The following is a 72,089-nucleotide window of genomic DNA, read 5'->3' on the forward strand; positions in this document are numbered from 1 at the left end:
TATCCAGTGAAATGGTATTTACCAGTAAAAAGAAATCATAGTGGGTAGTACTGACAAACTAGTGGTACATGTTTTAATATGGATAAACCTTGCAAATAGGTTAATTTCAATAATCCATATGCAATATACAAAATACTATATAATATTTTATATGTATGCAAATGACTGGACTAGAAAGGAGATTAGAGTAGATATACCTCTAGAAGCAAGGAAACTTTCACTTAAGTTCACCATGGTGAAGCAGGTAACTTACTGAGCTTCCTTACAGGAACATTAGTAAGAGTTTATTTACAGGAGAATGGCTGTGCCTTAACAGCCAGATCACCAACATTTCCCACTCCAGTATGAAAGATGACTTTCTCACAGCCACATATGGAGTGTCCCCTTTGGTTGACTTTCCACACTATATAGCCTAGCAGCTCCAGAGATCACATGCAGTTGTGAGTGAATTACATAGAGAAAGGGTTGTGGGTGAAGAGTGAAGTGGTTGGAATTTCAGACAAGTGTCTCATGACCCTCCCCACCCTCTCCTTCTGTAAGAGAATGTCAACAGACCAATCCTCAAGGCCTCCTGCAGGTAATCAGGCTGCTCTAATTAGATAGCAATAGCTGCGATGAGCACAGGATAGCTTCCACAACAGAGAGACTTGTATTTTGTTACCTGTGGACCCATGTGGCTACATTTGTGTTGGCTTTCAGTTAATTAAGCGTTTTGTGCATTTCTCTTTCTGCTGTGTTCTCTCGCTACCAAAGAAAAACAAAAAGGAACTACGTGAATGAACAGTAATGCTCATATATGTCAGTGCAAAGAGAGCCTTTTCTTTTAAAAAAACAAATTCCTGGGCATGAAGCTTAGTAGTAGAATGCATGGCCCTAGGTTCAATTGCTAGCCTCCCTCTCTCCCTCCTTCCCTCCCTTCCTCCCTCCCCCCCCCCATCCCTCCGAGAGAGAGAGAGAGAGAGAGAGAGAGAGAGAGAGAGAGAGAGAGAGAGACAGAGAGACAGAGAGACAGAGAGAGAGACAGAGGGAGGGAGAGAGAGAGATACAGAGAGACAGCGAGACAGAGACAGAGAGAGACAGAGAGAGGCCAAAGACAGAGAGGCAGAGACAGAATATGTGTGACTTACAATGAATACACTTCAAATATAAAACCGTAACTAATATGAAAGGTCTCGGGCCTGGAGAGATGGCTCAGAGGTTAAGAGCACTGACTGCTCTTCCAGAGGTTCTCAGTTCAATTCCCAGCAACCACATGGTGGCTCACAACTATCCATAATGTGATCTGGTGCTCTCTTTTGGTCTGCAGGTGCACATGCAGGCATAACACTGTATACATAATAATAAATAAGTTAAAAAAAAAAAAGAAAGAAAGGTCTCAGCCTATGTGAGTTGCGCCATCCCTAAGCTGGTCATCCTGGGTTTGTATAAAGCAGGCTGACTATGCCATGAGGAGTAAGCCAGTAAGCAACACTCCTCCACAGCTTCTGTTTCCAGCTTCCTGTCTGGAGTTCCTGCCCTGACTTCCCTGAGTGATGGAAATGTGATATGATAGATGTAAAGAGAAATAATCCCATTTGTCCCCAAGTTGCTTTTGGTCATGGTGATTTATTGCAGCAAAAGAAACCCTGAGACGTTAAGAACACACACACACACACACAAACACACACACACACACACACACACAGCATAAAAACCAAAATGCACAAAGCTCAGTTTAGAGCATTTATAGACTTGTTTTTTTTTTTTTAGAGTTTTCTTACAAGCATTCAGAATTCGTCTCACAAGACTCCATTCTAACAGGGAGGAACTGGCAGAAATAGAGGGAAGGGAAACTTTAATCAGAATATATTATATGAGAAAATAAAGTTTTGATAAAAACAGGGGGATTGTATCTTTTTAAAAAAATTCTTAGTCAGTTAAAATAAAATCAGGCGGGGGCTGGAGAGATGGCTCAGCGGTTAAGAGCATCACCTGCTCTTCCAAAGGTCCTGAGTTCAATTCCCGGCAACCACATGGTGGCTCACAACCATCTATAATGTGATGTGATGCCCTCTCTGGCAGGCAGAACACTGTATACATAATAATAAATAAATCTTTAAAAAAAATAACTAAAATCAGGTGGCACAGCTCAGTTTAGAATTGCCAAGAAATTAAAACATCTCTTCTAGTAGCTTCATTCTATTGTCTTTCAAAGTTTCAACCATTTTACAGGCACCAGGTAATGACCGTTAATTTCTTCCAAAAATTAATGAATACATAATGACGATAAAGATATTCTGAGGGTTCTCCCTAGTTTCAAGGCCGATTCTTCCTTCTGCTTGGAAGCATTTGATTCAACCCTTTGACTACTCTCATTCTGTAATTGAGGAGTGTCACACTTATCTACCATCAATTTCTGATGAACCAGTAGAGATGGTAACATAAAATGTGCCAAGTAATAACTGTGTGCTAGCCCAGGTAGGAGCTCTCTTTGGAGCATCGGTTGTGCTTGACCATTCACGTGCTTCTCCTCCTGACCAATTATGTTACATTGCTTCAGTGCACATGAAGAAGCAACAATGTAAATGATTGAAGCATCTAAAGACTTTCATCTACTTATTTAAAATAGGAGTGAAAAACAATGACGATGTGCAATCGGTGGCAAATGACTCAACAGCAGCATAGGGAACAAATGGAGACTTTACTTCATTTAAGGTGTTCCATATCCCTTGACATAGCTGTTGCACCCAAGTTGGGGGACCTGGCTAACTCTACTCTCAGGGGGAGCTAACATTGCCTTCTGGCCTCTACAGGTACCGGCCCCTGTCCCCCACTCTCACATAAGCTGTTCCTCTGAAAATGACATGTTCTATCCTTCAGGGAAGTTCCTTAAGCAGAATGGTAAACAACTCAAAATAGCTTCAGAAAGTCCCTAAAACTGACCAGATTTACTAGGCTCCTTTTTCCCAGGGTAAACAACAGAAGCTGAGAGCCCCCTCAGATGAATGGAAGCTGACCTACAAAGAAGACACTGAGTCCAGCCTAGCTTCCTGGAAGAAAAAGAAACCAGCCTACTTGCCTAGAAGGGGTTTAGACCAACTGAAACTCCTGGAAATGACACTTTCCAGCCTGGTGAGCTGCCTGCAGGCTCCACAGTGTGCTTCAGGTTCCCAGCTTTTGTGAGCTGTCACCTGTGCTGGGGTGAGCCTTAGCGATGCAGCTGTCTGAGTTATTTCAACTCCTGTAAGTAAACCCTCACCCGTATTCCTATAAGTAAGCCAAATAAAACTTACTGGTTCACCTAGTTGGACTTTGGTGGTATCAGCATATTTTATGGCTTCCCTTTCTGGGGTGAGTAGATGCGTGTATAGCATGTTCCCAGGAAAAGTTTTGTCACACAACACTGACATTGAGTTACAGAAAAGCTTCTTATATGCGATCCTAAAGGCATGGTCCATAAAAGAAAAATAAATAAATTAGAATTCAGCAAAACTGACATTTTTCTACTCACAAAGACACCATTAGAAGGCTAAAACAAAGAGCTAGCTAGGTATGGCAACACATCTAATCTAAGCCAGGAAGCTTCTGTTGATGTCAAGGCCAGTCTTCTTTACAGGAGTGAGATTGCATAAAAAGAACTCTCAGAACTCAGAAAGCAACCAACCGATAAACAACTGCTGGAGTATTGACATAAAGACATAGGAAAAGAGTTTTAGCATCATAAGCCATTAGTAAGTAGATGTTAAAAGCTACAGTGAGAAAAAAAAAACTACAGTGAGCCTGGCATCATGCCACACATCTGTGATTCCAGTATTTGTGGAACACAGACAAAACTATTAATAAGAGTTCAAGGCCATCTTGACCTACATACTGAAATCCTGTCTCAAATAAATAAATAGATAAATAACAACATAAAAATAAAGGAAAACTGCAATGAGATACCACTATACATCTGTGAAATTTCCGAATTTAAAATATCTGGCTCTTGTCAAGTATTAGCAGATCTATAGAACTGGAATTATATACTACCAATGAGAACAAACTACATACAGTTTAGAAAATAATTTCTTAGCTGGGCGTGGTGGTGCACATCTTTAATGCCAGCACTCGTGAGGCAGAGGCAGGGGGATCACTGTGAGTGTGAGGCCAGCCTGGTCTACAAAGCGAGCCCAGGACAGCCAAGGATACACAGAGAAACCTTGTCTCGAAAAACCAAAAACAAACAAACAAAAAAAAGAAAAGAAAATAACCTCTTTAAAATCTAAATAAACATTGAGTTGGGGGTATAACATATTTCCTTATACAGGGACCGCCCTAGGTTCCATCTTTATAAAACAAAACATCAAATAAATATTAACCATAGGAACCATTCATATCACTATTAGGTATTTACTCAAATATCTCTAGCTCTACGGAAATGTTCTTAAGAGTCAAAATATGATAACTAATAAAATAACCACCAACTTCTGTGTAAATCAACACCATACTCTGAATTAACACAAAGACCCACACCTGCACAACTCCAGAGAGTGAGAGCCTTTGGAAACCTCAGCCTAAATGTGGAATCTTTTTGAAGCCTCTCTGGAGCCTCAAGACAAGGGGATCCGTTCAGAAGAAGGGACTGAAAATTTTAAGAGCCAGAGGAGGTGAATGACTCCAAGGAATCTGGTTTCTGGACACAACAGGTGTGATGTATATATGAACTCAGAGACTGTGATAGCATGCACACACTAGCCTAGATTCAAATCAGGTGGGAGTCCCAGCACTGAGAGGAAGATGTGGACCCGGGATGTTACCCTTGACCAAGAAGCTATTTGCATATTTTACCTGCTGGCAAAGGGAAAAACCATTTTCTTCCATGGGATGTCACTGGGTACATCAACCACCCTCCTGGGCAGGTCTCATGCCCAGGAGTAGTAGGCCAACACAAAATGAACTCTACTGTATGTGTATGTGCACATTTTTTTGGTCTTATTGGTTTTTTTAAAGTATATTTTATTTTATTTTCTCCTCTCTTTTTCTTTCTTCCTTTCTTTCCTTCCTTCTTTCCTGAGAAACAACCAGAAAAAACAATGATGTTTGGTGTGTAGAGAGGTGAGGAGGATCTTGGAGGAGTTGAGGGAGGGAAAAGAATATGATGAAAATATAGTGAATGAAAATTTTAAATCAATTGATTTTTAATTTGTGCATGGGATGATAGCTCAAGTCTGTTAAGTGCTTGCTGGCACAGACAGCTGGCTTAATATAATTGGCAAGTTGGATATCCCTGTCTCAGAAAACAAGGTGGAGAGTTCTAGAATGATATACCCAAAATTTATCTCTGATCTACAAACCACACACACACACACACACACACACAGAGAGAGAGAGAGAGAGAGAGAGAGAGAGAGAGAGAGAGAGAGAGAGAGACTCCTTGTAATATAATTAAAAGCCAGGTGATTTACTTTAAACCTTTTGCCTATAAAATAAAGTGATATAATTAGCTGGCATCTATTCACTCAAAAAATTATCAATAATAATGCATTTAGAAATCGACAACATTATGTTTAAGTCCATATCAGAGGTATTCACTGTTACTGTAGCCAGTGACAAAAGGAGGACCTAAATATTTCAGATTAAACTACTTGTCAAATAACAGACAGTGAGACAAGAGAAAAACAGAATTCAAACCTCAAAACAAACTGTAGAGCTAGTCTATGCCAGCCATGGGAGTTTGAAAAGCATAGAATTGCCCCTTCCCTCACTTTCCACAACTGTAAAATTTAAATAAATGTTGGCTCTCCATTAATGATAAGGTGTAAGACCTATTGCATTAGATTTGTCTGTTTGTAGGGCTTGGAGTGTGGCCAGGTGGTAGAGTGCTTGTTTAGCATTTTCTGGTGCAAATGAATAAATGAATGGCTAGTCTGTTTCCAGTCTGAGCCACTGAAGATTGTAAAGTTACTCCAGCAAAAGAAACAGAACAATGAATATATGTTCAGAGGCTAATGAAGTAGCTCAGTTGGTAGAATGCTTGCCTACTATTCAGAAAGCCATGGGTGCAATCATAAGCCCCACAGAAATTAGGTTGTGCCGCCACATGCCTGTGGTCTTGGTACTTTGCAAACGAAGGCAGGAAGCTCAGCTGAAGGTCAGTTTTGGCCACATACCAACTTTGAAGCCAGCCTGGACTATACGACACCTTACCTGAAAGCAAGCAAGCAAACAAACACACAAATAACAAAGCCCCTTATGTCCTCAGTACTTGTTTTCGTTTCAAAGATTTCCTGACACATATATCTAGTGGGTTTTTATTCTCATATTAAATTTAAATCTTATCTTTTCTGTACTTCATTAGTGAAGATAATGAATCCCATAATATTACTTCTAGAAGTATAAACAGCCTGACTATATACACCATTGTTATCATTGGGCACACTGTTGAATGAGTAAGGACATTTGCAGTAGAGATTTATAGGAGATTGGTGACAGTGGCGGCTCTAAGAATCACCCTCCTCTGACTGTAAACCCACATGAAAACAAGTATAGAGAACAAAAACGCAAAGCATGTTATCTTAGTTAGGGTTTCTATTGCTGTGATAAAAAAAACCACATGCCCAAAAGCAAGTTGTGTGTGTGGTGAGGGGGAGGTGGGGGAGGTGGGGGAGGTGGGGGAGGTGGGGGAGGTGGGGCGGTGGAAGTAATCTGGTTTACACAGCCACTTCACAAAGCAATCACGAAAGGCATGCAGGGCAGTAACTGAGGCAGAAGCCATAGAGCTGGCTTGCTCCTTAGGACTTGCTCAGCCTTTTTTTTTTTTTCTTCCTTTCTTTCGAATTTTTCATACTTTTTTATTCATTTGCTTTACATTCCTTCTGAATGGGAATGAAGCATCCTCCCTAGGGTCCTCCTAGCTATTTAGCTTCTTTAGGTCTGTGGATTATAGTGTGGTTATCCTGTATTTTATGGGTAATATCCACTTATGAGTATATACCATGCGTGTCTTTTTGGGTCTGGGTTATGCCACTCAGGATGATCTTTTCAAGTTCCTTTCTTATACAACCCAGGACCACCTGCTGAGAGATGGTATGCCTCCACACACAACCCCCTACACCACACCACAGCTCCCCTCTTGTGAGCTGAGCTTTCTCACATGAATCATTAACAAAATGTCCTATGTTAAAGGTCAATTTATGGAGGCATTTTCTCATTGCACTCTTCATTATCACAGATATTTTCAACAAATCTAGGTTATTAGATACCATTGAATGCCTGAAAACTCAGGTGAATATAAAAAAACTGTCACATTATGTATATGGTATCAGTATCTGTGTTGGAGGAAAGGATAAACTGTCAGCACTCTGTGCCTGTGGGGTCCACACTCACAGATCCAACCAACAGCATTATCAAAAACATTTAGGATGGCTATGCTGGGCTCTCTGTAGCCCAGGCTGGCCTCAAACCCAGAGAGCTCCGCCTGCCTCTGCCTCCCGAGTGCTGGGATTAAAAGTGTGCCCAGCTGGGCTGTGTGCATTTCTCTTACTTCCTAAACAGTATTAATACCTTCTTGTTTATCACTGAACTTAGTATAGTAAAGGGTTTTGTACCTTTTGCTCCCACTGCTAGCTAGTTTTATGACTACATTTGGGGCCTAAAAGAGTGAGAGAGAGAGAGAGAGAGAGAGAGAGAGAGAGAGAGAGAGAGAGAGAGAGAGAGAGAGAGAGAGAAGAGGGAGAAGAGGAGAGAGAGAAGAGAAGAGAGAGAGAAGAGGAGAAGAGAAGAGGAGAGAGAGAGAAGAGAAGAGGAGAGAGAGAAGAGAAGAGGAGAGAGAGAGAGAAGAGAAGAGGGGAGAGAGAGAGAGAGAGAGAGAGAGAGAGAGAGAGAGAGAGAGAGAGGGCGCGCGCGCAATCACACGCATGCGCACTCGCAGGCACGCGCACTCGCAGGCACGCGCACTCGCTTACACATGTGCACTCGCACGCACTCACACACGCACGCGCAACTGCGCGCGCAATTTTTTTTTTATTGTACCTTAGGGAGAGCCCTGAGACTAGCAAGCTTGCAAGCCCTGGAAACAGTCTTAGGGAATGAGGTCATCTGAAACTTCTTCTTCAAAGGTGCGGCAGGGTATTAGGACCTAGTAGATGCTTCCTGTTTCTGTGAAATGCCAGATCTTAAGAAGCACTAATAGGGCCGGGCATGGTGGCGCACGCCTTCAGGCGGATCACTGTGAGTTTGAGGCCAGCCTGGTCTACAACGTGAGTCCAGGACAGTCAAGGCTACACAGAGATACCCTGGCTTGAAAAAAAAAAACACCATAGGGCTTAAGAATTATTTTCTAAATTATGACGGGTTAGGACTAAGCCAGGGTCTTTATCTGTATTGGCATATACGAGAAAAAGAGAGGAAGAAATGGGGGGGGGCAGGTTTCCTGCCCTCATTTACTTTTTAACTCTCTCTTTGATCCCCTACTATGTTTCAAGCTTAAGTTTTGGAGCTGCTAATTTCTGTTATAGTAATTCTGTGGTCAAACTGAAAAATGTGAAACACCCTATTCATGTGTTTCTCTCCAAATGTATATACAAACACTTTTCACAAGATTTTTCATCAACGCCCACTCAAGTATTTGCTGAGAACCACGCCTTTTAGTTATTAACCTTACGTCACCCTCCTATGACCAAGCCTCATCACAGACTTCAGAAAGTCCACCCCCTTTTCCCCCTCTCCCTACCCACTTCCAAGACATACTGTTCTACTATAGAAACTGAACGCCCCTATTCTCAGGTACTGCACCCCAGCTATCTTTTCCTCAGTCTTCTTCCCCCGCCCGCCCCTTTACATTTTTTTTTTTTTTTTTGGTTTTTCGAGACAGGGTTTCTCTGTGTAGCCTTGGCCATCTTGGACTCACTTTGTAGACCAGGCTGGCCTCGAACTCACAGCGATCCGCCTGCCTCTGCCTCCCGAGTGCTGGGATTAAAGGCGTGCGCCACCACGCCCGGCTCCCTTTACATTTTTTCCTCCCCACCGGAGATCATGTCACTCTACCCTTTTCTGACTCTTCACAGGTTTATTTTTACCCAAGTTATAAACCACCTATGCTAAGAAGCTGTACAAGTGGCCTAAGTAGTAACTTGTTGGGCAGAGCTCCGTATCGATGGTGGGAATAAATATCTAGGCCAGTAACTTACCCCTCATTCCTTCCAAAGAGCCAGCCAGCATGATAATGACGCTCCTTAATTCTCCAAATATGAAATTCTAAAATCCCACCACAATAAAGAGACCAACATTTTAAAATCAAACTTCAAACTTTATTAAAGTATTTAATTCCAGGAAAGCAACTTGAAAAACTAAACTCTGAGGAAAAAGCAACAAAGAACACAGGCTGTTTTAAAGGTAAGGGGAGCACTGAGTGGAATCAAAGGCCTTATAAGTGCCGGATAGTTGAGACTTGGGAGACAGGGGGGCTTCAGAACTCAATACTGGGGAGTTGGTAAAAATCTTAGAAACCTCACAGATAAGCAGACAAGAAACTGTAAAGGCGCTGATTTCTTTTGTGAGTCCGAGATAACACTCACAAAGAGTCACAGCATGGGTGGAGTAGGACAGTGAGGGACATACCCTACATCTCCTCCCCTGCCTCACCGCTAGGGGCGTCCTCGTCGTCGTCGTCTTCTTCTTCTTCTTCTTCTTCCCCTGGCTCCCCCCAAGAGAAAGAATCCAGATTATCCAGGTCAGGAATGAGAGCATGCCAAAGAGTATTAGGACTAGGATTAGAAGGAGAGGGTACATCACAGCACAGGCTATGGTCTTCCGGTGTCTTCACGGGGGAAGACCGAGGAGTGGAAGCACTTAACTCCTCCTCATCTTTGGGGGTTGAATACCTGAGACCCTCATGAAACTGGCTAGGAAGAGGATAAATCCTACCAGGAGGGGAAGGGGAAGAGGCCCGCATACGGACTGGGCGCCTTGGAGGAGATCTTGAGACTGCCGGCACGGATCTCTCTGGAAACTCAGTCCACGAGGTGGAAGGGCCTTCTCCTGCGAGGCTGCGGGGTCCAGGTTCTTCCTCTTCCATCGCTTCATGGCGTTGTCGGCCAGAGCCAGGACTGCATGCACGGCGGCTGCGGCGGCTTCTGTGTCTTGAACGGCTGCTTCTCTCCGGACTGGAAACCAGCATACTGCCGCGAAACACAGGAACCCTTGGAGGGGCCCGAGGGCGTAAATTCCAGCCTTTATCTCGGGCATCAGGCCGAACTGCAGTAGGGCTGGCCTCCTCCTGCTCCTCTTCTTCCGAAGAGGAGACCCTGCGCTGAAGGACAGGTGCTGCAACAATGCGTGAGCGGAGAACCCAGCCTCCCTGGGCCGTACTGCCTCTGCGATCAGGGCTGGCCACGGCTTCACCTAGGCAGAGAATCTTCTGGCCAGGAGGAGTGGACGGGCCGCTGCTATAGGAGCTGGACAAGGATGCACCCCCGGCATGGCCAGCCACAGGCACGGTGGCGGCGGTTGGACTCAGGGCCTCCTCCTCCTCCTCCATCATGGCTGGTGGAGACACACGACGTGACTTGGTGGCGGAGCTCCCGAGGGCAAGCCCTGGGGATTTCGGGCCCCTCACCGAATGTTCCGAACGGTGGTGATGCTGTTGGTGGCGTCTGCTAGGCTGAGAACGCAGAGATGACATCGCCCACCCCGAAAACTGAAGCCCGTCCGGGCTATAGCGGCTGGGCTGCTTCCTCTTTCTACTGCTCTTTCTCTGAGCCGGGGGCCCGCCTTCCAACGCTTGGCCTACCTCTTCCTGGCCGCCGCCGCTCGTCATGGGCTGATCAGGTTCCAGTTCCACTTCCAGTTCGGCTGGAGGGTCCCTGGCACCCTGGAGGTCGTCCGGTCCAGTCTCGGGCCCAGAAGATGCCCCCGGACTTCCAGCAGCCACGGAGATGGTGCCAGATGCCGCCATTTCGGCCGCGAGACCACCACCCTGGGCCGAGAGAACTGAAGTGAGGGGAGTTTGTTCACCTTGTGAGTCAGTAATGTCCTTAGGCATCTCCATTTCCCCTTACACTTGGCTCTGGCGGCGGCGCCTCGGCTTCTCTGAGGAGGAGAAGGCAGCGGGAGGAGCAGAGACGGCTTGCGACCTCTTCTTCGCTCAGCAAAATGGCTTCTGGCCGGCCCCTGAGGAGGCTAGATAAGAAGCCTGTAGGGTGGGTGGAGCTAGTCCGACACTCGCCTCTGATTGGCCAGATGTAAAAACTCACGAACCTACCAAATGCCACTTCCGAGAGTCTTTCCCGCCGAATCGCCCGCCGCCTCGCACCACTTCCTGATTCACCACTTCCTGCTGTGCGGGCGGCTAGGGCGGTTTCTAAAGGTTTATGGCGTGTTAGTCCGCACAGTCTCGCTTTCCAGGCTCAATAGTCTAAATTTCGCAGTCCTCTCACCCCGGCTGCAGACTTTTTGGGGTAGGAACCTCTACACGCACTATATGCAACATCCGGAAAGTTTTTTTTAACTTTAAAGATTTGCGACACGCTGACCAATAAGCTCTAACTCCTCGGACATTCAGGACCTTACGGTGCTCCTTTAAGCAACCAGGACCTGCTAGAAGTCTAAGTAGGTTTCCGGAGAGATGTAAGGGACGGGTGATGAGGTCTACAACGTCCTGAATTTTAAATGTTCAGCACGGAATGTCAGGTCCCAAACACTAAACTGAGCTTTATGATTTTACAGTAAGAATTCGTGCACAGAGGCACAGGTCAGATGGTCTAAGAGTCAGCTGATGAATTAATTGACTTGGGCTCCTCTTCTGGGCGGTTTTGTTTTGTTTTGTTTTGCTTTACTGTCTGCACAGACTTTTAAATTCCAATATTTATACACATGTTAAAATTATTCCAAACGGATGCTGGTTTTGGTAGCCCAAAACAAAAAAGCAGATGTACCAAAAACCAGCACCTAAATGTTCTCATGCCGACAATCAAATCCTGGGAAGGTTAAAATTATAATGCATGCACATTTTTTAGTTTTATGAAAATAGCTCTCTTCATGCATAAGTACTGTTTGTAACTTGTTTGGAGTGTCCAGAAAAGGCATTTTCCGTGTCAGTGAATATATGATGACAAGGAGCTGGGTGGGGTATCTCACACCTGTGATTGTAGCATGAGTGACAGGTGAGAGGAGGATTTCAATTTGAAGATCCCCCTGGGCTACAACAAAATATTTAAGGAGGAAAAATATGTTTTCAAACATTCTTATACGGACCAGTATTTGTGCTCTTTCTATTTTTTTCTTATCAGTGTTAGATACACATGAGTGTGCTCACTAAAGACTGTTCATATACTTAAATGTGTCTTTATTGTGGAGCAATTCTCAGAGGAAGGAATTATTGGTATAAGCCCATGCACATTTATAATTTTAGCAGAAGCAAATGGGACACTTAACAGAATGGATGAGCAACTGGACTGGGAAGCAAAAATAGAATATAGAATGGTATTTGGTATCTCTTCACAGCAACAGAACATTAAGACATACATTTTTCCTGGGTATTTTGAATGAGATTTCCCAACTTTAAAATAAATTCAATAAAGTATTTGGAAAAAATATAAAGAATGCCCATATCAAATGTTACAATAAATGTATTTAACATAGTCACTAGCTGTAAAATCTATATTGTAAACCCTGAATTATATTTCTCTATACCAAGATCAGAAATTATAAAAAGAAAAACGTGAAATGCCATTGCCTGTAACATGTTAAAGTATCAGGCACGAAACAATAAAAACTCACAAAACACTTGCTCAGAAATCATCATGTCATTTCTGAAAGTAAAAAACTGCCATTAAGCCAAGTTGCAGCATGGTTAACTGTGAGTCAGAACAAAGCTTCTTCAAATTTTCTCTGTTCATGGCTCCTGCTGAGCCTCCCCCCCAAAATTTATGGAGCCCAAGGTATGAAGATATATAAAATAGGCATACCAATAAAACACTTGCTAATACTATGTCATAAAGAAACTAACTTTAAAATAGTTCTCTTGTACACATATAATTCTGTCATTTAGTAAAGATGCTGGTAAATTTTCATACTAATGAGGTGGATGCCCTTATTTATTTTTGTACAAAGAATTAAATCTTGAATGGATATTTGATATTTCAGGACAGAGCATCTTCAAAGATTTTCAGAGTTTATCAATGCTTTATAACTGTCACTGTCTAAAATGTTGTTTTATATTAAAAATGTAGCATAAGTATATAATAATACAAAATGTTTGGAGTGTGCTTAGAGCCATTTCAGAAATTATTAGAAATTCCGTAACAACCCCTAGCAAATACTCATCGTACATTTTGTGATAATCAGGTCCGCAACTCAAAAACAAAAACAAAAACCAAAAACAAACAAATGTTCTAAACTCTAAACAATCCAAAGAGAAGCTAATATGAGATACACTAAAAAGAATTCTAAAAATATTAAGTCTAACTTTTTAAGTTATTACAGCATAATAATGTTTCTGTAAGAACAGAAATCTTTGTATGTAGCCATAACAAACAACAGTTTCTGAGTTGAGGTGTGCCAGGTACCAGGGATGCCACTGTGTGATGCAGAGTACATGCCTGCTGTGTGAACAACTAAGTCTGAAATGAAGTTGTAGGATGCTATGCAGGAGGACTCTGCCCCAAACACCCCAAACTCATTATGCATTTGATACTGAATTAATTTTTTATTACTGTGTGGTACTCTATGCTGCCACAAACTATTTTCCCCAGCCCCACAATTCAGTTGAACAACTCAATATGGGACTGTTTGTCACCCACAGTTTAATTAGCTGATGATGAGAAAAATGATATTACAAAATTGAAAGAAAAATCATCACCAGGATTCTATACAAAGCTCAGTAGAAGTTGTGACACTGATCCTAAAATATACATGTTTATGGACAACTCAAAGTCTGCCAAAATCATCCAGAATAAGAAACTTGAAGGACTTTTACTGTAATTTGTGTATACAAATAGTCTATTTTTACAGGACCAAAGATAGGTATATCTTTATTCACATAAAAATATAGAAATAGACAAACTGAGCAACAAAGGGGAAGAGCCAGAATTCCCAAACAAGACACAGCTAAAGGCTCAGCCCACAGCAAAACTAGCAGTGCAATGCCTAGGAGGGAACAGGAGATATGAGTAAAAGTAAGCAGGGCTGGACTGATTGCTTATCAAGCCACAGACAGAACATTAATGTGGCCTCCAACCCAAGCCATCCACAAAAAATCAACTTCACAAGATAAAGCTTATATCCTTCCTATAAGTATAGTCTCTCAAGACGAGCACAGTCCAATTTAAAAGTTTACGTCCTTAGGCCTGGTCCAATAATTGCCTTAAAAGAGTGAGCACGGATTGGAATCTTGATATATTTGAAAAACAAACAAACAAACCTCTTTTCTCATATATAAAACTTCTCAGATTCAAAGGCTCTTAAGAGAGGATGATGCAAGATCCTTAGGGTCAATCTTAGAATTCTCCCTACCAATTTGTCTTCAGGGTCCTAGGATCCAGAAGGCTGCTCCACGTATGAAAGCTGTTTAGCCCATCCAACATTCTACAAATTTCTCATCATATTACACTATTCCAAAACTCATCCAAATCACACATATATTCCCATCCTGACTATCACCCATCCAATACAACTTCTGGAGTACATGAACTGTGGGTGAGTGTCACTCTCAAAGTGACAAGTTATCTTTTCCTAACATTTCAACACACAATGATAACATTTTATCTATAAGCACTGTGATTTAATATGTCTTTGCTTCCTACCTAGTTCCAAAGCCTCGCCCACTTTTTAAGTGTCTGCAGTGGTTAGCTTAAGATTTCATCTGATAAAAAAAAAATCAATCAATCAATAAATGAATAAATAAAAATTAAAAAAAGATTTCATCTGATTAGTTCTGCCCCCTCTCAAATAAGATCTGTCCTGTAAGGAGAACTGGTTTGTGGCTTTATTTACCTTTATAAAATCCTTTTTCCCCCATAAGCCTAACACGTATAGTCTTCAAATGACATAAATAAGGATGTTCACAGTGGCATTATTGGAAATAGCCAGAAATGACAATTCGGTATTCACCAATAATTTAATGCATAACCTGTGGCCCCTTCAAATTATTGCTACAATGAACAAATTAAGATATTATCTAATATCATACTGTGTTTGCATGACTAGGAAAAGACTAAGATATGACAGAGTTATATCTACTGTTGAATTTTACTCAAGGTTATACAGAACAAACCCCATGTTAATAGATCAGATTAAGCCATGTATCTCTCTCTCTCTCTCTCTCTCTCTCTCTCTCTCTCTCTCTCTCTCTCCACTGTCTGAACTGATGGCTTTGACCAATTATTATATAGATTTGAAAATTTATACTCTCACTTCTAGTTTCCAAATCATTCTTTTACTGGGTTAGGAATGTATAAATGATTCCCCCTTTTTAAAAAAAAAAGTGGGTGATTGTATTCAAATCTTGAATTTTCATCAGTAATTTCGATTTCTAATCCTAATGAAATAGTACACCAGTTTCTGAGAAAGGTGTGGCTAGCTCCCTAAGAGCATGCAGAAGGAGACAGGTAGGGTGTTCATAATACAGAGCTCAAGCAGATGGCCTTACAAGATTCTCTTAATTCTAGTTGTCACTTAACACGTGACTTTCAGCAAGTAACTTAGTCTTTTTAGTCCTGTACAGCTCACTTCTTTGCATTGTTTTCTCAAAATTTAGCAAAGAGAAATGTTCACATTATTAAGTCCACATTATTAATGTGTACTTATGATGGGATTAGAGTAAAACATAGATTCTGTTTTACAAATACTAACACCAGCAAATGAGAGACGTTCACTGTACATACGTTGGAACATTCATTTAATTTTATTTGTTTGGTTTTTTGTTTGTTTGTTTTTGGTCTTCCAGACAGGGTTTCTCTGTGTAGCCTTGGCTGTCCTGGACTCACTTTGTAGACGAGGCTGGCCTGGAACTCATAGCGATCCACCTGCCTCTGCATCCCAAGTGCTGGGATTAAAGACATGTGCCACTGCCGCCACCACCACCACCGGGCTAGCCATTTAATTTTATTACGAATACCTTTAGTTGTGGAAAGGAGGCAGTGCCCTGTGATAAGTAATTCCAGATTATATTGAGCAGTAACTTTCAGGCTGTGCCTTGCCCTGGAGAATTTTGCTTTCTAAATCAATAGTTGGCTCAACATTTGAGTTCAACTGTCAAAGTAAAATGAACCTGTATCTTCTTTATGCAAGTAAACAAAATTCATCTGTCCAGCACCAATTATAAGGTAATATCTGATACACAACTTATTTGTAAGAATACGATCTAACCACCGGTGAATTTACTACATGAAGCCCGGAACACATGGGCAGAGCAAAACCATATTAGCACTACCAGACTCCACAACATAACCAAACACACCAGACCAACAAATATTGAAGTCCATTCACCTTGACAATAAAAGAAGGAGAATCCCAGTGCAAGGTCATGGCACATGCACTGACCTATCACTTGGCCACTGGCCATGGGCACTAGCCAACACAAAGAACCTCCAGCTCAGTCTCCAGCTCAAGTGTAGTTTATCCTGCAATGGACAGACAGCCCATTTCTAATTGGCATTCAAACTGGTCTGCCATTGGAATCTTAAAAACCTGTGCCCAGAACAATACACTATCATACCATCTGTTCCTAAAACTTACTACCTGGTGCCTAAAGACATGTTTCCTTAGCCTTTACTAATCAAGCTTTCCACCTGTATCTTCAGTACTGCCTTTCTGACCTCTGCAAGCTCTTTTACCTTTTCTTAGCAATTCTGTAACATAAATGCATATCTATGTATGCACATATCTATGTACACGCACAATTTCACTGTGTGAATTATAATGTGGGATCTGAGAATATGCCCAACTATAGGTTGAAATCACTAGGACTTAGTAAAAGAAAGCAAATTAACGATATAGTTTTCAATTTCATTGTCATCCATCAAATTCTGACATTACGGAAAGGCAAACTTCCCCACCTACGTTTCTGACGTAGCATGCCCATGGTGTTATTTGCACATATTTTTGTGTAAAATGTTTACAGATTATTTGTACAGAAATTGCAACACTTAACCTTTACTTTTCAAAATTACTTACAAGATTTTAAAAACTAAAGAGGAATAATAACCTTTCAATAAATTAACAAAATCATTTGCTTCTAAAGCCACAACCTCTCCACAATCTCTATAACTCCTTTAAACTTGCCACCACTCCCGTTTCTTCGCTGTTTATCATGCATTTCCAAACCACAGACTTATACTGACTGTACTATACTGTAAAAATGGCCACTTCTGGTTTCAGCTCCCTCGAGGAAAGAAGTTGAAAATCCACGCACGCGTGTGCAAGCACACAAGTGCTGCCTTCTTAGGAGACAGCACTGGATAACAGTGACAAATGGCTTTAAAAAAACAACACCGCATCAAAGAATTGAGATTGCAAGGGTAAACCACTTCAAAAGACATAACACTGAACGTTTAAATGCTAAATGTGTGGAAGCTAAAAGTGGAAGAGCAGGGGAGTGAGTCCACTCCGTGGACTTTACCTTCAGGAAAATGTCCTGGGGTCCAGGCAGCTCCAAACAGTAAAGGGAATCAAAACCAGCGCACCTGCTGCCTAAACCAGTTGGCGTGTGGCGATGCCCCCCCCCCCCCGACCCCCGTGCAGGCGCGGGCGCTGCCCCTTCCTGCAGAATCCGCAGCTGTAATCTTGCACTGGCAAGGCTGCAAGGGCACAGCCCCTTGCCCTGAACCGCGCCTCCTCCGCAGAGCCCAGTTACATCCCCCAGACACTAGGCGTTCCACTGGAACTTGGCAGAAGAGCCCTTAAGGCTGAGGCCTGGCGCAGATTGAGCGCGTCCTAGGGCTTGCGCTGCGTGCCCTGGGATAATAGCTCATCAGCGAGAGCACCTTCTGCTGCAAAGGCCCCCTGCGGGCGGCGCATGGGGCTGTGCACCCACCGGTGTCTGGCCTCGCCAGCGCAGCTTTCCTCGCTTAGGAGCTTTGCCTCCGCAGTGTTCAAAAGACTCAGGTCCTCAGTATGGACGCCAGGCTGCTGTGCTAGGGCCAGAGACAAGGTAGCTGGAGGTGGGGGCGGGGAGAGCACAGGAAATTCTACTTTGGCAGTGCGGATTGGCAGTGCTTGTCTTCCTTTTGTGCCCCCACCCTACCCCATCCCCACCCGCAAGCCCCTGGCTTCCTCAGTCCTAAAAGCAAAATTGACAGTCTTGATCCTGGAGGGATCTGAGGGAGGGAGGAAAGGGGAAGGTCAAGTGTTTAAAACTTAGTAGGTCAACCTTTTGCTTCTTTGGAAGGCTAGCATCAGTCACTTGTTGAAAATGAAGCCAAGCTGCTTTCCTTGGTTGGTGCAGCGTGTTGGTGCGGTGTATCTGCAGCCAGCCCCCTCTTTCCTAAATTTTCCTAGACCTGAAGCTCAGAGTTCCTGATAAGCGTTTGTGTTGGCAACAAATACCTAGATTCTCTCTTTTCATTCTGGTAAATCGTGCCCAGTGGCCATGGAAATGGTGTACAAGGGCCTCTAGTTCTCAATAATTGTATATGTATATAATTGTATATGGAAAAAGGAGAAAAATAATTCAATCTCAAGTTTGTACAAAACCTCTATGCTAAATAAAAGTGGAAGAAAGGTTCTCCCCTAAAATCTCTGAGAAGAACTGAGCCCAATGGATCCATTTAGATATCTACCTCCAGGACGATCGAATAGCATTGTTTTGATCTTTCCAGGCACCAAGATGAAAGGAAGCTAGTACAGAACCTTAGTGCCTTCACTGACCATAGAACCCGAGTCAGCCTTCAACACTGTTACGGAGTCTTGGAGAGCACACAGAGAAAAGATGCTCACCTGGAGAGAAACTAATCTTTGAAAAGTGGGCGGAGTTCAAATGCATGTCCTGCTAAACAGCAGACAGAACAGTTCTTCCTGCTCTCCCTTTCTGGAGGACACCTGACCTCAAGGGATGGGTGCTGGAGGATATGTATCATTGTGAATACACACACACACACACACACACACACACACACACACACACACACACACACGCACACACACATATATATATCCTTCCCGTTTTTGCTATTCCTCTTCATTAAGACCTGTAGCCTCCAAAGTGTATAGATTCATATTGGACTATGCCTGCTTACTTTATGAAATGAACGACTGTATAGGATTCTGTTTAATCAGTTCTTCAGAAGAACCCTTTTGAGTCATAAGTAAGAAAACTGCACAAAACCTGAAAGCTCAGTTAATAGGAATGATTTCTCTCATTCCTAGACAAAGGAGATACAGAGAACTTTGGGATTATAAAAAAAAAAATTACTAGATATTTGTCTTTCGCAAACCTCGGTCTTTGCAATGCTTAGTGCTTTTATTTAATTGTTTTTGGCTTTTGATTAATAGCAAAAACAAAGTTAGAAAAACATTCCTTTCCTATTACCCATAATAGAGTTATTCTTAAAATGGGAGCTGTTTTCCAATTCTTTGCCATTTCTCATCCTAGTATTTGTAATCTAGACAATGTGAAAATTCGAAAGGGATTCTTCTATCAGTAGCTATACATCTCAGAACCAGAAAGGAATCCAAAGGAATTGTAGTGTTTTGAGAGGGGATATATGAGGGACAAGCATGAGGCACTACAGGATAACTTAAAAAGAAGGCCTAGTGGGAAAGAGCACTTGCTGTGAAAGCATGAAGTCCTCCATTTAGAGCCCAAGCACCCATGTAAAAAACAAACAAACAACAGCAACAACAAAAAGCTAGGTGTGGTCACATGTGCCTGTAACCAGAGACCTGGCTCAGGCGGGTAACAAAGGGACCTCTGGACCTCAAAACAGTGAGATCCAGGTCCAGTGACAGAACCTGTCTCAAGGGAATTAGGTAATGAGTGATCAAGATCCAGTATTGCCCTCACATCTGCACATATGCCTACACACACACACACACACACACACAAACACACACACACACACTGAAAATGTGGCCACTTCTTGAGGTGTATACATTATAGATACATTAACATGAAAGGCTAAATTGTCTTTGAATTCTAAGGTAATATGCTTCCTTTTATATGGAGCCGGGAAACCAAATTGTAGTGGCTTAGAATCTATATATTCAATTAGTTACAGAGATATGGGGAAGTCTTAATTGAAAATTCCTGATCGTTCTATTTTTCCAATAAAGACTCAGGGTCCAGATGCTGGAGCAAAAAACCTGCTAGCTCAGAGAGGCAGAGAAAGCACCCAGCTGACCTTCCTACTCAGCTCACATCTGATTGAAAAGGCCCAAATGGCTCACTAGCTCAGCCTGACCACCCAGGAGGAAAAGGCCAAAAACCTGAGGGTGAAGGTTTTCTGGCTCAAGGCCCAAAGAACCAAAGGCCAAAGAGCTGAGGAGCTGAGGAGCTAGAGAGCTAAGAGCCAAAGAGCTAAAAGCTAAAATCCCAAGAGTAAAGCCCAACAGCAAAAAAGCCCAAAAGACTAAAGACCCCTCTACTTCTACAAGCTGTCTTAAATACCTCAACTCAAAGTCTCTCCTACTCTTTAAACACTGTCAGTTGGTTTCTTGCTCTGCCTGTGTACAGAAAGCTCTTGGATTAAAGGTGTGTGTAAGGCTGGCTGAACCACACCTTAATCACCTGTTTACAATGAACAAAAAGTTCTTGGATTAAAGGTGTTTTAGGGCTCAACCATAAGAAACAAGGATTTACAGTTCAATCTCAGGAGGATTCACAATGGGATCAAAGGCAGGGTTTTACAACTCACAATCTCTGGGATCTCACTGAGATCAAATAACCTGCAATGGCAGCTCTGTGATTTTTATATTATTTCATTTTGTGCAATGACTACAATTGTATTTTTGTATGTATTTATTAATCTATACAAAAATTTTTACCTTTCTTTCTTTCTTTCTTTCTTTCTTTCTTTCTTTCTTTCTTTCTATTTTTGTTGAAGTAGGAGTTTATATATCCAAGGCTGGCCTCCAACTCACTATAAAGGCAAGGTTAGCCTTGAACTTCTAATCATCCCATCTCCACCCACCTAGTCCTAGTACTCTAAGTGTTTCCCACCACACCTGGTTCCTGTGATGCTGAGGGTTGAACCAGGGCTTCATGCATGGTAGACAAACACCCTACATCCCTGGCTATTGCAGTTAGTTTTTAATTGATAATATTTGTGCTTACTTACAAGTTATGGCATTATAAGTGTGATGAGTGTATACAATGTATCATGACCAAATTAGAGTATTAGAATTAGTCTATGTGGTGACAACTTTGGGTGATGTTCTTCAAGACCTCCCTGGCCTGATGCTCGCCCGATAGGTCTTTAAGCTAACTGTCTGGACATGACCACTGAGCCCTACGGCCCTGTCTGTCTTCACCTCCCCATTTCTGGGATTACAAGAGTGTGCTACCACACCTGATATTTTTATGTAGTTCTGGGGATCAAGCAAATACCTCAACTCCTGTGATCAACTATTTTAGCAATAGAAGTTTTCCTATGCTTGATTTATTTCACTTAACATAATGTCTGGAAGCCATAATATGAGTGCAGAGGACTGTGATGCAAACTCATGTAGCCTTGTGCGTGCTGCTTCAGTCTCTGTGAATTTATATGAGCTTTGCTCATGTTGTTGAATTTAATCTTACTTGCTCTAAGATGTGACAGCCATCATTATGTCAGCTGCAGGTAAACAGAATGAATCACAGAAAGAGATGAAAAGACGTTTCCATGGCCACACAGGAAGCTAATAATGAAACTGTTATGAATCAGGCAGCCCGATCCCAGAAGAGACTATCACCCTTAATGATAAAGCTGTGCAGAATCGAACTCATGCCATATGAACCCACGTACCCTTTCTTTTAGCCTATTTCCCACCCTCTAGTTTTCTGCCATATGCAAATATCAATAAAGGGTAGCCCCTTCCCCAACTCTATTTCACTGATATTACATAGTGAGTACATATTGATTATACACCTACTACAGACTAGACTGTGCACACTGGACTTTGACAAATTGGGCATATTTTCCTGCTGTCATTCTAAAAAGACAGAAATACAGTATGTGCCTAGGACTCTCGTAACAAAATATTACGAATAGATTGCATAAACACCAGATATTCATATGCTCACCGATTTGGGAAATCTGAAATTCCAAGTTGAGGTCTGAGTAAGATTTGACTCTCCCATGGACTCTCTCCTTGACTCTTAGGTAGCCTTTTGTGTTCTCACCTCTCCTATGCACGTATATACCCTTGGTATCTCTTGATTTTTTCCAAAATCTCCTCTTCTTTTAAAGTCATTAGTCAGATTATCTTAATTCAGTCCTTAACCCATGTAACCAGTTTTTAAGTGCCCTGTTTTCCTAAAGTTAAGATAATGTTAGCTCTCAAGATGGGGTGAAGCTCTAGGTACCTGGGAGGCACGGCTTAGCACTGCCTATGCTGCTGATAAAATTTGGGGTGATTTCAATGAAGATCGTTTTCCCCCATTGTTAAAATGTTCTTTATTCAGTTTATATCCTGGTTGTAGCCCCATCCCTCCTCTCCTCCCAGTCCCCCAACTCTTCCCCCATCTCCCTCCCCTAATCTTCCGAAAAGGGGAGCCCCACGGGAGCCCCACCCACCCATCCACTTCAGCACATCAAGTCACATCAGGACTGAGCTTGGCCTGTTTCCCACCAGGGGGGAAGCGATCAAACAGCTGGCAACAAAGCCCATGTCAGAGACAGCCCCTGCTCTCATTATTAGAGGACCCACATGAAGCCTGAACTGCCCATCTGCTACATCTCTGTTAAGGACCTAGGTCCTGTTTGTGCAAGGTCCTTGGTTGGTGCTTCAGTTTCAGCAGGCCCCTCTGGGTCCTGGTTAGTTGGTTCTGTTGGTCTTCTTGTGGAGCTCCTGTCCTGACCAGGTCCTTTTCTCCTTCCTCCCACTTTTCTGCAGGACTCCCTCTGTATCACCCAAGTTTTGGCTGTGAATCTCAGCATCTGTTTCAAACTGCTGCTGAGTGGGGTTTCTCAGAGGACAACTCTGCTAGGCTCCTGTCTGCAAGCATAGCAGAGTATCATTCATAGTGTCAGGGGTTGGCTCCCTCCCATGGGGTGGGTCTTGGGTTTGGTCAGGCATTGGCTGGATATTTCCTCAATCTCTGCTCTATCTGCCTCATCTTGTAGGCAGGGTAAACTTTGAGTCAAAGTTTCTGTGGTGGGTTGGTGCTCCCCTCTCTCTACTAGGAGTCTTGTCTAGTTGGGGAGAATCCTCTTCAGTTTCTGTGGTACCTGATAGAAGTCTCTGCTAGAGTTCCCCTCATATCCTCCCAGGATCCTACCCTGACTTAGGTCTCCAGCTCGTAACTGAGATTCCTCTGCCAAGTTTCTCTTTTCTCTACAGGCCTTTTGTCCTCCCACCGCCGCAGTCCCAAGGTCTGATCTCCACCCTCATATTTTTCCACACTCCCTCTCCTATCTCATTTCCTCTCTTCAAACACTACCTCTGTGTATTCTATTTCTACTTCTGAGTGAGATCCAAGCATCCTCCCTTGGATCCTCCTTGTTACTTATCTTCTTTAGGTCAGTGCATTATACTATGTTTATCCTGTATGGCTAATGTCCACTTATAATTGAGTATAAACCATGATTAAGGTCATTTCCCAATCTGTTGACTGCTATTTCATTTTATTGACAGTGTCGTTTGCCTTACAGAAGTTTTTAAGTTTCATGGAGTACCATTTATTAATTATTGATCTTAAGGCCTGAGCTATTGGTGTTCTGTTCAGGAAGTTGTCTGCCGTGTCGGTGAGCTCAAGGCTCTTCCCCACTTTCTCTTCTATTATAGTTAGTGTATCTGGTTTTATGTTAAGGTTTTAGGTGCATTTGGACTTGAATTTTGTGCAGGGTGATAAATATGGATCTATTTGCATTTTCTACATGTAGACATCCAGTTAGACCAGCACCATTTGCTGAAGATGCTGTCTTCACCCCACCCCCACCCCCACTGTATGGTTTTGGCTCCTTTGTCAAAAATCAAGTGGTTGGAGGTGTGTGGATTTATTTCTGGGTCCTCCATTCAATTCCATTGATCAATCAGTCTATATCTGTGCTAGTACCATGTAGTGTTTATTACTATTGCTTCATAGTACAGCTTGAAGTCAGGGATGGAGATACCTCCAGAAGTTCTTTTATTGTATAGAATTGTTTTAGCTATTCTGTTTTTTGTTTTGTTTTTCCATATAAAGTCTTAAATTGTTCTTTCAAGGACTACAAAATTGTGTTGGTATTTTGATGGGGATTGCATTGAGTCTGTAGATTGCTTTTGGTAAGATGGACATTTTTACTATGTTAATCCTACTGATCCGTGAGCATGGGAGATCTTTCCATCTTCTGATATCCCCTTCAATTTCTTTCTTCAGAGACTTGAAGTTCTTGTCATACAGCTCTTCTTTGACTTGCATAGTTAGAGGTACACCAAGATACTTTATATTATTTGCGGCTATTGTGAAAGGTGTGGTTTCCCTAATGTTTTTTTCTGAGCCTATTTGTTGTTTGTATGCAGGAGGGCTACTGATTTTTTAAAAAACTAATCTCAATCCAACCAATTTGCTAAAAGTGTTTATCAGTTGTCGGAGTTCTCTGGTGGAATTTTGGGGGTCACAGGAATTTTTTGTCACAAGCTTTCTCTGCATCTAATGAGATGATCATGTGGGTTTTTTTTCTTTCAGTTTGTTTATATGGTAGATTACACTGATGGTACTCTGCTGGGCTCCTATCATGTGTGTCTTTCTGGGTCTGAGTTACCTCACTCAGGATGATCTTTTCTAGTTTCATGCATTTGCCTGTAAATTTCATGATTTCTTTATTTTTAGTAGCTGAATAGTATTCCATTGTGTAACTGTACCACAGTTTCGAAATGGCTGTCTACAGATTGGGAAAACATCATACTTTTTGACCTATGTCTTTTGCATCATTCCCAGCTGTCTCCTCAACAGTATACTACTTCTTGTTTCTATGCATTCAACTGTGTGTGTTTGTGTATTTAATATATGGGGAACCATAATACATATGATTTCACATATAGGGAGATAGTTGTCCTGCTTTAAATTCTTTGTAATTATCTCTGGATAAGTACAAATTTTGAATTTCATATGATAATTCTTTAAAAAAATTTTTCTTGTGGCAGTGGGAATCAAAGGACCACATATATGCTAGGAAAGTACTCTACCACAGAGCTACAGTAACTAACGCCCAGTTAATTCACCACCTTGCTACTTTCCATAGTAGTTTTACCATTTAATATTCCCACCAGAAATACACAAGGTTTTAGATTTTTCTTACTTTTTGTTTGGCATGTTTATGTGTGTGTGCACACAAATGCATGTGTAAGTAGAAGCCAGAAGTCAACTTGGGTGCTGTTCCTCAGCAACCATCCACATTTTTTTTTCAGATACAGTCTCTCACATGCATGGACTTCACTGAATAGCCTAAGCATGGTAGCCAGTAAGCCCCCCAAAATTCTTTTTTTTTGTTCAATTTTAATGTATTATAATTTATTCAGATTACATCTCAGGAAATTCTATTGAAAAGTGCATCCATACTGGTCATTCTTTTCTCAGTGTATAGAATCACTTATTACCATTAACTGAGGGCTATGGCTCCCTTAAAGTTATTTTAGTTTATTTTCCATTTTCTTTCTTCTTCCCTCTCACTTTCTCACTAGGAACTAAATCCAGGGCTTCTACATGGTAGGCATGAACTCTGCCACCCAGTTGTACCCCAACCCATCCATCACCTAAAGATTCCAGTGTTTTGTTGGCTTGTAACATTGTTTGTGCATCCCCAGGTTAGTCCCAGATTCCTCATTTGTTGCTAGCCTATGATGGGGCTATAGGATTCGGCCTGACTCTGACATGAATGCTGCCGTGTTATATCACAGCTTTAGCATGCTGAGATCAAATTAGCACTGTGTCGAATCAAGGCCTACACCTAACTGAGGTACCCAGCAGTGAAGTAGACCATTGGCCCAAGGCTGCTCCAATCAGCCACGGGTAATGTTGGCTGAGACTGATGGACTGGAGAGGACACATGTCTTCCTTGAATACTGTCCCAGAGTGTTCATCTTGCAGGTGAGAGCTGTTATCCTGGCATGTCATTAGATTCCTAGGCAAAGTCCCTTGCCTAATCTCCTGACCTGCCACTGTGACTGTAGTCTTTGTCCTCAGTTTTCCCCCTGAGTTTGGCAAAGTGTTAGGGTCAGGGTTTGATCTTTGCCTGGTAGGCTTCAGTCATGGTCGGGTCCAGTATCTCCTCACTCTGATCTTATCCCTCTGTTTTAAAGTAGGGGTGTATATTCTGTGTCATTTTATATTGATAGCATAGAATTTGCTTTTTTATTTTACAGTGGGTTACAGTTAAGATGTTACCTTCAGACTCAGAAGAGACTGCACTTTTTGAACAATGTTGAGACTGTGAAAGACAGCAAAGTCTTTTGGAGTTGACTAAATACATATGAGATGGCCATGAGCCTGTTTAAGCCAGGAAGAAGGATATAGTCGTTTAAGTGAGAAATGTCCCATAAAGGCTCTATATTTGAACACTGGGTCCTCGGTTGGTGGCAGTGTTGGAAGAGCGCATGGAATTTTTAGAGATATAACCTTGCTGAGTAACTATGTCCCTGGAGGTAGCTCTGAGAGTTTATAGCCCTCTCCCCACTTTAGTTTGCTGCTCTGTGTTTGAAGCTGGTGTTATACAATTTTAGCTTTCTGCTCCAGCCTTCTCCTGCCATGCCTCACCATCCATTATGGACACTTCTAGAACCATAAGCCAAAACTATAATCTCCTCGTCTCATTAAGTTGCTTTGGGTCATGGTATTTTATCACAGCAACAGAAAGTAAACAGATACAATTTCTTTTGTCAAGTTATGGCATGACCTACGAGTGCTATCTTTACTACAGTATGTAGTTGTTAGCATATCTAAATTTAATAATGAGGGGGACCCCACAGGTGGTCAGGCTAGGCAGGGAAGCAAACTGTGAAGAGGTGAGAATGAAAACTCAGTTCAGATTGCCTTTGTCAAACTGGATCAAGACTTTGGGTACTCCAATGGTTTCTTTCCAATAAATTTAAACACAGTAAAAATCGGGAACAGCTCTTCTGTTGTGCTAAAATTTGCAGTGCACAGGGAAGCATAATTCCATCGAAACTCAACTCAGGGTACATGTCATTTTCCCCCAAGAAGATGGGTTCTATAAACAGACGACCTGTACTATCTTAAGGGCCTAGGGAAGTATATGGCTTGGTGTTGTTCATACAGAGAATATAAAGGTCATTTTGGGCTATTATCTACCTCTGGTCCTGGTCCTGACAGCTGGGAAGCCTCTGGCTATACAGATAATGGAAGGGCCATTTAGACAATTACGTATCTCTGGTCCTGGCTGTGGATGATTGAGGAGCCCCTGGCTGTAGGAGTCATTTAGATTACTATCTGCTCCGGTCCTGGCTGTGGGAGCTTGAGAAGCCCCTGGCTGTAGGAGTCATTTAGATTACTATCTCCTCTGGTCCTGGCCCAACAGATAACACAGATCACCAGGCTGTTAATTATCCCAAGCTCCAGCCTTTTGGATAGAAGAACCGGTTTTACATCCTTTTATTTAAGGGGACAGTCCTCTGTGCTTAACATTCCTGGTTTCTCTGGAGATCTGGGGGCACAAGAACCTTCATGCTGTGCTCCCAACATAATAAGATTATGAATACCCACACACTAGTTCAAAAAACTTCTCCTTGCCATGGTTTGTCTGGAACTACTCTTGGCCCCCAAGTCTCTGTTTCTTAGGGTTAACTAGAGAAAGGGCGCATACAGAGGGTATTCACAGTTCATTAGAAGGAAGTGGCTCATCTTATGACAGGATGAGAAATTCCACCCTGCCCTCTGTAAGTTGGTGATCTGTGGAAACTGGTTGTGTTCTGAAAACTGAAAGGTCAGTGGCCTGAGCACCAGGAAAGGGAAGGTGAATGATGTCCTAGGTCAACAGTCAGGCAGAGAAGATAATGATCCATCAGTTTTTATTCTGTTCAGTCTCCGAACAGATTGAATGGTATCTACTTATAATGATGGGGGCAATCTGTTGCCTTCTGTATGTCAGTTTGTGTACTAAGCTCATCAAAAAAGATTTGATTTTGTTTGTTTTTGGTTTTTCGAGACACAGTTGCTCTGTGTAGCCTTGGCTGTCCTGGACTCACTTTGTAGACCAGGCTGGCCTTGAACTCACAGAGATCCTCCTGCCTCTGCCTCCCGAGTGCTGGGATTAAAAGAGTGCACCACCACGACCCAACTCCTTTTGTAGTTGTTAAGACATACTTTCTGTCTGAGAGTGAGATCTGCTTTAGAGATGGTTCCAAGAATTTCTAAGGGATGGAATATTGTCTCTTAAATGCATTTTATGTATTGCAGTTTATTGCTACAGTTTCTTAATTAACGTTTAGCTTGAGTGCTGCATCTGAAGATGAAAATGGGGCTTTGAAATCACCCACTTTTATTGTATCAGTTCCTATCACATTTTATGTGCATTGGTGTTTGTTTAATGAAATTGGGAGCATCTTTCAGGTATATTCCCAGGAATGGTATAGCTGGGTATTGAGGTAGAATGATTCTCAATTTTCTGAGAAAGTGCCAGATTGATTTCCAAAGTGGTTGTACAATTTTGCACTGCCACCAGCAATGGAGGAGTGTTCCTCCTTTCTCCACATCCTCTCCAGCATGTGCTTCACTTGAGATTTTAATCTTAGCCATTCTGATAGGTGTAAGATGGAATTTCAGAGTTGATTTGATTTGCATTGATGACTAAGGATGTTGAGCATTTAAATGTTTCTTGGCCATTAGAGATTCCTGTACTGAGAATTCTGTTTAGCTCTGTACCCCACTTTTCAATTGAGTTATTTGGTTTGCTGATGTTGGGCCTGAATTCATGCCCAGTTTCTCAGAGCTGTCTTGAATTCCGTAGCTTCCCTTCTTTTCATACCAGAAGCCTTTACTGTTTAATTGTCCTTGCAGTTAATAGGCATGGCAGCCGGATAAATTTTGTGAGAATCCCCAGATTGAATGTGGGTGACTCCAAAACAGAGTAATCATAGAAGCTACCAATCCCCTCAGGCGTGGAGACCTCATGAAAGCTGCATCATAGTGTATGTCCCTGTTTTGATTAACCTTTTTATCTCCATGAGGTCTAACATTTCCTAAGATCACTTGCAGATGAGGGATGGGGGAGAGGAACAATAATAGCTGGAATCTTCCTCTACTAGAGAGTATCAGTAGCTCCATTGCCATCATCATAGATGTGGCTATATCATTTATTGTTCTGCTCCAGTTACCATGGCTACTGGAGGCAAAGTCCAAGATGGCATCCTGTTATGAGGGAGGAAGCACCATTCCGCACTCTTATTCTCTACAACTCCTACTGTTTTAGTCAAGAAACAACCTAAGAAAGAGGAGGGAGGGAGAACGGGAGGATACAAGTGATGGAATAACAATTGAGTTGTAATCTGAATAAATTAATTAAATAAAAAAGAAATAACCTAAGTGTTTATCTATTAATAAATACACATAGAAAATATTCATAGCCGAGTACTATTGGCTTTAAAACACACAAAAAGGAGGCTGCAAGTTCTGGCAACTCGTATGGGACTGGAGATCATGTTATGTGAAATACATAAGAAACAATAGAGAATTTGATCACAATCATATTCTTACATTATACATTAAAAAAATCCGTGATCTTAGAAATTAAGAATTGTAGTTACTTTAAATCCTCTATCCAAGTTCCATTATTTGTGTCATATTGGAGAGTGAGTGGGTTTTGTTGTTGTGGGGTTTTGTTTGTTTGTTTTGTTTTTGTTTTTGTTTTTAGTTTTTTGAGACACGGTTTCTCTGTGTAGCCTTGACTTTCCTGGACTCACTTTGTAGACCAGGCTGGCCTCGAACTCACAGTGATCCACCTGCCTCTGCCTCGGCGACTGAGTGGTTTTAATGTTTGAATTGTGTGCGTAGATTGTGGGTTTTCTTGCTTTTTGTGTTCTTGTTTTGTGTGCGCACATGTACTTATGTGTTTGAGTGTGTCTGTGCTTATGTCTGTAAGGCAGACATAGTATATTGAGTTGTCATAACTGTGATAATTAGTCTTTTAGTGTGAACTTTATGAGTATTTAACTAAGACTTGGTTAGATTCAGTATTTTTTGTCTAGGAAGTAGTTGAAAGGCTTACCTCCTGGTATAATTGCTTGCTCCCTCCTCCTTAGCTTATGATAGATAATGTTTAAAATAAAATGTGTCTTTTAGTTAGGCCTCTCAATTATAATTCAGTACTACTAATTTTGTATTACATTTAAATTTTTCATAGTGTGAGTGTGTGTGTGTGTGTGTGTGTGTGTGCTTGCTTGTATGCATGTGAGATTATGTGAGTGTGTGTACATGCATATGTATGTATGTATGTTCACATGCCATGGCAAAATAGTAGAGGTCTGAGGATAACTTACAACTTGTAGAAGTTGGTTGTCATCTTTACCGTGTGAATCCCAGGGATCAAAGTCAGGTCAATAGATTCAGTCACAGGTGCCTTTAAATTGTAGGAATTTCATGACCCAGAACACAATTTATCTTGATGAACATTTTAAGAATTCTTGAAAAGTGATGTGCATTCTTACATTCGGGGTAATGTATCCTATAAATTTCAGTGCCTTTAGTCTATAGTGTTAACATGCTCTATAACACTGTTTTTTTTTTTCAGCTAATAAGTCTAGTTGTTGAGAATGATATTGAAGATTCCCCATTATGTTTATGAATTATTCATTTCTCCTTTCAGTTCTATTAATTTATTTTCTTCATGTTTCAGAGTTCTGTCTTCTGTGTGTGTATATATATATGTATATATATATATATGATCATTATAACTCATTAATGAGTTGTTCCTTACATCTAGTGACTTTTACAATGAACTTTTTACCACGTGATAGCTAAGCCACTCCAATTTTCTTTTGGTTAATACATTCATGCTGTATGTTTTTATACTATTACTTTCTCCCTAGTTGTTTGTTAAACTCTAGTTTATTTGGGGTTCCTTAAACCTCTACCTCCCTTCCAAACCCCAAACCTAGGTAGAATATAAAGAGGTTAGAAGGGAAAGGGGACATAGATGTCTTTAGACTTAGTTCCAGCTGGTTAGGTCATCTGGTTCCTTGGGAAAATACTAATCTCAGCTGTCAGGATATCTAGCAGTCCAGCAACAGCTAACTGCAAATGCAGCAGGATGAACAAGCAGCCTTCTTCCTCCTCCATCTGCCTCCTTGAAGCTCTTGAAGCATACTCTCTCTCTCTCTCTCTCTCTCTCTCTCTCTCTCTCTCTCTCTCTCTCTCTCTCTCTCTCTCTTCCTCGCTCCCTCACTCTCTTGCTGTCTCGCTCTGGTATTTAGACTCTCCAGAGTCCTCAGAATTCCACTAACTCCAGCTGGCAAAGAGCACACCCCTCTCCAAGCTACAGGAGGTAATTATCAGCTGTGGATAAACTAAAAGCAGTTCTATATCTCACACTTGGGATTACAACAAAAACTTGTTTATATAACATAACTAAGTTTTTAAAGAAACCAAAACTGCCGCTACACCCTATCTTATTCTTTATAAATCAAATATGTCTCTCATATACAGAACATAATGTGGTCACTTTAAAGTCAGTTCTGCTGGCCCTTTCCACTGATCTGCTTATAGCATTTTTATTTAAAGAAGTAATTAATATGTGTTATTACTGAAGTTGACATGTTGAAGTGTTCTTTGGAAATAGCCTCATTAGAGAAGGTACTAATGTTGAAGGAGATCTAAGGTTGAGCCTTAATATGATAGGATTAGAGCCTAATGAGAGAATAATGAGAGCCCTGTCTGTTTCCTATTCCTATACAGAGGGAGTGATGTGAGAGGCCACAGCAAGAAAGTGAGTGTATATAAGATAGTGTGCTGGTTTGAGTAAAAATGGCTCCCATAGGCCCTTAGGAAGTGGCACTAGTAGGAGGTGTGGCCTTGTTAGGAGAGGCGTGGCCTTGTTGGAGGAAGTATATCACTGTGGTAGCAAGCTTTGAAGTCTTATTTGCTCAAACTACGCCCAGTGCAGCATATAGTCTCCTTCTGCTGCTTGCGGATCAAGATGTAGAACTCTTGGATCTTTCTCCAGCATCATGTCTGCCTGGATACTACCATGCTTCCTGCCATGATGATAATGGCAGGAAACTGTAAGACAGCCCCAATTAACTGTTGTCCTTTATAAGAGTTGCCATGGTCATGCTGTCTATTCACAGTGATGGAAACCCTAACCAAGACAGGAAGATAAACCTTTCTAGAAACTGAAAGAAACTTCATCTTTGAACTAAATACTCCAGAATGTGACATCCAATGTGTGATAGGTTTGTGGCATATTGAGCAAAGTAATACCATTTGGTAAGATTGGTTCTTCCATTTTATCATTTGGGAGTTTTATTGTTTGGCTGTACATATTGGTAGGATTCAGCATGATAATATAATCCATGCATATATGTAATGATCAAACTGGAACAGTCGCCATTTCTTATTCCTTCTACATTTGAAGTACTTTTTCTGTGGTGCTGGTTACGGAACCTAAGGTCTTGTGCATACATGGTAAGGGTTTTACCACTAAGCTGTAGCCAGTGCTGCTAATTTTTTAATACACAGAGGGCATATATGTGTGTGTGTGTGTGTGTGTGTGTGTGTATGTACAGTATATAGTGTGATATTTCAGTATTTCAGTATTTCAGTATCTGCACTGAGATCAGGCTACTCCATAGTGTTTTTTCAGGCTATGCCCTGCCCTAGGGAACTCTATTTTACAAGTAACTTTCGGCTCCATTTTGAGAGAGAAGGATAACTGCAGATTCAGAGTGGACCCAGAAACTGTATCACTGGTCAGGCAACCACTCACCCAGAACAGAATGGAAAATGACTTGTGCCTGGTTATAGAAAGACAGCCACCCTAAAAGTTTATTGTGTAGAATTAAGACCATAAGGGCACATAGATGTTAATATGAAGGAAATCTGGACCAAGAACTTAGAAGATGTGCCAGACTAAGGAATTGTAATTCCCTCATGTAGATCTCATAAAGGAATGGATACCCACTACTGCAATGGCATGGATGCACACCAACCTATCTCCTGATAGCTGCTGTGCATAACAAGAACTGAGGACTTCCCAACTCTTCCTGGAGCTTCTTCTTGACTTTCTTCCCTGCTGTTGATACTGCCTACTGGACTGCCTGCCTGTTTACCTGTTTGAACCTGGCCCGCCATTTACTGCTCTTGGCCAGTTTTCTACTTCAGACCACGTTTGACCTTTTCTCTTCAAGCTGAAGTCTGCAGTTTTGTGCTCAGTGTCTCCCTCCCAGCAGATGTCTGGTTCATTATCTTATCCACGCAGACTCTTCTTCAGCCCACTTCTGAAACCTCTTAAACTCTGCGTAGCCTTGTTAACTTATAATTATTCATTAAGCTACATGCATGCGCGCGCACACACACACACACACACACACACACACACACACACACCACCTCTGTTATGTGTAACATGAGGGTTACTATTAGTAAATTAAGATTGGAATAAAGAACGTGCATTTCACCTTGGTCACACTAAGGCAGGCAGATCATATGCAGATTATATGACAATTTGTTATTGAAACTGTTCAATTTTGTGAATTTATTGTAACCATTAAATCCTGACAGTGTGGAAAGACACAAACATGATAGTGTATGTTTCTGGCATAGCATGCTCGTAACATTTTAGCTTTCGGAAACCTTACAATGAGGGGGTTCAATGTCGAATCCTTGTTAGTTCTCTCAATCCATAGTGCACAGGATGTCTGTGCCTTTTTCTATGTCTGTACTTTTTCAATTTATTATTTACTTAGAATCTTTCAGCTTCATAATCGTTGAAAACTTCTTAAAACGTAAGAGGAGATGGAAAGAGGGCAGGGCATGAGCTAGTGCTGCTTTGCACCATCATATTCTTTATCCTTGCTGCTGAGTTTATACTGTTTTCTGCTCATCTCTGCTGTGTCAGGACCACCTCACATTTTCAGACTCTTCTGCACTGCTACTGTGTGCAGGTAGAAATTACACTACTAACTGTTAAGTTTCAAACCAGGGACAAATAGCTGAGGCACCCATTTAAACATCAAAGCGGAACTGGCTGCCAGGTTCTCCCAGCATCCCTGCCCATTACAGGGTATGGATGACATACCCCACCCACTACCCTAAATTTTCCAGCCCAGAGGCTGCCCCCCAGAGGCTCTTCCCTATGTAATCCAGACATTTTGGCTGCTGTACTTGGATCCCCCCTCTCCCTTCTCTTCCCCCCTCCTGGACTCTCTGGCCACTCTGGACTCTCCCAGATGTGTCTGCCTCTGGCTGTGTTCTGCCACATAGCTATAATAAGCTTTCTCTCCCACCATACCTAGGAGTAGTCATGTCCTTTCCTTTCTCTTTTCTTTCTTTCTTTCTTTCTTTCTTTCTTTCTTTCTTTCTTTCTTTCTTTCTTCAGTAAGGATCACTAATAAAAGGGGGTAAAGGGAGTGGCATGTGTGCACACTAGCACCCCTCCTAATAGTTGTCGGGAGAAGGAAGAAATTCTACTCCATACTGGGTCTTGCTGACATCACAATTTGTGAGCAGGGGATTGTAGAAATGGAGTGCCAAGCATCACTGTCTCAAACCACCTTATTCTGCCTTATTGTTAGCAAATGTGGGTGGGACTTAGCTCTACACCGGGCCCCACTGGCACTAGGCCAGTGTAGAAAGCAGAATGACGCTATCAGCAGCTCTCATTGCTCCACTGTGCTTTTCCAGCACAGGACACACATTGCAGAAGTCAAAACCAAGTTTCAGGGAGTTTCTGAAAGATGTCTCCAATCTGTTATTTTCACTGTTGCATATATATTTTATGATCTGAATGATGTTCTACCTCTTAAGTTTCTTTTCTAAGTCCTCTATTCCTCCTTCAGTTAATGCTGATTTTCAGAGACCATTTTGTCTTAGGGCCTAGAAAGGAATGCTGGATCTGTTTTCTTACATATACCATTTTGGCATAACATCTCAGGTTTGCCAGAATCTTGATCCTTCTGATTTCTCTAGATTCTCGGCTTTGCAGTCTAGCTTGCTTTGACCCTTGTTGAAGAAAAAAAAAAGTATCATCTGGAACATATGCCCCCCAACTCATCTTGTAGCCCAGTTAACTTCCTAGCAGTCACCTAAATGCTGAGACTGTCATAATTAACAGAAGTGCACAGCCTCTTCTCTCTTGAAATTAACAGCTTTCATTCTGTGAAGGAAATAAATGAACAAATGCACAAAATGTATAATGTATGTTTTCAATTAGCATGAAAATAATCAAAGATAAATGGGAGTTAATTGATAATGTATTGATTATGGGAGTCTGGTCTTATGGATATGGGGAGGCTTAGGAGGACTGGATCAAGGTTTCAGTATGGTAGAGAGCCTTTGGGAAATGAAGTGTAATCTATTTACACAATCAGACTAAGAAGTCAATCAGGTGAACTACTTCAGCTGTCTGATAGGACAGCATTTGTATTCCTAGCTTTCCCTGCAGGTACAGCTACTTTATAAACAACGTTTCTTCTTCCTATTTGTCTACTAAACGGCACAGTAGCATTTTCAATGGTATTTTCCCTAAAAACTTGAGACAAAACATGATTCACTACTGAGACAGCCCTCAAAATCAGAAGGCAGCGATGGAGCAATGCTTCACAATGCAGGCGGGTAGGTTCCATGTATGGACACAAAGTTGACCGTGGGCTACACATCAATTGATTGTTACTCTGTTTCTTTTGAACATGGTAGGATCAGTGCACTCACTCCCTTCCTGACTGATGCTCACCTGTGGTGACTGAGACTCAAGTCTAGCTTATGAAAGTGTACTCCTAAATTGGTTTTTGCATAGGTTTTTACCTACTAAGCGCAGTTCCTTACATGGGGACTCAAAGAGTGGAGGCGTTTTAAGCCCCAACATAGAGTAACCCAACACATCTGTATTTCTAAGTCTATGTTCTACTTTAGAGCCTCATCAGTGTGTATCTAGAGAGCTAAGAAGTCGGGGAAGAATGTCCTAGAACATGTTAGGAAATGAATAAAAACAAGAGAAACAATAGAAAGCCATATGTTTTAAAAGAGGGAGTAAAACAGGCAAATGGTAGCACACAATTATTGCCAGTCTGTAACAAAATAGCTCTAAGTTTGATCGGGTCTTAACTTTTTCATTTATAAAATGAGAATAACACTCTTTTTATCAAGCACTTCATGAAACACTGGGCACAATTTCTTTCTAACTATATGTCTTACCTCCCCCCCCCAGAACCTTTCATGCCCCAGTAATAAGATATCATATCCATGTTAAAGACAAGTTTACTTTCATATCACTTGACTGTGTGGAGTGTTGTGTCTTCATGTGGCCCAGTGTATGCACTGTGTTCACAGATGCTTTTGCCTTTTGAATCCATTAAACCCTCCCTTGGATATTTTTAAAAAGCCAAGTAAATAAAAAAGTCCTCATTGTAAGTTTATATATATATATATATATATAAAATCTTAGGGACCATTTTGTCTTCGAACCTTGAAGGGAATCCTGTACCTCTCTTCTGATATATATCCTTTTGTTATGACTGCTGTACGTGAGTGCCTGAGTGAGAAGCTTCTCTGGGGAAGATGTGCCTGAAGAGGGGGCGTTTGGAATTTGTCAGGTTTTTCTCATTTTGATACAGAGCTGTCCCTTTCTATAAGAAGAGCTATGTGGCTGATTCCTTCTAGACCCTCACACAAAAGACACTGGATATCTTGCTGTAAAAAATCAAGCCATAATTAGCTTATGTTTTATGTTTTTCATCCAAATGACTGAGGTAGGGGAGATGCAAACAAAGTAATACATTGTTCAGGAACAAGTTCTATCTGGTTTATGGGATGACTCTAGATAAGGAACATTTTTATCCCTGAGTGAGGTCCTAAAACTTGGAATACCAACACTTAGGACTTGTATACAAGATTTGAAATGTCCCTAGAGTTGGGGATATTTTCTATGAAAAGGTTCTGGGGCTTAGAACTACTAACATTTTAATTTCATGTTTATTTAGTAATATTATTCAACTTCTAAGGAATTTGATTTTAGGGCTACCTTGATTTGCTTTTAAAAATATTAAATATAGGTCACATATAGATGAAGCAAAAGCCACAGGGATGCTGCGCTTTACTAAAGTGGTAGAAATGCTGCTTAACCTATACATGTACACTGAGAAGGGGCATAGTTACTAAGAGACTAGACAAAGAAAAATGAGTTCAATCTCTAGTCGCCAGATACTCTACAGTTGCATAATGGAATTTTCATAGCACTTGATACACTAATGTCACAAGACACGGAGAGAAATAAATTTATAGTAACTTGGTTTGAAGAATGACTTTTCCTGTCAACGTCAATGCAAATATTAATTTAAATTTGACAGATAAGCATACCATATTTCAATCAGTAAAAGGCAACTCTACTTGAAAATACCAAGAAAATGAAGCCTTTCTATTGGATGATTTCACAATTTAGTGTGGAAGAAATCACTAACAGAAATGCACAAAGAACTATATGTGCTAAATTTGAAGTTTCTACAGTGTGAAGTGGCAAAGAGAGAGTAAAACACATTGAGAATGAGTAGTCAATTAAAAAAAAAGAAATACATCCCATTATAAATGGAAAACTGTATAAATAGTTTGCACGTGTGAGTGCAGGCACACATGTGCATGTGTGGAGGTACACGTGGAGGTTGGAGTAACTACCTTAGGTGGCATCCTCAGGAATACCACCAACCTCGTTTGACAGAAGACTTCTAACATATAGGCTTGGAGCTCACCAATTAGGCTAGACTGGCTGGCCAGTGCACCCCATGGATTTTCGTGTCTTCATGTCCCTAGTGCTGGGAAAACAAGTATGAGCCACTAAGTCAGGTATGGGGTCTAGGGATTTAGCTCAGATCCTCATGTTGCTAACACAAGCACTTTGTCAATAGATTTTTTTTTTTTACCCAAAGAGAAATGCCTCTTTCATTATATTGTCATACTTGTGTATGTTCCCACATAGGCCAAGACCTGCATCACAGCTAATCAGAGTCTTAGAAGAAAGCTATATGATCTAACCACAAGACAATGCGGGGCCTACCCTCTCTCTCCTGGAAGGCTGTCATCAGACCTTTGTGATGCCTGTCCTGCTTTAGAGAAGGTTAGAATGAGACTTCCAGTCCTTGGCATCTCAGGATAAAGCTGTAAAGTTTCAGACCACAGAGCTGGCAACTACGCTTGACTCTGCAGAGACAAACTATCCTATAACGTTGTTTTTTCCACGTCCCTTTGTCCTGGTGTCATCTTTTGTTGGTATGTGTGTGTGATAACGATCAGAGGGGATTTAACAACTTGGCTAAAATTGTCTTTTTCCTGTTTGTGCTATTCTTGGTTGTCAACTTGAGAACACTGGAATGAAGTACAATCCAGAAACGGAAGGCATACCAAGGGTATTTTGTTTGTTTGTTTGTTTGTTTTTAGCTTGGTTTGAAGAGGGGATTCCACTTCTAGTCTGGGACGTTTGAGGTAGGAAGATACACACCTTTGATCAGATTTTGAGGCAGTATGACACATCTTTAATCTGGGCCATACCTTCGGCTATATCTATAGGAGGACATATAAGAAGGCAGCTTTTGTTCTTTGCTTGCTCTTGCCTTTTGCTAGCACATGTATTCTATCACTGGCATTAGAGCCTGTTTCTTCAGTATTCTAGCATATACTGTAGACTAACAGATATCTAGCCTCATGGGACTGAGCAACTGATGGATTCTTGCACTTTCAATTCATAGCCAGCCATTGTTAGATTGGTTGGACTACAGCCTATACATCATTCCAAGAAATCCCACATATATATATATATATGGATGGAGAAATTAATTCTATAAGTTATATTATTCTAGAGATTTTCTAATATACCGTCCATGCAAATAATACAGCGTCCGTATTTAAAAGCAATTCATTGTATATTTACTGGCTTTATCAACCTTTGTCTTTGTATTCTTTTTTAAAATATATTTATAAGTAGAAGGATCCAGAGGGTCCTAGAGACCTACAAGTAGAACAATATGATAGGCAGATCTGGGCCCAGGGGTCCTGCTCAAACTATGGCACCAGCCAAGGACAATACGTGCAGAAAACTTCAAACCCCTACCCAGATCTACCCAACAGACAGGACATTCTCCACAGTTGAGTGGAGAGCGGGGACTGACTTTCACACAAACTCTGGTGCCCCATATTTGGTCACGTCCCCTGGATAGGGAGGCCTGGTGGCACTCAGAGAAGGATAGCAGGCTACCAAGAAGAGACTTGATACCCTATGAGCATATAAAGGGGGAGGAGGTCCCCCTCAGTCATAGTCATAGGGGAGAGGAGTAGGGGGAAAGCGGGAGGGAGGGTGGAATGGGAGGATACAAGGGATGGGATAACCATTGAGATGTAATACGAATAAATTAATAAAATATAAAAATAAAAAAATTACTTATTTATTTATTATGAGTAGTCTATCTGCATGTACACCTGCAGGCCAGAAGAGAGTACCAGGTCTCATTACAGATGGTTGTGAGCCACCATGTGGTTGCCGGGAATTGAACTCAGGACCACTGGAAGTGCAGCCAGTGCTCTTAACCTTTGAGCCATCTCTCCAGCCCTGTCTTTGCTTTCTTATTATTTCTAATAATTTCTTACTATCTGTCTCATTTCTTATTATTTGCTTTCTTATTATTTCATATTTGGTGCCAAGATGGGGCCAGAAAATATACAATGAATGTGCTGGTTTAAATGAGACTGGCCCCCATAGGCTCATATGCTTGAATGCTTAGTTCTCAGTTGGTGGAACTGGTTGGGAAGAATTAGGAGGTGTGGCCTTGTTGAAGGAGGTGTGTCACTGGGAGTGGGCTTTGGGGTTTCAAAGCTCATGCCAGGCTCAGTCTCTCTGCTCTGTGTCTCTCTGTGTGTCTGTCTCTGTGTGTCTGTGTATGTTTACCTGTCTGTCTGTCTGTCTGTCTCTCACTCTCTGTCTTTGTTTTTGCCTCCTGCTTATGGATCAATTGTAAGCTCAGGTACTGCTCCAGTATCATGCCTGCTTTATGGGAAAATGGCACAGTTAACGGTAGTGGTTTTGCCAAGCATGTTGTATTGGCCCATGCTTGTCAGTCCAGCATGTAAGAGGCTGAGGCAGGAAGACTATTATAGAGCAGCCGGCCTGCATACAGAGTTCCAGGCCAGCCAGGGCTACATCATTAGACCCTGTAGCAGGAAAAAAATGTGGTAGCTGTCTAAGTGCACAGACACTCCTGATGAAGCTTCAATGTCTTTGAAGAGAAACATTTCATAGGATCCATAATCTCTGTGACTATACAAATTCTCAAAAAGGCTCATAGAAAAGGAGATGCCGAGCTGGGCAGTGGTGGCGCATGCCTTTAATCCCACCACTTGGGAAGCAGAAGCAGGTGGATCGCTGTAAGTTCGAGGCCAGCCTGGTCTACAAAGTGAGTCCAGAATAGCCAAGGCTACACAGAGAAACCCTGTCTTGAAAAAACCAAAAGAAAAAAAAAGGAGTGGCCCTTGCTGCACACATAACTCGATGCCTTAAATTTCTTAATTATTTGGTAAAATGAGAGCTGCTTGCTCCCCAGCACAGCATTGTCAAAAATACCTAATAATGTTCTTATCACCCACCACATTAAAACTAATATATTTTAGGCCTTTTAAAGTTTTGTTTTGTTCTTTTGGGTTTTTTACTTGTTTTGCTTGTTTTAAAGACAGGGTTTCTTTGTGTAGCCTTGGCTGTCCTGGACTCACTGTGTACACCAGGCTAGCCTCGAACTCGCAGAGAACCTCCTGCCTCTGCCTTCCTGATTGTTGGATTACATGTGTGTGCCACCATGCCTGGCCCATTTTAAGTTTTGTAGGCAATATATAATTCACTTATAAATTCTACTGTCTACTCCTCCCCCTCCTCCTCCTCCTCCTCCTCCTCCTCCTCCTCCTCCTCCTCCTCTTCTTCTTCTTCTTCTTCTTCTTCTTCTTCTTCTTCTTCTTCTTCAGAGTTCCAGACAATGTTGAGATCAAGGAATTCATTTTCCCTGGTCTGAATGTACAATACTGAGCTCTAGAACAAAAAACAGGACTTTATTTTTCTTTGATGTTAATAATGGAATGCAAGGCCTTACATCACATACTAGCTAAGAACATTCTGCTCCAGAGCTACAACCCTGGGCCATGCAAGTCACAGCTGATGAGACTTTCATGATCCTAAATGGCCTGCAATCCCAGACTTAACTAAGGAAGCATGGTTTTCAGGTTCTTTACTTACCAAGATCAAGGACAACGAATAATAAAAGCTGTGTTTGACCACTGACAGCATTTAAACCTCTTGTCCTCTGCGTCATGCTTCCAAGTTAAGAAAAAAAAAAAACCAAACCAAACCAGAGTGCTTTTTTCTTTGTTGATCAACAGCTCCAGACCACGCACACTGCCAGCTGGGCATTGGAACTCTTACTCTAGTCCTACATAACAAGCCCAATAAAAGCTCCAGGTGTCTCCTTCCCTTCTCTACAAATTTCAGGCCAGCCTTAAAGGTTTCTGAGCCCCTCACTCCACCAAAGAACTCAAAGACTGATCTGCAGCCTGTGATCCCTGTAGTCCAGGAGTCCTGACAATTTATCTTCTTGCTTTGCCTGCCACCAAATCAAATATTAGGCACAGCGTTCAGCACACACATCTACAGCGAATGGGTTTTGTTCCTCACCTTCCCAAGAAACTACTAAAATGGCATAATGTGGATTATTATAAGGCAATCTAGAGATCTCGACCTTGATTTTACACTGATATGAGCTACAATGCAAATGGTACAAAACCTCTCCTCAGCATAGTAGAACTAATAGTTGTAAATAACGATTTAAGTTCCTATCTCAGTAGGACAAACGGAAGAAAAGAAAACAAAACAAAAATAAAAAAACTCCAAGTAGTGTACCAAGGGTGCAAGTCGCCATTCCTGGATATGTCTCCTTTACTTTAATTTCTGTGAATTTGCCTTCTTACATCAGAAGTACTATCCTGGAGGCAACATTTAAAACTCAGTATCAATGTTTCCCTCCTCATTTTCTTCTCTCGCCTTCTTACATCAGAAGTACTATCCTGGAGGCAACATTTAAAACCCAGTATCAATGTTTCCCTCCTCATTTTCTTCTCTCTACAGTATATACTAGATTTAATTAGAAGAATGCCAACACCTCCAATGGTTTTGATTAACTTTTTATTATGGAAAATGTCAAACATACAAAAGCAGAAATGAACATATATAATGAACATCATTTAATCTTCATTCATCTTCAACAACCTTAAAGGCCAATCTTGTTTGAGTGTGTCCAGTGTATTTAATATTTAGACATATTTTGAAGCAAATCCCAGACATTATATCACATCAAATGTAAATATTTGAATGCAGGTAAGAATTCTTCATTCCAATATAACAACAGTATTATAATAGTCAATGTGAAAATATCCAGCCACTGCTCAACATAGCCTAGTTGTCTGATAAACTCATTCATCTTATAGTCTGATCAAAGCAGGATCCTAATAAGATCCATACGAGTATTGATCACTTCCTGAAACCTTTCTCAATCCATGGGTTTGGCCTCCCCCCTTTCCTTTTGTCCTTGTGACTTAAATACTGATGAAATGGATCATCTGTCCCGTGTTTTCTTGAAGTCAGGACTCTATGAATCTCATCTGTTTGATATACAGTAAACTGTTTCTCTGTCTCCTGTATTTTCGATAGAGGAGAAATTATATCTAGAGGCACAGTTAAATTTAGGTTCAAAAATTTGGCAAATGTAAGAGGTACATAATGTCTGGGATAACACAGACATGTGAATAAGAATTTTTGCTACTATCTCACAGCTGCCTTGAAATAGTGGGGTTACACCTGATATACAAAAGCCACACATATGCTAGAGAGATTAGAAGAGGGATGTTTCACCATTCATCACCATTACAAAATATTAAACAAATATTCAGTGACGCCTACCATATATCAAGTAATGTATGCTAGATATAAAAAGACTAAGAAAGCAAGTTTTTGCATTCACGGTCATATTTGATGGGCAATACAGACAAAAAGCACAAAAAGGCCACAGGTGCCAAATAGAATTCTGTACAGATTCAGTGGTAGTGCAACAACCTGAAGAGCAGCCATTGTTAATAACAGGAAAGAAGTGTCCAAAAGCATAGGATGAGCTGTGTTCTTGGGGATGTCAACGAGCTCACCTGTGCTTCACAATTCCATTCATCATTGGGTTCACATACTTGATTCTTTCAAAGTAAATCTGAACAACATTTATTCCATTCACCTAAAAAAAGATAATCTGATTAATAAGGTTTTACTGGTTTGCCCATTCCTGTAGAGTCTAGACAACACACATTTACTGAGGATCTAGTATGGTTTCATCAACATGTTACACTGGAACAGCCGGCAGTGAATTTATCCAGTGCAGTTCCACTGCAAGCACAGGTGAGAGCTGAAAGAAATCAATTCTCCCAGGGACGTTAAGCAGCTTTAAAAGAAAACCAGGAAGCCACTGGCAGTAAAGAGTTCTAGTAAGTGAACCAATGACAAAGGTCTCCGAATTTTAGCCTCTGTTTTGAGGCCCTGGAGTTATGCAGGATTCAGGTCTTAGTCCTCAAGGAGTTCATATTCTACTGGGAAACCAGTTAGTTAGGGACATTAGGTGCTTCCACAACAAGAAATCTGACAGAGGGGAAAAAAAGTTTGGCTAGCTCTTACTATTCTATAGGTTCTAAGCATTTTCACCTCCCTTCTCCAGTTAACAACTACTGAGGGAGAGGTGGTTCTTATGCAGGAACTCCATTTAACTGGAAGTGAGGAAAGAAGCAATGCCAAATCCAGAGGCTGTTAAACCATGTGCTCCACGGTGCTGCTGCTGCTGCTGCTGCTCACACTGCTATTTTATAAGCTGCTTGTTCTTGTTCTTATGCTCTTCAGGTTTTACTGATGCTTCTAAACAAAGCTTTCCAACAGTTCTTTTACATGAGACCGGACCAAGGAATCATCCGTAGCCACGATTCAGCCCTTACTTCTTGCCAAAAAAAAAAAAAAAATCTGATTGACAAAACATAGGTTGCTAATATACCTTATGCCTGCATCAAGCATATTAAAGTTACTTTGCTTTCAGCGTGACTTCAAGCTTTTAGAAGGATAAGCATAGGCACTTGTCCAGTGGAGGGAAAGGCAGCCCTTTAAGACAACATGCCGAAAGCAAATCTCTGTTATTGTGTGTAAAAGTCTTAATTACCTTTCAGCAGTGTACTGGATTTGGGGGCGGGGGAGTGGGATAAACTAAAAAATTCAGCTGTGCATCTTCACAGCACTCAACACACAAAACGCATAGGAACGACTCCAAGGAGGAAATCACACCTGTGCATCAAACTTTTGGAGAATGTAAGCTATAGACATGATTTGCTTTATTTCCGTGTCAGCAGTTTTATCTGAATTTCCTGCAATTATTCTGTTAAAAGGCAAGACTATTTGGAGGCCTTAATTTGATACTTTTCTGGAATGAACCCCAGAACGGATATTTTGATGTCTATATAAATTTGAATTTAAAGTGTGATAATGGTCTTTTTGTTTGTAATGCGGAAATGGAAAGTACTAGAAAGTTGGAGATTGCACAAACAATCTTTGTGGGTCCCAGAGAAAATCTCAGCAAACGGTAATGCTCAATCCAAAAGCTTAAGAATCAAACAACATGGATTTATAGGACGAGACTGAATTTGCTTAATGAATCTCCTCAAATTGGTCAGAGTTCAAAGATCAAAATATAATACTCTGTATTATCTCTAGAATACTACATTGCAATTAAACATCCAACATATTTGTGGCATTTTTAGATGAGAGGAATTTTTACATATACAATACAGAAATAAAGCAACAATCCACCTTCCCTAGGACTGGTGTAGACTCTGAAGCCCAAGATTTCTAAGAATATCCAGTAATTGATGTAGAATACTGAAGCAATTGGTGAAAACTACATTCAGTAATTCGGCATTATAACGATATGGAATTACATGCTAGGTTTATAAAACTATCATTTTGGTAAGCAGGTTTGTACTCATTACTTTGACAGTATCACTTTTGTTGAGTACACATATTTTACATGGCTTTATATAACACTGAACTGATGATATTCAATTCTATGTGTACCAAGTTATTTTTGGAAGATAAGCTATAGAAGAAAATGCTTAGTGTCACCATCCATGTATACTGTAGAACACATTTAGAACGTTGGTAGAAAGACACCTCCAGTCATATTCACTGTTAAGGCTGTGAATGAGAAAAAAAGAAACAAACATAAAAGACCCCCTTTCCCAGCCATCACCAGCTGGTAGGACCCTAAAGACCCCTCCAATAAGAAACAAACCAGAAGCCAGACATCAACAGCACACACGCACACTCATATGTAAAGGGTGTTTAAAGAAAAAAAACGAAACAAAAACAACACAAGGCAGACAAGCAGCACGCACGCACACCCACATGAAATTTCACACATGCATACACACGCACACCCTCCACGAAGAGCAGGGCAAGCAGTTAAGGCACCATTCACGAAATCCCATGCAGCTCTGGCTGACCACAAGATTTTTACCAGTGCCACCAAGAAGCGATTGGAAAAGCATCTGAAAAACGTGCAAATTGTCTGCAAACAGCGCCTGGCAACCAAGACAGTTTGCAAGCGTGATTCAGAGGTCTGCCTGCCAAGGAAACAAAAGAAGCCTCCCTCCTGCCCATGCGGGCTCACAGGACAGGAGAGGTGCTCCCCTGGCAGGCAGGAGGCCAGTGCAGGGAGGCGACAGGCAGGAGTCCAGGCAGGAGCGGTACATACTAGGGCTCGCTCTCAGGCAGGGACGGGGCAGCCGAATTCCCATTTGTGGGGGAGCCGCCCAGCTTCAGTTTCTCCAGGTACTCGGCATGCACGGGCTTGTGGCACTGCAGGACCTTGATGGCATCTTCGATCTTGAACCACTCTCGCTTCCTGCCAATGCTGACCGAGTCTTCCCAATCTTCCAGCAGCTCGGTGACAGTGAGCACGAAGACATAGGTCCGGTGCTTGCGGTCCTGGTTCTGCTCAAAGACACCCAGCAGCCGGCCCAACTTCCCCTTGACCCCCGCCTCCTCGTACACCTCGCGCACCGCCGCGCCATCCGGCTCCTCCTCGGGCTCCATGCCCCCTCCCGGCACGATCCAGCGGTCGGGGTAGCGGCTGCTGCTCACCAGCAGCACCTCGTCCTCGCGCTCGCTGCGGAAGCACAGGCACGCGGCGCGCTTCTTGAAGCCCTCGGGGTCGTAGGTCCGCGTCTGGTTCGGCTTACACTTCATCCTGAGCGCAGGCTCCGGGGTGGCTTGCAGCTGCCAAGCGGGGCCGCCTCTGCGCAGCACGGGCTGGGGCTGCTGCGGGCAGGGCAAGGGCCTGGCGAGGACTGGAGCGGAGCGGCGCCTAGTCTGAGCCGAGCCCGAGCCCGGGGAGACCAGGCGGGGGCGAGCCGGCGCGTCAGTCAGTCCGCGGGGCGGGCAGTGGTGCCCAGCGCGCCCCAGGCTGAGGGTCGCGAGCCCGCCGCCTGATTGGAGGCGCCGCTTCCGCCGCCTGCAGCGGGCAGCCCAGAGCCCGCGCCTCCGCACAGCCCCCCAAGTGGACCGCGCGCGATCCCCGCCCTCCCGCGCGCGCGCTCTCTCGCACCCCTTTGCGGGCTCCCTCTCTCTGGCTAGGCCGCCCTGGCAAGGGTTGAGCGAGGTGAGGTGCCTGCGCGCGCGTGGCCGGGTCCGCGTGCGCGCCCGCGGTGGAGGGCGAGGGGCGGAGGCGGGGGTCTCCCGACACCCCCAGAGCGCGATGCCGCCGCCAGCCCACTGCGCACGCGCCCCACACCACTGTGCCTGGGAAGCTTCTACCTCACAGGGCTCTGGGGAGGTGCACCCTCTTGTGACTTGGCTCAGGGTCCTCATCAAGTGTGGGCCTCAGCCCAAGGTGGCAGCAGAGGGGTGCAGGGCCTCCCTGGGAGACCCAGAACCAGAGGGGTCTAGGCCTCCATCAGAGTCAGCTCCCACCATGAACAACACTGCCTTATTTCTAGGCAGAAGGCCTGCTGTCCCCAGAATGACCAAAGAGACTCTTGCCAGAATAATCTTTGCTGAGTCACATGCAGCCTGCTTTCTTCAACAGGTTCTCTTCTGCAGCTTGTCAACCATCTTGCCTCAGCCCTTACTTTAAACACTTTCACACACAACCCCTGTTGACAGTTTGCATAGTCAGTCTGCATGGAACCTGTTTCCTGTCATGGAACGTGGGGAAATTTGTTACAACCCTTGTGGCAACCCCATTGCAGGATGTTTCTGGAGCAGCACCCCCTAAAGTCTCGGATTCCAGGTCAACAGCCTCCATGCTCACACACTGCACCCTTTCCTGGCCTGCTCATAGGAGAGCATGTAGGAATTTGGGGTTTGGCGCACCCTTGTGTGGACATGGCCCTCTGGACAGGTGTAGGCCTGAGGTGGGCAAATGCACCTTCCTCCACTGCTGCCAATGCCCTCCCACCGTGATGACTCCAGAGGGAGGTTTTCCACAATGGCTGCCCTAGACCAGGAGGCACCAGGAATCCAGCCTCAGTTTCTACAGTCTCCCTAACACTGGGATGGCAGCCTGACTTTTCATGTGGGGACTGGGCAGGGGTGGAGCGAGGAACGGGTCAGAACTCAGGTCCTCACACTTGAAACCAAAGCACTTCACCCAGGGAGCCATTGCCCTGGCCCAGAGGTTTTCATCTGGAGACTGCACACAGTTCAGTGTCCTTTGAGCACACCGACTGACCTCTTGCTGGAGAAGCAGCCCTCCAGAGTCCAAAGTTAACGCAAAATTTTCACCACACCTTTTCTTATCTCTGAGGTTTCTCTCACTCCTTCCTTAGACTTCTAGACCTGAGGGCCCGGAATGTCTCCTCCATTGCATCTCGGGCAAGCCTGTGCTGACCTGCGGTCACCCTGCCCTCGCTAAAGCAGTTCTGACTTTTGTACAGAGCAGTCTGCTGTGGTTCAGCCTGGTGATATTCAGAGCTGTCTTTTGGGGGGATGGAGTTCACTTTGCTAAGGATTACTGACTTCCTTGAAAGGTGTTTTCCCTTTTCAAGTGTGTCCATGCCATCTGTTCCCTTTTAAAAGCCTGTGAGTGCCTACATGGCTCCCAGCAGTAACACCTGTGACCCCTGGCCATGTCCCTTCACAGTTTGAGGCCCAGTTACCCTTGCAAGATGAAGTGGAGTCAGATGATACTCCAAAGACAGCTGACTGTGTCCCCAGTCCTCAGCAGGATTTCCCATCTAGGAAATGGGGAGGCTCCCTCAGGAAGCCCAACTCTGCAGCTCCCTCAGGAAGCCCCACTCATCCGAAGAGGAATTTGGGACCCTGTCACCCCACCCCCCGCCCCGTCCCGTTTTGCACTGAGTTTCTATCTCTGTCCTTGGGTCTGCATGTTCCCTTTGGGTTCTGTTCTGTCATAGCTCCCAGGAACTGTCCTGTTGCCTCTTCTGCATGATGGCAGGAGGTAGGAGGTGTGGGGCTAGCCTGAAGCATATACTCTTGCTTCCTGTGAGCCAGCATGGGCCCTGAGACCTAATGTCTACCCCGGACTCAGAACACATTGAAAGAAACACTGAAGGACATTCCATGAATCCCAAAGGATCCTTGTGATGTTTCCCCATGAGTCTGTGAATTGCCTAAAAAGAAGTTTCCTTACAGCAAAGGCAGCTCTCCATGTGTTTATTTTTTCCTCTCTCCCCAGCAGGGATGATAGGATTGTGTGCCTTTCACATCTACATCCATATCCCCTCCACCTTTCCCTGGGGTAGCAGTGGCTTTCTGGTGGATCTCTGGTAGGTGAATCAGCAAATCTTCCCCCAAGGGACGCAATGACTGGAGACAAAAGACCCCAGCGTTCCTGATGTGCTTTCTGGCTGAGTCACAGTGTTTTCAGAGACTCTTCTAGGCCTTTAGTGAATAATGTGATACCTTCTACACTGGAAAACAATGCCCAGTACTAAACAAACAGAAGGAAAAGCCACAGTGTTCCTATCAACATGAACCCGAGGCTAATATTTAGAGTTGATACTCATCGTGGGTGCTGCAGTAGGCGTTGCATTCATCTTCTTCATGCAATGTTTAAAATTCCCTTTGAAGAGGATAGCATCCTTTGTCTATGGGGAGGAGGGGTAACATTAGGATTCCCAGCCTGTGCAGCGCTTCAGGATCTAGCAGTTGGTAGATTGGTTCATGAGATCCAATTCCGGGGTGTATGGAATGGACTGTCCAGGAGGCCTCCAGCTTAGGATATTCCCCAAGTCCTGTCTCAGTGCTACCCCCTGTTTCTGCTGGTCTGGCTCCTCAGCCCATGTAGGGGTTCCAGTCTTTACCCTCTCAGAATCTTCTTGTATTAAACACTCTCTCCAGCCCCATTGTCCAAAGGCTGCCACAGTCCATACTGGTTTCCACTGTGCTACAGAAGGGGGGCAGTTGTGTGTGCTGTTCAAGAGATGGAATGCTTGCTCTTGTACACTCCTGTCTCAAGCAAGAAGGCAGATCTGTTTGGTTAGCCTATAGAAAGTGTATGTGTTATACCGAGGGTCATTCCACGAGGTTCACGCTATAAATTCCTCACTAGGATGCTAAGCCTGCCCCAAGGCTGCCCACCTGTGCAGTGTGTCTCAGCTGAAGGTCAGGTCAATTCTCTAACCGAAGACTCTGAAGTTCAGGATCCTGGGGGAAACTCCAGCCATAGGGCCATCAATGTGGCATCTCTCCAGCTGTGCAGAACAGACTGTTGCTCTTTGGCTGGAGAGATGGCTCAGAGGTTAAGAGCACTGTCTGTTCTTCCAAAGGTCCTGAGTTCAATTCCCAGCAACCACACAGTGGCTCACAGCCATCTATAATGTTATGTGATGCCCTCTTCTGGTGTGCAGGTGTACATGCAGGCAGAATACCATATAAATAAATAAATCTTCTTTTAAAAAAGAAAGAAAACGACTCTTAGTCTCTGCTGACACACTGTCCAGTGGGCATCATTGAGTTCCAGGGCTGTGTTTGGTTATCTTTAGTGAGTAATGTGACTGGGTTCTGGGTATCAGGTGCAGCCTTGGGAGTAGCGGGTTCCGGACTAAGCTATTTTTCCGTGTCAAAAAGGCATTGTTCACTATGCTTATTAAAATACCCTACTACATCTCAGGAGCACAGGTCCTTTGTTGCAGAGTTGATTTTTATGTCTGACATACGGTCAAGGTACTGTCTCTTCTCCAAAGCCCAGCCCAGCTCTGGCAGAGTATAGTCTCTTTATCCATCAGACTGCCACCCACAGGCCCACATGCAGTGAACCCACCAGCCCTCTCAGAGGCTGCCCAGGCTTTTGGTGGCCAGCGGCTGTTTCAAAAAGGTGCAAGTTCATTTGATGAACACGAGGACAGGATAAATAATGTCTGAGGTTAGAACAAACGGGGAAATGGTAGGTCTCTTGGTTCTGCAGAAAAGTTCCATGTGACACCCACAACTGTATCCCGCTCTGGAGAGCTCTGGCTTTTGTTTCAATGGCAGCTTAGCTGGAAGCTCTGACCCAGGATTTTCTTCTAGGAATTTGAGACTGGATGGAGAAAGGGCACTTGCTGTCCTTCTTTCTAGCTTTCAACTTATTTAAAACACAAGAAAAGACATCACGTCTTTTATTCGCAGTTTTCCAAACTACGAGAACATCTAGGGAGAGAAATCATAAACCTCCATGTACTTCCACCAAAGGTTTTGCCGATGGCCCAAATCCCAGAAGGACACACTGATTTCTCAACTTCAAAGGACACATTCTATCCTTTAAGAATCCCTAGGTTCTCATAAAATTTTCTTCATTTCATTTCCTCATTGTAATTTGTTTATTTTATTTTTTTATTTCGAGGAGGGTGCCTATGCCCTAGGTTATGGGTGGAAATCAGATGATCATTTTTGGATGATTCAGGTCATCAGGCTTCACTGCCTTTACCTACTGAGCCAGCTCACCAATCTCTTTCTCTTTTATTTTATTATTTTTAATATCTTTTTATTAATTCATTCATATTACATCTCAATTGTTATCCCATCCCTTTTATCTTCCCATTCCTCCCTCCCTCCCGCTTACTCCCTACTCCCCTCTCTTATGACTGTGACTGAGGGGGACCTCCTCTCTCTGTATGTGCTCATAGGATATCATGTCTCTTCTTGGTAGCCTGCTATCCTTCCTCTGAGTGCCACCAGGCCTCCCCATCCAGGGGACATGGTCAAATACGGATCACCAGAGTAAGTGTGAAAGTCAGACCCCACTCTACACTCAACTGTTGAGAATGTCCTGTCCATTGGCTAGATCTGGGTAGGGGTTTGAAGTTTACTGCACATATTGTCCTTGGCTAGCGCCATAGTTGGAGCAGGAGCCCTGGTCCCAGATCTGCCCATCATAATGCTCTTTTTGTAGGTTTCTAGGACCCTCTGGATCCTTCTATTTCCCCATTCTCCCATACTTCTCTCGCCTAGAGTCCCAATAGGGGCTCCTCCCCTCTATCAGGTGCTCCATAGTTCTTATTGAGGACTGACCTTGGGTTAGATGTTTTGCCCGTTTCACTGACTGCTTTCCTTGGATCCCTGTGATGTCCATTCCATTTCCCTGGGTTATTGCATGAAGGCTGGAGAGGGTAGAGAGCACATCCTCCTTAGAACAGAGCTTGAAGTCCCAGGGCTGAGACTAACTGAGGGCTCTCACGATCCACTACATACATTTTTCATCAAATCCTTATGCTCCTATCTTCTGTGAATGCAGCATGTTTGGGGACGTGGCATATGTATATCTATTTGTACAGCAGGCAGAAGACAACTTCAGTTTTATCTCTTGGGTGCTGCTCATGTCTTCTTTTCTTTTTCATATACTTTTGACAGCGAGTCTCTACTTGTTCTGGAACTTGTTTTGTAAACTTGGATGTTCCCAAGCCTCCTTCTCACCAGCATTGAGATAACAACTCTGTACCCTGTACGTGAGTTCCAGAGATTGAACTTAAGTCCTCATCCTTGTATCCCAAGCACTTTATTGAATTAGGTGTTTTTCCAGCTCCACAAATTTATATATTAAGGCTGTGAAATAACTCTCTTGTGCTTGCATTACGGGGATATAAACTTAGAAATTCTGAACAATATAGAAATCAACCCTGCTACTTATTTGTGTAGTTTAACTCAGACAAGATACATTTTTTTCCTGTCAACCTGCAAATTCATAACAACATGAGATCAACACACTTGAACAGAAACATAGGAGTCCATATGATGACTAACGCACGGAAGATTGGACTCTAGCCTGTTGTGTGCTGAAGGCTGTGTAAATAGTGGATGTGCATGCCCATGGAGCAGTGCGCCAGGCTTCTAAATCACTCCAACTCCTATTAACGTCTTGTTTGTCGATTTTTGCATGGCAGATGATGTCACCTATAATGTGTAGATGAGCAGGTTGCATATTTACATGTCAGCATGGAATATGGAGTCTGTCTAAACCTCCAGGGATGCCGGCCATGTTGCACGTAGAGTACTTGGTATAGCATATGCCGAAGTCCTAGTCCATGACTGCTCTGTACTAAAAGGAACAAGGGTAAAGGAGTACCTGCTCCATAGATGTGCACAGAGTCCCTTGACTATGCCAGGAGGAGGAAACAGGAGAAAACCAAGAAAAGTGAGGAACTAGGGAAAGGAAGAGGGCAAGCACGGCGTCTCTGTGAATGTGAGTCAACATGCCTGTAGCAGACAACCCTATTATTTTGGGAGTCACAGGCTTCACTCCATACTGCTAGAGATGATTGCAGTCGTTAGTGTAATTTATTTGAGATTTTGTACATGAGTTCCGTGTGGACATCATTCGCATCACTCCCTGCTGCACTGACTCCAACTCATCCTGTTTCCCCCTCTCAACTGCGTGCCTTCCTCCTCCTCCTCTTCCTCCTCTCTTCATTTATTATAATTTCATATATATATATATATATATGAATAAATGAATGAATGCAGACCGGTGAGTCTGTTTGGCATTGCTCATAGGTATATGTGTTTAGGGTAGACTACTAGGTGTAGGATCACCTGACAGGGGCCCTCAGCTCTGCAGAAGACTTAGTCCTCATCTCTCAGCAACTAGGCTGCTGTAGTTCTTCCCTGTAGCTCTTAATCTCGGGGGAGCCCCACGTGAGAGTTCCTCCTGCCGTGTTGGCAGGTCAAGTGGTAGGGTCATTGTGCTGGTCGTTTTCAGGTAAACTTATTGCTAAGGTTGTGTTGGCGCAGCTCCCCTGTCATATATAGGTGGCAGTACCTCCCAGCCGCCGCGCTGATCCTCTGGCTCTTACAGTCTTTCCTCCCTTGCTACTGCAATGTGCTCTGAGCCTTCAGTGTGAGAGTTGCATTCTACGTGGGTCAGATATGGTTTATCAATGGCACATTTGTTTATTGTTTACATTTTGACCAGTTGTGGACTTCTGTATGGTCTCCCTCTGCTGAAAGAGAGGCTTCTATGATGAAGGGGAAGAGGGGCACTTGCACCTGCAGATTTTGAAGGACAAGCATTTCTAAGGTATGGACAAGACAGGCACGGATTCCTTCCTATTGACCTTGTCTTCGGGTCCAATTAGGTAGCTGGTTTTGTTCCTTTGTTTGTTTTTGTTTTTGTTTCATGAGGCAGGGTTTCTCTATGTAGCCTGCCTCTGCCTCTGGAGCTCTGGGATTAAAGGTGTGTGTCACCATGTCCGACAGATAACTGGGGGTTTTTTGTTTGTTTGTTTGTTTGTTTGCTTGTTTTTGTTTTTTTTCCACCGAGAATATAAGTCCATATTTTGGGATATCGTGCCATTTTTTGGCTATTGCTGTGATCTGTAAATGCTACAGCAGATAAGAGTATTGATTGCTTTTGTCCTTTGGCAGCTTGAATAGCTATTTCCAATTTCGTGACAGCTCGTCCCTAATGAGGAGGCTTTCTGGTTAGACCCATTTCTGTGTCAGAAATGTGTGGAGACTTCAACAATTACATTTTAGTTTCAAGCCCTATGGGGAAAATAAAGATAGCAGCAATAGCCTTTATGATTGTAGCTGTCTTTTCAACAACCTAATCAGCAATTAGAAGGGAGATTTCCCCTGCCCGCCACTGTTTTGCTGTTGTTGTTTATAGATAGTCTGTGGGTCTTGGTAGGAGCATATCACTTGGTATGGAGTTACTTTCTTAAAACTTTCCATTCATGTGTGCGTACATGTGTGTGTGTGTTTGTGTGTATACCTATATGTATATACATAAAATTGCATCTTATCTTGTATCTTTAAATCAATACCTATATTGCATTTTAATGAACTATAAAATAAGTAACCTCAACATTATATATATTCAATATACATTCTTCAGTTGAAAATTATTTAAGTTCATTTTACTAGAGCAGCAATGAACATCACTCAGCAAGCATCTGTGGATAGGATGTCCAGTCATTTGGTAATATGCCAAGGAGGGCCACAACTGGATATTATGGTAGATCCTGGAGATTTCTCAGAATCCTTTCCACTGATTTCTACAGTGGCTACACCAGTTTGCACTCCCGCTAATGAGGAAGGAGTGTTCTCACTTCCTCATAGCATTTCTTTTCAGAGGTTTTCTTAAACTTAGCTCTTCTGAGTGGGGTAAAAGTGAAATCCGACCGTAGTTTTAATTTGCATTTCTCTAATTGATAAGGATAGTGAACACGTTTTAAAATATTTCTAGCCATTATTTCTTCTTTTAGGGGCACCCTGTTCAAATCTTTAGCCCATTCTGTGGAGAGTGGCATTTGTTTTCTTGACTTGTATTTTGAAGTCATTTGTCTCCTTTTGGCTCTCTGGGTTCTTTTGTGTTTCAAAATCAATTAGAGTATTTTTACATTTTTCTTTGAAGAATAACATGAGGATTTTGATTGGGATGGCACCTAATTTGTAAGAGGATTTGGCATGATGGTCCTTTTCACACTCTTATTTTTGCTTCTCCATGCCCTTGAGAGGTCCTCTCATGAAGGTGTGCCGACTTCGTAAAAGGCCGTTTTTGTATCTATTGGGGAGATCATGTACATTTTCTCTCCATCCCATCTATATGAATTATTACATTTACTGGGTTATGTGAAGTAGAAGTTTTTGGATTCTTTGAAGACTCGGTTGTGCCATGTAGTGTTTTGTTGGTAGCTGTCTTGTGAGAGGCCCTATGATGTTTTTCTGGACAAGAGGGCATGTGATGTTTTGCTGGGAGCAGACACGTGAGAGGGCACACGAGGGTGGGCATGAGTATAAACAAAACTATGATGTGGGAGGAAGCTTTTGGCATTTCTATGCCACCAACGCTTCGCTGGTCTTTGCTGGCCTTCGCCAGTCTTCGCTTCGAAGAGAGACACATTCCAGAGAACTAACTTCCTGTGGTGCCCTGGCTGATTCTGGCCATTCTACTGGATTGTGCCTCCTCACTGGATTTGTGTGCTCCTTAGTGGTGGCTGTTGGACTGGACTGCTGGTAAGCTGATAGCGCAAAGTGAAATTGGCCCAAGGAACTGCAATCTAAACAGGTCCACAATCTCTTTTTCCTACATTCTTTCTCCCCTTCCTCTGGTTGGTGGGTTAGAAGTGAGGCTGAAATGCTTAAGAACCTAATATAAAGTAGGTTTTGGAAAATCTAAGCCCACACTTAAGTGGCAGGACCCTCCCAATATTGGGATGCAGCCGGCTTGAATGTGATATATGATATTTTCCCCGAACATAATATTTTTACTGATTCTTTGGGAGTTTCACATAATATACTCCTATCACATTTGCTTCCCAGTCCTTCCCTGTCCTCCCCCCTTGCCCCCTCTCCAGAAAAACAACAACAAAAGCAGCCCAACTTGCGCTATCTATATATTCACTGGGACCCGTTCAAACCCCCTAGATGGAGCTCAGTCCCTTCCCTCTCACATCCCTGCTGGAAGTATTCTACTGTGGAGGGTGACACCCATCATCCTGTCACAGTCTTTAAACGTTCTCTCAGATTGCTTCCTGTCTGAGCTGTTACTATTTTAGAGGGGGGGAGGGGGGGAGTTGGAGGGAGGAGTTGTCACTGAAGTCTTCCATGTCCCTCTTCCTCAACTGTGCCATCTGCAGTCATCAATATCAGTGTGAAACTAGCTTATTTGTTCTTATTGGAAAGAGAGAGTTGGATTATGGGTGTCCACATGGTTTCTGGCATCAGCAGGGACGGCAAACAGGGCTCGCAGTTGCAACAGAGCCACAGACAGAGGTAGGGCCCTCCGGTGCAGCTGGAATCATGAACAACAGCATGGCCTCCAACTGTAGCATAAATCATGGACATCCAGCTGGCTTTCAGAGGCTACAGGGGCCTCAGATCGCAGCACAGACCCGGCCACACCATGACATGGCCCTCTGCAGGAACACAGCCTCAGACATCACCATGGCCTTGGGTGGCAGTGCAGGCCACTCGGGTCAGTATGTCCCCCAGTAGCAGCCCTGTGTCCCTCGGTGGCAGCATGGCCCATGAACACCCACATGACTTCCTGCTGCAGCACGGGACGTGGACACCAACACAGACCAGGCTACAGTAACACCATGGCCCTCTGTGGCACCCCAGGCCAGATCTTATCATGGCCTGTCATTTTCCATCCATCAGCAGCGGTGGGCGGAGGCCCCACATCTGGCAGGTCAGTCCAGGTGCTGCCTGCAAGCAGCAGCACAAGAATGTGGGTGGACCTCAAGATCAAAGATCCCAAGGGCCGGTTTCTTGCTCAGGGGCAGATTAAAGTGCCCAAGGGTGAGGCTCCTGCCTGGAAATTAAGCTAGGTTCCCAGCATCTCCTGGGGTGATGGGGAATGAGTTTCCAAACTGGTTATTACAGTAAGCTCTTTTTAGAATGAGACTTCAAGCCTCAAAAGGCAGTGGAGACTCAAGAGCTCCTTGTTTGAGCTGCTGTGCCAAGCACAGCAGGGAAAGCAGGAGAATGTCTGAAACCAGCTGGCAGGAGGATGTCTGAAACCAGCAGGCAGGCAGGCTGAGGCACAGGCCAGGTGGTGCTTCACCTGGGGTCAGCACTGAGTTATCAGCGATGGGAAAGCAGGCCTCAGCAGCTGTAAAGGCAGTTCTCCCGTTGGTTCCTGACCACCGGGCCTCTAGCCTCAGTCTGCCCACCCTGAATAAATGGAGTCTCAGATGGTCATGGCGGAGAATGGGGAGCAAGAGCACATGAACGCAGACAAGAGCTTAATCTGGAGCCCTCGAGAGTGCTCCCCGCACCCCACACAAGCTGGAATGGCTGTGTATATCTGTTAGGCCCATTAGATGTATGATGTCCATCATTTCTGATGTTTTTCTGTTTCTTGTCCTGATGACCCATATATTGGAGAAGGGGTGATAATGGCATCATTAACTGTTAGTGCATTGGAGTTCATTTATGCAGTTGGGTGTGCCATGATTTGGTGCATATATGCTATATGGAGCGTCCTTCTTTATCTCTCGGTATCTTTTGTTTTGTTTTAGTTTAAAGTCTACTTTTTCAGATATTAGGATAGAAATGTCTACTTGATTCCTGGTCTCATATGCCTCAAATATTTTTTTCACCCTTTTACTTTAAGGTAGTGAATGCAAAAGGAAGTTCTACACAGCAGAAAGGTGGATTTTGTTTGTTTGTTTTTTTGTTTTTTGAGACAGGGTTTCTCTATGTTTTCTTGGCTGTCCTGGACTCGCTATGTAGACTAGGCTGGCCTCGAACTCATAGCGATTCGCCTGTCTCTGCCTCCCCATTGCTGGGACTAAAGACGCTTAATTCATTAAGTTAACATGTGTCTTTTGGATAGGGTGCTGATGTCATTATTATTAGTATTGAAAGTTATGTGATAATTGTCATTTTGTTGCAGCTTTGCTCTTTGTATTATTTGTCTGTTTTGTACCTCCATAGTTATAGCTTAATTTGTTTGCTTTTTATAGTTTTGTAGTCTTTTTGCTCTGCTTGTTCTCCTCTCCAGTCCAATGAGCTGTTTCTAGGATCCCGTGTAGGACTCAATGGTTAACATGACTTTTACCCTGTGTCTATCATGGAAAGCTTTTCTTTGTCCTTCAACTTTGACAGATAGTTTTGCCAGGTATTGCAGTCTGGGTTGCCATCGGCCATCCTTTAGATATTGAAACACATTTCTCGGGTTCTTCTGGCTTTTAAAGTTCCCACTAATGGGGCTGGAGAGATGGTTCAGAGGGTAAGAGCACCAGCTCCTCTTCCAATGCTAGTGAGTTCATTTCCCAGCAACTACATGGTGGCTCATAAACATCTATTATGACATCTAGTGCCCTCTTTTGGCTTGCAGGTGTACACGCAGGCAGAATACTGTATACACAGTAATAAATAAATAAGTCTTTTAAAAATTATTTTATTAATTTATTCATATTACATCTAAATTGTTATCCTATCCCTTGTTTCCTCCCTTTCCTCACTCCCTCCCATTTTCCCCTTACTCCCCTCCCCTATGACTGTGACTGAGGGGGACTTCCTCTCCCTGTATATGCTCATAGGGTATCAAGTCTCTTCTTGGTAGCCTGCTATCCTTCCTCTGAGTGACACCAGGCCTCCCCATCCAGGGGACATGGTCAAATATGGGGCACCAGAGGTCATGTGAAAGTCAGTCCCCACGCTCCACTCAACTGTGGAGATTGTCCTGTCCATTGGCTAGATCTGGGTAGGGGTTCAATGTTTACTGCATATATTATCCTTGGCTGGTGCCATAGCTTGAGCGGGACCCCTGGGCCCAGATCCACCCATCATAATGTTCTTTTTGTAGGTTTCTAGAACCCTCTGGATCCTTCTATTTCCCCATTCTCCCATGCTTCTCTCACCTAGAGTCCCAATAGGAAGTCCTCCCCTCTGTCCCACTTTCCTGGTAAGTGAAGACTTTCATGGGACATGCCCCTTGGTCTAGTGTCCAGATATAACTGAGTACATACTATTTGACTCTTTCTGCTTCTCTGTTAACTCACTCATTATGATCATTTCTAGCTCAGCCCATTTGTCCACAAATTTTGGGAATTCCTTGTTTTTAATAGTTGAGTAGTGGTCCATAGTGTATATGTACCACAGTTTCTTTATCCATTCTTCTACTGAGGGACACTTAGGCTGTTTCCATGTTCTAGCTATTATGAATAAGGCCACATTGAACATGGCTGTGCATATATGCCTGTTGTGTGTGTGTACGTACCCACTAACAAGTCAGTTGTTGTTTTGATGCCTTTTCTGATGTTTTCCTTAAGCCTAGGAGTAGAAAGATCGCGTGGGCAGGCTTTGTCCTTTTGGGACCCACTTGGTAAAGCCTGTGCGGGATGGTTGTTCAGTCTAGAGCCTGGCACAGGAGTATAGGGATAACATGGAGCATCTTGGGTCTCCTGTGTGACATTCATGTTCTGTACCTAAATACTTAAGGGTGTGAATTAGCAGCTACATTCATTCATTGATTCTTGTTACATTTTTATCGTCTTCTGCTTCAGTCACTTGATTTGCACAAATGCGTTTCAAGAATACTGCCAAAGACGACCTTTTAGAATGCAAGAGATTATAGGAAAGGCTGAGTTGACTATGGAAGTCAGTTACTCACAGGACCTCAGATCTTAGCACAGCTGACTCCATGATGGAAGTGCCATTCAGGCTGTAAAACCCAGCAATTAGACAGAACTGCCTGCCAAAAATTAAAAGAAAGACCTAATCCATCAAAGCCCACAGTTCTGGGAAAGTCTCTAAATGTACTGACTTTGCTTCTTTGGCTTCTGTAGTTCTGCTTCTGGCTAACTGTTCTTGTTAACCGGAGTATGTCAACTCAGAACATAGTTTTTGTGCTTAAAAGCTCACCCTGAGAAAGGCTCAGGGCTACACTGGGATCCCTAACACCCAGTGTAGTCGCCGACCAGCTAGTAAAGAGTTCCTGTTGGCTTAAACCCCTGCCCAAGCAGTCTTCTCTGGTGAATACCCCACAACATTTCTGGAGGTTCCACTGGGATTCCAGAGACCAGACCTCAAGACCCAGGGGTTTCAAAGCCCCTTTGGAGTGGGGAAGAATGCAGTGGTCAGGGAAATCCTAGGGGGTGCAAACCTGAGATATTCCAGGTACCCAGGTCTCCCTTTGACCAATCACTGCCTAAGGCTTCAGAGGGGTCTGGCACCTCCACCCCAAAAGAAAACAAACTAGGAAGTCACCTGGTCTGTCAGCTCTGCAGGTAAGTCTGATTAAGGCACCTTCTGTTTGGTCACATTGGAGAGGTCGGATGGGGCTGCTGATGCAGTGTCCAGGATCCATGTGAGACTTCAGTGGATCCCTCTGCCCCACCCTTGCCTGGCTCAAAGCCTGTTAGGGGCACAGATTCCTGCTCATGGTCAAGGTTGGTCTCTGTATGGAGCTGTGAAGGAGCCTGGCCTCTCATCCAGGGCTCCCTTCCATCTAAGAGGAATGCACAGAGGGATAGGGAAATGGTGCTGTCTCTGCTCACATCCCCTCCTCATGAGCATTCCCTCTGCTCCACCCTGTGTCTGCTCCAGGCACCCCCCAAGGCAGGGAAAAGTTTGAAGGAAAAGAGGAAGTTCGATTCCTTTCTCTTTCCTGACTTATTGTCACCTTGTAAACCAATGATCTGCAAAACCTACCATTCTCTTAAAAATGTTGAAAACAAGCAAACAAACAAACAAAAAACCAACTGTCCCTGAGCTAACAGGGGGGTCACAGCCATGCAACACAGCCTGGAAAGATAGAACTATGTCCCACACTGACCAAGTTTAAACAATTTTTGCTAGGACCTTCTAAAATGATTAAAGACAGCTAATAGAAAGATTTCCTTTGTCACTCAGTTGGCCTGCGATATTAGAATAAATAGTATAAAAATTGAAAGGTAAAAGTAGGTCCCAGTTGCTAGAGGTAGCTTAAAGGGCCCTTAACAAGGGAGAACTGACTGTAACAAGATATTTTTCATAAACTGAAAGCCACAGTCTCCTTCTCTGATGATGAGACACAGTTAACATACAGATACCCAGCAAAATTTGAGTGTATCACCCTCTGTTAGAAGAAGCTCCCCCCAAACAGGAGTGGGCTAACACCAGGCTTTTATAATAGTTCAACTAACCAAAGCAGCTACTGCAATAAAGATGAAAGGATACCAAATGACCCTGGACACAAGAGGGGAAATTGCAGTCCACATTGCCTGGCTTGAAGAGACAGGTATCTTAGAGCCCTGTCACTCACCCTGGGTTACACCTTGATTGCCTGTGAAGACACCTGGGACTGCTGAGTCGCATGAGTCTGATTCCTCCAGAGAAACAGGTTTATACTGTCTTGGACCTGAATGATGACATACCACAACCTGGTACTGCCTGAGACTCCATGGTGAAGAAGAAATGGACAGCTCACACCCACAGGTTGATGGAGGACACCAGAGGGAAAGATCATTCTCCCAGAAACAACTAACTGGCACGACTGTTGGTAACTGACATTTGCCAGGCTACTCATCTGGAGTCCACAAAACTTTCTCTGTTGCTCAGAACAAGGTATGTCATTCCTAAAGAGGACAGCCTAGTGTGGGATGTCTTAGACAGCTTCCAGGTTTGTGCTCAAGCAAATACAAGACAGAGGGCCCTCACCCAGGAAGGGGCCCAAATGGGAGACCAACAGACCCTGGAGCACTCTGGGAAAACTGCCTGCTGGAGGAAGAGAAAAGCATTTGCTAGTTTTTGTAGATACCTTTTCTGGGTGGAAAGAAGCTTTCCCCACGCAGACTGAAACTGCTCAAATAGTAGCTAAAAGGTATCTCCAGGAACTGCTCCCCTGAATGACCCACCTTTCATAGCCAAAACCCCTCAATTAATAGCTAAAGCTTTAGATATAGAGTAAAAACTTCACTGTGCTATAGACGTCAGAGTTCTGGCCAGGTGAAAGAATAAACAGGACATTAAAAGAAACTCTAACAAAAGTCTCATTAGAGTCCAGAAACGGGGGAAGAGATTTGCCTTCCTTTGCTTTGCTTCAGTCTGCTGTACCCCATTAGGGAGAGATTAATCCCCCATGAGACTGTGTTTGAAAGAGACCCACTTCAACCCCTGCCTACTGTTTCCCTGGGCAGTGAGACTAGCAGATGGCACAACTCTCTAGCCACTGCTTTCTCAGGTCACTTCAGGCCTCCAGTTCTCCATTCTGGTTATTCTTTAAGCTATCTGAGAGACCCAGCTGACCTCTGAGCCCATCACCTGCTTCCCGAAATTTTCCTTTAAAAGATTCTGGCCTTGCAAGATAAGAAAAACCTGGGGAATCAGACTCCATGCCACAGGAAGGGACCCTAAGGACAGAGTTAATCATCCCCAGCCAGAAATCAGCCACCAGGATTGCTGTTATGCTTAGACACCCAGCCCCCACACTACATAGGGACAGTATGGAACCTGACTGTCAGCGCATTGACTGACAAATCTCACTGTGACTAGGGGCAGCCCAGGTTAACATTAGAGGTCTTACAATGGGGTGAAACGTGTTTAATATCCTAAACCTTTACCCAGGCATGTCCCCTTATTCCAATGTCCGCTATGTTGCCTTGTGAGTTCATTCATCTGGATAACAGCAATATTACCATTGTCTGGAGACCACTTGGTGGGCATGTGCCAGTGGTTTGACTAAATGTGCCTCTTTTGAGGCTTCCCAAACTAGGTAGACAGGTTCATCAGGACCTAGAGGTATTAAAACTACAGTCAGATCCCCTTGCAGAAATGACCCTACAAAACTGGAGAAGCCTAGATTTCTCATAAGATAAAGGAAACTATGTATGGCTTTTGGAGAAACCTGCTGTTTCTATGATAGTTGATGAAAAGTCATTAGAGAAAATCTTGTCATGCTTGGGAAAATAAATGGTACTAGTATCTGTTCTGTTGGTCCCCTGGCAACTGCTCTACTATCAGCGGTGACTGGGCTTTCAATTCTCATTCTGACTGGATTAATAGGAGGGCCCTCCATCTTAAACTTTGACTCATCCACTAAGACAAGTGGAGAATGCAACAGAGCCCCAGACCTTAGTAGGACCCCAGCCTTTAGCACAACTGACTCCATCATGGAAGTGCCACTCAGCTTGTAAACCTTGCAATTAGACAGCACCACCTGCCATACATGAAAACAAAGACCTAATCTGTCAAAGTCCATAGCCATGGGAAATCCATAAAAGCCTGGCTTTGGGGCCTCTGTAGTTCTGCTTCCGGCTAACTGTTCTTGTTAACTGAAGTACGTAAACTCAAGATATTATTTGCATGCTTAAAGGCTTGGCAAATGCCTTTAGACCCAGCACTCAGGAGGTAGAGGCAGGTATATCTTTGAGTTCCAGGACAGCCTAGTCCTCAGAGACAGTTCCAGGACAGCTAAGGCTACACAGAGACACCCTGTCTCAAAAACTAACCAACCAACCAACCAACCAACCAACCAACCAACCAACCAAACAGCTCACCGTTAGAAAGGTTTGGAGCTACACTGAGACCCTGAACACCCAGTGTAGTTCACAGGCTAGTGAAGACTTTGTATTGGCTTGAACCCATGTCCAAGAAGTCTTTTCTGTTGAATGACCCACAACTGGCAGCAGAAGATGCTGAAATATTGAACTGTCATAGTGCAGAAAACCATGAATTCAAATGTTAATCCATTCCCTTTTTTAAAAAGGTTTGTAAATTGCTTGATTCCAGCATTTATTTGTTAATGTGATAGGGATAGTACACACACACACACACACAGGGGGGAGGATTTATGGGTTCTGGAATGCTCAGCCTTTGGTTTGGTTATAAGAGCCTATCTCTCTGTTAGACCTAGGATATATATTCTTGCAATAAAATTATACTAGTGTTTGACATGACCATAATTTGCATCAATATATAAAGTTTGTACCAATGAATTAAAAATAACCTTCTTTGTGAGTAACAGTTAAGGCCCTGAGTTAAGGAGCAGGTTCAATCATCTACCTTTTGTTCTATCCTTGAGTCCAACTCAGTTTTCTGTCTGTATAAGACCAATGATAACTTATAATGACCTTCCCATCAAAATAAGCATCTGTAGACCAAGAGAGCAAACAGAAACCTACCCAGCCACCCTTAGAGTAAATGGGAGATCATTCTCTTAAGGTTTCTTCAAGATGATTTGGGGCAAATAATAGCTTAGAAGGGGCCAAAAAATGGGGAAAATGGTTAATCAGACCAGGGATTGTATTTGTGGTCCAGTTTCTAAATGTTGAGAGATTCCAGGCTCTAGAGGAGCCCTGTGTGGGACAGACTGAAATGCTGGACTAAATGAGATCAGAAGCTTTCCACAGTGCTGTCTGGGAAGCTGTTATTTTTTTAAATAAACACAAATATTTTCAATGAATTTATTTTCAACAAAGGTATCAAAAATGCATAATGAAGAATGACAGTGTCTTTAATAAATCATGTTAGGAAACTGAACATTCACTTGAAAACCAACTAGATATTTCTCTTGTATTGTATACAAAACAACTCAGCACATATAAAAACATTTACATGTATTGTGCAGTATTATCTATCCTCTGAACCAAACTGCCACCATCCTTAGTAGTTTGGGCTGGCCTGCACCAAAAGACATTCACAGCTGTGCTTGCTGACCACTGGCTTCACTTATACAAGAAGGGGCTGAAGAGGATCATGGGGCACATACAAGAGGATTCGGCCACACACAGTAGTATGCAATTCTTCCCTAATTGCACATGACTTCAGGGTATCAAGACGGGTCAAACAGCATTAGGAAGGATTCGAACCACTGGTCTAAAGTGTATATAGTTGGGGAAGGGTTAGAACCACTGTTCTACCTAGGCATTGTTTGCTCACTTCACCATCCTTCCACTTTCCTGGAGGATAGTATCTTTACTGGCTATACCACCAATCTCCAGTATGAAATAGTACAATCAAGCCAAACAATGATTTTTAATAGGAAAATAATACATTTAGTTTTATTTCCACAAAATCAAAACACTTTTCAAGCTGCTGCAAAGAGCTGTCTGCAGAGTTCCATTACAGATCCACTTTAAAAGGGTTTCCTGTGACAGTCTGACAAGACTCTTTTTCAGAAGAATTGTCCCAAATTCTCCTTCCAGAGTATGAACTCCATTCTAGTAAATAGCAAATGCCTAACATTACAATAAACTTGACTTTTAAAATGACAGCCAAGAAATCCTTCAACAGTTTATTGGAAAGAAATATAGATATGTTTAAAATGCCCCACTGTTGTGAACATAGATTGAAGTTTTTCAGTTAGGGTATAAGCCAAGATTAAAAACAAGATTTTTTTAAAAGTCCCAAAGTGTATTAGCATTTTCACTCATTTGCTATACTGAACTGGCAGGGCAAATATTTATCTTGTCTGAAATGTGCAGACTCTGAAGCAACAATATACATCTTTCTTTGTCATTCATGCTAAGAAATGTAAAACCTTAAGAGCCCAACAATACCAAATGTATAGTTTTCAGAAACCACCCAGTGTTCGCTAAGATACACCTGGGACAATGACAAGTGATGTCCAATAACATGAAGGACAGTTTTGGGGGAATCGACTGTATTTCAACAATCCCGGGAAGACACACCGGAAGGGTGGCAGGGGATCAGTTTAATGGCTTGCATCCCTAGCATCTAAAGCTTACTGTGCGTGTGTGTGTGTGTGTGTGTGTGTGTGTGTGTGTGTGTGTGTGTGTGTGTGTGCGCGCGCGCGCTGCTGGGGACAATGGCCAGGGTTCTCTTCATAACCAGGGAAGTACTCTGCTAGTGAGTCACATCCTCAGACCTGTTTCTTTAATACATTTATAACTTTTCAGCTTTGCCACTAAAAAGCACTACTAATCAATACTAAAAATCGGTGAAATAGGTAACGTTTGCAACTCCATAATCTATAAGGTTGACAGGAAAATCACTTAGTATATAATCCTTTGTATCACATACACCAACCATGATATCAGATATAATTTCCAGGGACTTTTGTGTGAACTAAAAGGTAGCCTAAGCATTCTAAATCAGAGATTCTCAACCTGCGGCTTGTGATCCCTTTGAGGCCAAATGACCATTCTGTAGGGGTCACTTAAGACCATCTTGCATAGCAGATATTCGCATTAAGATTCCTAACTGTAGGAAACTTGCAGTTATGAAGTCACAGTGGAAATGCTTTTATGGTTGGGAGTCCCCACAACATGACAAACTGTATTAAAGGGTCACAACTTTTGACGATTCAGAGCCGCGGTGCTAGATGCTTATAATGAACTACTACCAACACTATTCAGTGAGATCCCAAGTTTCTATTTATATTTTTCAGTTGGATAAGGTTGTGTGATGAACAACAAACAAACCTGCACATCAGAAGAAAAATAGGACATTTGTTTCATCTATGTTGCCTCTATCCCTCATTAAGGCTTCAGCTGTGCCAATTTTCCCTCTGCATCATCAATATGACAACCTCAGAGATGTGATGCAGAGGCACAGGCTGAGTTGTGTGCTTATCCGTTCCTTAGTCTTATATTACTGTCATGCTGCCCTACATTTTCCTCACAAAATGGAAATGAAAATTGTCATTGCAGCAGAGATGTAATCAGGGCCTAAAAGGAAATCATACGTATCCAACATGATCCTTTATCAATTTAGAGTAGAGGGAGGATATTGAGAAACACAAAGTAACTGGATTTGGCAAGAAAATAATTTTTCTTTGAACGAATAAACAAGGGAGGGGTGAAAATCGAAAGAAACCACGGATAAAAACCCATGCAATATGATAACTGCCCATTAAGATACCTGATATCAGAGAACAAACAGCTGTAAGCCAGCCCTGTCAGGGCGCACACTGTTTCCGCTGTCCTCATAATCCTCTTTCTCCCACACTTTCCTCTCCTCCAGGACTGAGGAGCTTCTGTCCCAAGCTGCATTCTGGGGACCAAGGCTGAGCTCACTGTGCCTTCCCAGAAAGGATTTAGAAAAGGCAGAAAAGGCTGAAGTCTCCATCAAGACTGCTGGGGCCAGCGAATCCCACCCGCCTCGTTCCTCCTGCTGTGCCAGGCTCACCATGCAACCTGTTTGTGAAAAGTGCTAACATCAAAGGGACTCAGTCCCCACTGAACATCGTGCTGAAGATGGCAAACATGCTAATGCAGAGACTGAAAAATCCAAACTTACTTTCATTTGTCATAGAGGAGAAAGGATCTTAAGTATTTCATGGAGATAGGCCTTTTTCCAAAAGCGCATCGGTCCAAAAGATTCTAAGCATAAATTAGGAACAGGAGATCGATTTTACGCTGCTGAAAAAGAGGATCTGGATAATCATGACAAAACTACGAAAGGAAGACACCAAGCTCAGGTGGCTTCATGTGGATTTTAATGCTTGAAAAGCCTGGGAGGATGAGTCGGATAAAGGAATGCCTTTTTTTTTTTTTTTTTTTTTTTTTTGACTGTTGTTCTGAGATGATGGACCACATGGGTTGTGATGAGGACGTCGACTTTCCGGGAGTGGATAGAGCAGACGATGATGCACAGGATAGAGATGTTGAAAAAAAAAAAGAGCCAGAAATAAACTAAGACATATTGCCATCTCCTGAACCTTGAGAAAAGAAAATGATTTCTCTGCAAGACTTGACAATTGAGAGAATTCCTGACTTGAAAGCTTTGAAGGCAGATGCAATATTGACCTTCTTTAACCTATTTTTCAACCTAACTGTTTCTTTTTAAAGGTTTCACTAAGGGTTTATAATGTACCGAAGTACGGGGACAATTTTGAGTCATCTAAGGCAATATTCTTATGCATGACCGTTTCCCAGAAATCCATGATGCTGTTCAGATCCTAGGCAACTGGCACAGCAGCTGTGATGAATAAACCCATCTCACCTAAGTCCCTTTCCTTCCTAACAGTTACTGACAGGAGACCAAGCTCTCAGCCCAGGGAAGGATCACTAAGCGTGTGCATGTGTGTGTGTGTGTGTGTGTGTGTGTGTGTGTGTGTGTGTGTGTGTGTGGCCTCACACATGCAAATTGGCAAAGCGTGCCATGAGAGGAAAGTGGAAGATAGTAAGCTGCTGACACTGCCCAAGAAATTAACAGTTGTCCAATGCCTACCAAGTTTTGAACCAACTTACCTGAATCCAACATTCAGAGCAATAGAAATAGCATAGCAAGTTGTGGGCCTGGCACCACACAAGGAGTTGGGGACTTTGAAGATGAGAAATATTTTTTTAGTTTTTTATTAATTATTTTTACATATACATTTATATTATTACACATATATAAAATAAACTATATACAGCAAAATAAATCATGACAAAATAAGGAATTATATAAGTGTTACATTCTTAGTGTTTTGACTATTTCTATTTGACAACCTTGAAGAAAACATCTTTCCTATCTTGGTGCGCCTAAAATTCTGAATGTAAATCAAGATCTGTCATATCTGTGAAGATGAGAAATTTGCAGTGCTTACCATCCCTCTTACACTCACTATTGTCTGATAGAGTAAGGGATAGTGACCTGGGAAAAGCATGGTGAGACATGGACCCCAGTAGTCCAGCATTGGTACAGCACCCCAATAGAAACAATAAACCTCAAGGAATGCTGACTATGAAAATAGCAAAAGTGTGGTGAGGGAATCTGAAACTGACAGTTATCAGCAGGCCCTCCCCTGCACATCCTAGCTATAATAGGGAGACTATATACAGGTCACAAGAAGTTTGTGACTAAATTTGCTTTAGTATTCTGATAGACAGAACTAAAAAGTATATATATATATATATATATATATATATCTTAAGTGCTTTTTATTTTTTATTTTCATTTTCCATATACATATGTACTTTTAATTCTTAAAATATTGACACTCATGTACTTTTAATGTTTAATTGTTATGTTATACTTACATCTTATTAGAGAAGGCTTTTATGTCCATCCTTTTTTCGATATCTAATGTATAGTATTTCTTTACAGCTTTTCATATCTCTAGCCCATATACTTTCTTTATCTTTACTTTACTCTGTTTTTAAACTTTTTCTCATGTCATCCTCACTTCACTGCTTAATCCTCATCCCCAAAAAAATACTAGCTTTGCAGTTTCAGATTGTTATACAGGACATAATTAGAGGATACAAGCATTTTCTCCTGAAGTTGACACTGGGATGTCTGTTGAACCATCATCTTTGTTACTTTAGTTGGCTTTCATCCAAAATTACAATTTCCTCCACTATACATTAATATATCCCAGTAGGAAGAGTCAAGTAAAAGAAAACAAATAGCAGCAGTGAAGAAAATGAGCAAAATGTAGAGCTGAAGCATGGCTACATAGAGAAAAGGAAGACAAAGCAATTGAGACATCATTTCGCATAAGCTCATAACTTCTTCATGCCAGAAAATAAAGATAGTAGTGAACATATTAAATAAAGTTGAAATGTCAAGGAACTATTTCAGAGTCCAAAGAAGGAGGGCCCAACGGAAGATGTTTGAATATCACTAAGAAAGGGAAATAGAATAGACAGTGGAAGTGGTTGAAGCAAGGGAACAGGATAGGAGAGGGAGTGCTGAGGGAAATGAGGGTTGGGATCAGATGTGGGGATGGGGGGGGCAGGAGGACAGAGGGCTTGCAGAAGTAAGCAGGGCCATCTCCAAGACAAGCTGAATACCTATGACAGGGTAGGCTCCTGGGAGGATATGGGGGTGACTCTAGTTGAGACCCCTAATAACAGGGGTCATGGAGACTGAAGAGGCCATCCTCTAACCAGATAGGACTCATAGTGGAGGGAGGAAAACACCAACACACCCATAAAAAAATTGACCCAAAATTTACCCTGCCTACAAGATGTGATGGGATAAAGATAGAGCAAAAATTGAGGAAATAGCCAACCAATGGCTGGCCCAACCTGAGATACACACCAAAGGAGAGAGCCAACCCCTGACACTATTAAAGATACTCTGCTATAAGCACAGATGAGAGCCTAGCATAGCTGTCCTCTGAGAGGCTCCACCCAGCAGCAGATAGAAACAGGTAGTGAAATTCACAGCAAAACTCTGGGCAGAGTACAGGGAGTTTTGTGAAAGAGTGAGGAAGGATTGAAGGACCTAGAAGGGACAGGGATTCCACAAGAAGACCAACAGAGCCAACTAACCCAGAGGGCCCAGAGGTGCTTGTGGAGACTGAAGCACCAACCAAGGACCATGTATGGACTGGACCTAGGCCCCAAACACAGATGCAGCCTGTGGGCAGTTTGATCTTCATGTGGGTCCTCTAGTAAGGGGAATGGGGGCTGCCTCTGACATGGACTCTGTTGCCTGCTTTTTCTCAATCACTTCTGAGCTGCCTAGCCAGGCCACCAAGGAAGAGGATGTGCTCAGTCCTGATGTGACTTGATGAGCTGAGGTGGGTTGGTGGAGGGGCTTCCCCTTTCTGAGGAGTAAAGGAGGGGGTAGGAGGAAGAGGGATGGAGGGTGGGACCAGGAAGAGAGGAGGGAGGGGCTATGAGTGAGATGAAAAGTGAATAAATAAAGAATTGTAAGTACATTGTTGGGGTTGAGGTGTTGGCTCAATGGAAAAGGTATTTGCGATACAAGTGTGAGGACCAGAGTTCAGATTTCAAACCCATCCATTTTCTGAGTAGGCATGGTAGAATGCCTGTAATCTAGCATTAGGAAAACAAGGACAGGAAATCCCAGTGCATGCTGGGTAGCTAGATTAGTCCTATTGCTGAGTTATTTCTCAATGAATAAGGTGAAAATAGATCAAGAAAGACTTCTGAAAAAAAAAAGACTTCTAAGTTTAAATTTCAGCTTCCATATACAGTCACATATGCATGTGAACACAGATACACATATACAAACACCACACACACACACACACACACACACACACACACACACACACACACACGGAAAAAGCAGTAAATTGTAGTGCACTATATTGAAGTGATTTTTACTTAATGAAGAGGCATAAAATTATTTTATGCTGCCAGAGGAGATTCCATTAAAACCAGGGCCCTGAAAATTTGTATTCATTATTTCTACTATTAATTACTACTGCTGAGAAATCCTCTCCACTGTAAATAAATATAGAAAAGAAACAGTAAGTTATTAGAGTTTTGTGGTACCTGTGTATAAAATCCCAGCACTTGGGAAGCAAGACCCTATAAATTGGGTGGGTGGAAGGAGGGAGGATGTGAGGAAAGAAGGGTGAAATATGTTAAGTTTTAAAAAGAAAAAGAATCATTCCTTGAAGAAAATAGAGGTTTAGCATTAAATTACCTAGAAACAGCATCAGGTGTGTTGATAAAAATGAGTTTTAGAGAACTAGTGAGTGAAGTGGTTATCTAAAATATCAGCAGTGTTAACGGGCATCAGCAAGACCCTGTATAGTAGTCGGAGAAGTGATGGTGTTAACAAAGGACTTTCTATTAAAAACTAGTAACGCTTGAGTTTTTGGAAGATTTGCATAATAAATGGAGAGACAGTTTTTGAGCTGGAGACAATAGGAGTCAGGGCTGGGATGATATGGAAGATTTCCCAAGGTCTCAAATGATCAACTCCCCAGGTTCTAGCTGTATCATAGGATGCCTCGCAATAGTTACATAGGAGTTCTGTGTCTCATCTATGTGCTGGGTTTTTTGTTTGTTTTGCCCCTCCGACTTCAGTGTCTTTGCAAGACAGTGTACTGGAGAGATGGGAGAAAGATATGACAATTTGCAAGAGTAAATAAACCAGCCCCCTAATGGTAATGCTAGACAAACATTTGCTTACTTTAGATCACAAGGGACATAACTGATAAGTTTAATATAG

General features: G+C 42.8%; 2 protein-coding genes across 3 annotated transcripts; both read right to left on the minus strand.

The window, feature by feature from the left end:
* Positions 1 to 9,577: 9,577 nt before the first annotated feature.
* On the minus strand, positions 9,578 to 10,912 carry Ezhip (EZH inhibitory protein). Its single transcript, XM_051141139.1, has one exon. The coding sequence runs from the start codon at positions 10,910 to 10,912 to the stop codon at positions 9,578 to 9,580; it is 1,335 nt and encodes a 444-aa protein (XP_050997096.1).
* Positions 10,913 to 42,423: 31,511 nt separating this feature from the next.
* LOC127185129 (diphosphoinositol polyphosphate phosphohydrolase 3-alpha) lies at positions 42,424 to 46,830 on the minus strand. Of its 2 annotated transcripts, none has more exons than XM_051141681.1 (2): positions 46,087 to 46,827; positions 42,424 to 43,536 (listed from the first exon to the last, which is right to left on the minus strand). In XM_051141681.1, coding segments are annotated over exons 1-2 (495 nt in total). In that variant the 5' UTR covers positions 46,581 to 46,827; the 3' UTR covers positions 42,424 to 43,535. The 2 variants fall into 2 exon arrangements, with proteins under 2 accessions (XP_050997638.1, XP_050997637.1); XM_051141680.1 differs by lacking the exon at positions 42,424 to 43,536 and adding an exon at positions 45,223 to 45,527 and having other exon boundaries at positions 46,087 to 46,830.
* Positions 46,831 to 72,089: the final 25,259 nt, after the last annotated feature.

Source organism: Acomys russatus, chromosome X (genome assembly GCF_903995435.1).
Source record: "Acomys russatus chromosome X, mAcoRus1.1, whole genome shotgun sequence".
Lineage (NCBI taxonomy): Eukaryota > Metazoa > Chordata > Mammalia > Rodentia > Muridae > Acomys > Acomys russatus.

Bases quoted from the DNA above. Each gene is read 5' to 3' on its own strand.
- Ezhip (XM_051141139.1), bottom strand. From the start codon at position 10,912: ATGGCGGCATCTGGCACCATCTCCGTGGCTGCTGGAAGTCCGGGGGCA.
- LOC127185129 (XM_051141680.1), bottom strand. From the start codon at position 46,580: ATGAAGTGTAAGCCGAACCAGACGCGGACCTACGACCCCGAGGGCTTC. The intron at 45,528-46,086 runs GTATGTACCGCT...TCTCATTCACAG, and splicing joins CTGCCTGAGAGCGAGCCCTA to CCTTAACAGTGAATATGACT.